The following is a 72089-nucleotide window of genomic DNA, read 5'->3' as shown; positions in this document are numbered from 1 at the left end:
CCACCGGAGGCCGCCGCGTGGCCACCCACTCCCCAGTGCGCGCTGCCACCCTCGTCGTGAACCGCTGGGCGCGGAGCGCGCTCTCTGCCGCCGCCGTGCCCGTACGGCCACCCCGTCGAGGACTGGCGCCATTACGCCAAGACCGACCAAGATTAGCGGGGGAACGACACCAGTACACCTCACTGATGCTGCCTGGCCACTTAAGCCCCCTGCCAAGCCATTGTCTCGCCGTAATTTCTCGCCGGAGCGATCCCGTTCACGGCCACTCCCTCGATCCGTCTATAAATAGAGGCCCCGAGCTCCAACTCGTACCCACACCACCTCTGCACTCCACCTAGACCACGCCTAGCCACTGGTAGAGCCACGGGAGAGCTTTCTTCCCCAACTCCGGCCGCCGCGACCCGCCACGGGATCCAGCTCGATTCGCTCCCGTGCGTGCACCTCCACCCTTCAACTCTTGCCAGTAGCTTCCCTATGCATCTGCTCTCCTGACCCGCGCTTCAATTCGGAGTTTGCAGCACCCACCGGAGTTCTCCACCATCGCCCGAGCCGCCGTCCGCCGGAGAAAGTGTCGCCGTCGACGTAGTGCTCTCCGTCGGTCGAGTCCACCACCCACCAACGCGGAAGGACACGCTGAAGCTCTTGGTACACTCCGATCTCCCTGCTTCGCCGTGATTCGACGCCGGCGACCACCGCAGTCCTCGGGCGCCGGCGAACTTTTTAAACCTGACATGTGGGACCCCCCATGTCAGCCTCTCTTCTTTCTCTCCCCCGAAGTGTTTTCTGTTGGCGCCTTCGGGCAAATACGTTTTCCCTTTGGGCTGGCGCGTTTCTTTCCGAAGCATTTTCTGTTTTCTCAGTTAAGTCCCTGGTTCTTTTCTGTTTCATCACAGATTAGTCCCTAGACAAAAGCCCTTATAACTTTTTAATAAAAAGTGATTTTTGAGTGATTCTTTTTCTGACAGTCTTATATTTTTGTCTAGTTTTTTGTAGTATTTATTCGGAAAAAATTTGGCACAACTTTTATACACGCGTTGATTTTCACGTTAGTATACGTTTTCGCTATACCGTAGGTTCCGGAAGATGTGACGGAGCCGCGAACTTCGCTGAACTAGACTCCGACTTCTCCGAACCAGGCAAGCATGTTCGAACCTTTGATATGACGGGTGTTTTGCATGTCTGCTTGAATAGTTTGTGTATGGCATATGAGTATCGGTGAGCATCTCGTTGCATGTAAGGCAACTATCCGGGTGCTCCAAAGTTACTGTGATCTCTGATGAGAGATGGCCTAGTCATGTGGTGACATGAAAGGCAGTAAGGTGGTATTGTTGTAGCATGCCAGCCTTACGATATCCGATAAACTCCGACGTTAACGTGGGCTGAGTCACGTTATCGTTCTTCCCCTTTCCGTGCCGCCACATGTTTTCTGCCAAGAATACGGTTTAGTAAGTTGGTAACCTCTTTCCGTGTACACACCAAATAGAGGGGCCGGGATGAGGGTTCCATGGCCCTGGATTAAAGCCAGTCATCCGGTCAGGAGGCATGGGTGTTTCCAATTGGGACCGAGAGGGGGGCACCCCTTAGAGCGCGCGTATATAAATTTGATCCCATGCTACGCGAGGTTGTAGCCTCCCCATCTCAAAGTTTATCTTGAACGTTGCCGAGGGTGATTCCTGGCTTCGGAATGTTGAATGGGTGTGTACTGGTTAGATGTGTTTCTTCCAAAACACCGTAAACGGAACTAGTCCCCGTGACTACTGAAATCCGTTGGCTGTGGTTAAAGTACAAACTCTGCAGAGTCAAATCCTTCCAAGTCACCGTATCTATGGTCAAGGACCATGGCCAGTATATCCTTATCTATGTCAATCCTCGTGGTAAATCCTCGGTGAACAAGCTTGAGTGGTAAACCCAGTTTAATTGTTATTCCTGTGGATGGACTAACCTTTTATTTACTTCGTACTTGATATGGTTTATATTCTTGAGTTACTGAATTATTGAGTTAAGATATAAGCCCTTTATGTGATGTCGCTTCAGACGTCCGACTGTGGCACTCTTGTTATCTACTTTTGATATAAGCCCTTTATGTGATGTCGCTTCAGACGTCCGACTGTGGCACTCTTGTTATTTACTTTTGATATAAGCCCTTTATGTGATGTCGCTCAGACGTCCGACTGTGGCATGCACTGTTGTTTATTCTTTCAATATAAGCCCTTTATGTGATGTCGCTCAGACGTTCGACTGTGGCACGCACTGTCTTTTATATTCTATTATAAGCCCTTTATGTGGTGTCGCCTTGACGCCCGACTGCGGCATTGTTATTCTTGTATTTTCCTCTCGAGGAGTCATTCAGACACTCGTTTGGCCCTCAGTATTTATTTTGGGATTTCGGGAGGACTACCGCCCGACTTCTCTTTTATTTCCCATGCATTATTGTCCCTTTGTCTGAGTGCACTTGTTAATCTGTTCACATGCATCATGTTTACATTTGTTATATCTTATGTCCGAGCTGTCTTGGGAGTACTTTCATAGTACTCACCTGGCTTGTTGATTTGGCCAGATGTTGACGAAGGCGATCTCATGGATGAAGAGTTTGATAGTGAGTCCGACGCCTAGAGGAGTCCCAGTCAGTCCCGTGCGATCCTGGATATTGGTCACTTGTATCATATACGCTTCCGCCACCCGCAATAAGTCTCCTCGAGCCTCACTCCGACGCTCGAGGAGCTGTTAGTTTTCAGGAGTCATATCACCCACTTTGCTGTGATATTACCACCACCACTTTTATCGTGAGTCAGTAGATTTGCCACCCTACCCGCCTTTATGTATTATTGGCGTGTTTGTAATAAATTGTTGAGCAGTCTCCGCTCAACTTTGTATTATATTCAGTACTCCTGGTATTTTTCTTCTGTGATCAAGATTTTGTCTACCAGTAAGAAGGAATTCTTCTCTACTGGTCCGAAAAAGGGATCGGTCTCTCAATAAATATTTTTATTGGAAAACCGGTCGTGACACGAGATAAATGGGAATACATTTTACACCATCGCCCAAGATAAAAAGAGCACCAACCAAAACAGTGGTGTCCGCTTTGATGCAGCAACCGAGAATGGGCAAAAGGTCACATATTATGGTTACATAGAGGAGATATGGGAACTTGACTATGGACCCTCCTTTAAGGTCCCTTTGTTCCGGTGCAAATGGTTCAAGCTAATAGGAGGTGGGGTAAAGGTGGACGAGCAATACGGAATGACAATGGTGGATTTCAACAATCTTGGTTACCTTGACGAACCATTCGTCCTTGCCAAAGATGTCGCTCAGGTTTTTTATTTGAAGGACATGAGTAGCAAACCGAGGAAACGGAAAGATAAGAAAACGATCAGTACATCATGCGATGATCCAAAGCGCCACATTGTTCTTTCAGGGAAAAGAAACATCGTGGGAGTGGAGGACAAGACAGACATGTCAGAAGATTATAATATGTTTGGTGAAATTCCGCCCTTCAAAGTGAACACTGACCCAAGCATTAAGTTAAATGATGAGGATGCTCCATGGATACGGCACAATCATAAGCAAGCAGGGACACAAGGGAAGAATTGATGTGTAATAATTTATTGTACCAAACTTTGTTGAATGGATCATGTGAATTAAAACGTACGGTGGCGAATCCGGATGATTTGTATTTGGTCGATGAACTGAATGATGTATCAAACCTTTTGTCAAACCTTCAAGGGATCGAGGATGTAGAACAAAACAATCGGTATCGCCATCATACAGCCCTGCCGTGGCTACTGAGTGCATATATGCATACCAAATGCACGGCAGGACGTATGATGGCGAATCCGGATGATTTGTATTTGGTCGATGAACTGAATGATGTATCAAACCTTCAAGGGATCGAGGATGTAGAACAAAACAATCGGTCTGAATTTTTAAAATGAATTAGTTTTATTTTTCTGGATTTTTTGATATATTATTTGTATTTTTAAGATTTTAAAATGAATTAGTTTTATTTTTCTGAATTTTTTGATATATTATTTGTATTTTTAAGATTTTAAAATGAATTAGTTTTATTTTTCTGAATTTTTTGATATATTATTTGTATTTTTAAGATTTTCAAATGAATTAGTTTTATTTTCTGAATTTTTTGATATATTATTTGTATTTTTAAGATTTTCAAATGAATTAGTTTTATTTTTCTGAATTTTTTGATATATTATTTGTATTTTTAAGATTTTAAAATGAATTAGTTTTATTTTTTTTGAATTTTTTGATATATTATTTCTATTTTTAAGATTTTAAAATGAATTAGTTTTATTTTTCTGAATTTTTTGATATATTATTTGTATTTTTAAGATTTTAAAATGAAAAGTATTTGAAAAAGGACCTTTACTCGCGGTTCGTGACACGAACCGCGACTAAAGGCTCTTTCCGCGCAGGAACGTAAACGGCGCGAAAGAACCTTTAGTCGCGGGTCGTGACACCAACCGCGACTAAAGGTACCCCTTTAGTCCCGGTTGGGGACACCAACCGCGACTAATGGGTACCTTTAGTCGCGGTTGGTGTCCCCAACCGGGACTAAAGGCTTGCCCTATATATTCTCCGCGGCCCTCGTCTTCTCCGCGCTAACCACCAAACGCATCCAGGACCTCGTCTTCTCCGTGGCGCCGCCCTCGTCTTCTCCGCGCCGCCATCGTCTCCGGTAGGTGCCCGCCGCCGCCTGCCGTCCTCCTCGTCGCCGCGTACTGGATGCGCGACTTGCCAGCCTCGCGCGCGTGCGGAAACGGCGCCGCCGTGCGTGCCCGTGCTGGTGGTCACCCGTCAGCGAGCGAGAGAGAGAGACCAGAGAGAGAGAGAGTGCAGAGAGGGAACTAAAAATGGAAACTTGCAAAATTCATAACTTGAATTCTGTTAACTCAAATTGAGCAAACTTGAGCTCTAAAATTTTGTCTTAACAAAATATACACAATGGTATTTTATTTGGGAATAATTGTATAAATTTGACCAAAAAACATCAATTTTCTGTTCTGGTCATAAAAGAAAAGGAAAAAGAAAATGGGATAACTAATTAAGTAATTATCCAAAAATTATGTTTAATACCTCAAAATGTTCAGTGAAACATTTGGCACATGTTTTCAACCTTATACATGCAGTTTGACATCTAAAGTATTTCTGTTTTTGTTGTTTTCCAAAAATGGCTGAAATGAAAGCAAAAATTAATAGCTCTTAATCATTCAACCGTCGCTGCTCCTCCTCTATGTCCCCTTAATCTTATTTTTTAATTCCTTTATACTTAATTAATTTTTACTACATGCAGGAGTGACATATGGCGGACGATAGAGCCGAGCCGCTTAGGGATCCGGAGGCTGAACGTTATTTAATGGGCATCATAAACAACGAGATTCCTTATGTGTCGGGCTCAGAAGATGAGCAAGAAGAGGATGTAGTCTCTTCTTTTCTGAACTTTGACGGTGGAACAGACATTGTCGATGATCAAGAAGGTGAAGGAACGGACATTGTCGACGGAGGTCAACCGTCAACAAACGACGATCTCGAATTGCAAGTAGCAACCACCTCCGGCGAGGTATATATATACATTGAGCCTCTCGTGATACAAACTTACTGAAATGTGAATACATATGTATTAACGCGCGCGACTCTCTTTCTTTTTTTAGCACGCGGCCGGATCGAGTACGACAAAGTGTGGCAAATCCAAGGCGATGAAAACAGGAGAAACATATACCATTGATTTTGTCAGTGAAACCGGCAAGCCCCTACAGCACACCTCAAAGTTTATCAACCAATGCGGAGTCGTTGTTAGAGACAACATCCCGATCACCGTCCAGGAATGGAAGGAGCCAAAGAAGGCACGTCTTGGTTTCAGTTTTGTCGACAAGAGAACGAAAAAGGATTGCTGGAGAAAGCTTATGGAACATTTCATTCTACCTCCGGAATACAACAAAGTCGATGAATTCGGTAATGAGGTTCCGGGTGGACGTGAGAGGAGGAGGCTAGTTAAAGAGTTCGCTCTTCAGAAGATGGCCGAAGCATTCCGGAACTTCAACAAAAATTTAACCCGTGACTATGTCAACAAGGGCAAGACTCCGGATTTCAATGGACAACATGAGAAACTGAAAGATGATTGGCCAGAATTTGTGAGGCAAAAGAAATCGGAGCATTTCAAGGAAATATCGAAAAAAATAAGGATAATGCGAGTAAGAAAAAGTACCATCATATTATGGGGCCAGGAGGATACCGCCTTTCGGTGCCTAAGTGGCAGAAGATGGAGGAGGACCTGAGGGTGCGAGGAATCCCTCTAGGTACAGAGGGATGGGACCCAAGGGCCAAAAGCTGGTGGACCGGGCATGGGGGATCGCTAGACCCAAAGACAGGGGTGTGTGTTCACCGGAAGAAAAAGTTTGCTCCCACCCAAGCCCTTATTGACGCAATGACCCAAGCTCAAGAGGGCTTGATCAAGTTCAACAGAGAGAAAGACGCACTGACAACAGCCCTCGGGAATGATGAACACGGAGGACATGTACGAGGCAAAGGCAGAATTCCGTGGAAAGTAGGGTTTTCCCAGGACAATGACCCGTACTGTTACAGAAGCCGTAAGAGAAAGACAGACCGGGATGCAGATCTTTTGGCGAAGTTTGCATCGGAACTCCATGAGTTGAAGCAGACCGTGCATGAACTAGTAAAAGAAAAATCGGCTGCAGGGCCGCATGAAGATCATGAAGCGGATCGCGGAAGCCAGCAGCGGAGAAGCAGCGTGGCTTCCACGGATGCCCCGCCTGGTGCTAATGCACCGACGATCGAGATTCGTGCACCGGAGCCTCACTACCCCGTGGATGATGTAAAGGAGATGAAAGAATGTGATCTGCATTATCCCGTGGGGAACGTTTCCATGAAGGTAGCTACCGACAGTGCTTTACCCTGTACACCTAGAGCACTCCACCACAACAACCCCATTGCATATGGCTATGCTTGTGTCACGGTGGAAGACATAGTCCAAGAGTTTGAGGACCTGGAGATTGACAAAGCTACACCCGAAGGGGAGAGAAGACTTGGAGATGTCAAGCGCCAGATCATTCTATGGAAAAAGAAGTACATAGTGTTTCCAGGCGAGGCGCCAAGGCTAACAAGTCCACCCCCCTCCGATGGTGGTGGTGGTGGTGGTGGTCGTGGTGGTTCACCTACACCTCCTTCACGCCATTCGACGCCGTCCCCCGATCCACAACCTCCGGCGGGTAAGCAGCCACCCCCCCAATCCTCCTCCGGCGGGTACGACGCCCCCCAATCCTCCTCCAGCGGGTACGACGCCCCCCAATCCACCTCCGGCGAAGAAGCAGAAGCAGGCAGACAGCAAGGAAACCCGCTCCTGGACTATTAACCCGGACCCTTATGTACCTAAGACCACAAGGGTACCGGAGCCATCACTGAAGCCTCTCCTCCCAAGGCCTTGGGAACTTAGTGAAGCTGAAACCAAATTGGCCGCGTCTGCTCATTATGAGAAATGGAAGGCGGATACGAAGGCGATAAAAGAGCCTGAGCCCAAGCAAGTATTCACTGAGAAGCAAAAGAAGTGGGCTAAGGATTTTTTGACGACACCGTCCCAAGCCGAGCTGAATATGCCTGACGACTATGGACATGAACTTCGTAGGCAAGCAAAAATATTGAAGGAGGAGAAAGAAGAAAGTAAAAAAAAGCGGGAAACAAGTTGACCAGCTCGGGATGTAGAATAAACAATCGATCCCCCCGCTCATAGTGAAAGCCGGTCCGGAAGAGGACCCCGAGATCATAGCAGCTGCGGCAGCACTTGGATTGACTGTAGCGAGTGCCATGAAACAAGAGTCCGAGATGGGTTTGACTCTTCGTGCCTCGTTAGGCCTTGAGGATGCGCCAGTATGTGAGATAGCATTACAATATGTGCGGAATGGGCCTCTCGTCGAGCCTGCGCGGGAAAAGAGTCTACCACCACAAATGCGAAATCTGCTACGTTGGTACAAGCATTTCATAACATGGGCCGGCAAAGAATATGTTTATGCGGATGTTACAAAGGAGCATCACACCAAACGGTACTCTGTACAAGTTCATATGAGTGAATTGTTCCAGCTGTTCAATCTACGCGAGCTCGACAAATCTATCCTGAGTTGCTACGTTCTGTAAGTGATTTATTTCTACCTCATCTCGTTCTTCATTGCCTGCACTATATATATATATATATATTGTCCTAACTATATTGTTGCGTACGCTATTATGCAGATTGAAGATTTGGGAATGCAAAATAAGAAACATCCATGATGTTGGGTTCATTGACCCACATATCGTTAATGGACATGTGTTACAAAATCACCCCGAAGACGTGGACAAAGACTTGTACAAGTTTCTTAGAAAGCATCAACTCAAAAGTCATATTCTATTTCCTTACCATTTTGGGTGAGTGTTTCTCTCTTGTGCCCATTCTCTTTTGTTTACTCCATGCATGGTATGTCTAATCGATGAGTTATGCATGACTGTGCATGTAACGTGTCCGCAGGTTCCACTGGATTCTGCTAAATATTGAACTTCACACCTCCAGAGTTCTAATCATGGACTCTATGGATTCGGATTCAAAGCGTTGGGCCGACATGAGAAAAATGCTGCAAAAGTAATTATTTTCAATCATTTGAGCTCTATATCGATCGGTCTCTTTCGTTCATTTCCTAATATCAAGTAACTAATAACTCCCTTGTTCATTTAATTTTCTTTGCTCTGTAGGGTTTGGAGACGGTTCTCAGAAGAAATTGTCGGTGAATTCAAACATGAGCTAGATTTTAGAAGGTTAGTTAATGTGGATAAGCAGCCACCGGGGACCAATCTATGTGGATACTATGTTTGTGAGAACATCCGGAGACACACCTCTGAGCGGAAGGCATCGGATAGCGTGCGAAGGGCGACGGATAACTTGCGGAGGAGGCTTAGTCCAGAAGCTCGCTTCCGACCAATTCAAGATGAATTAGCAGGATTTTTCATGAGGGAAGTCATCAATCCTAAAGGAGAACACTATACCGAGGACGAAGAAATTTATATGCATACCCGAGATTGAAACTTGTTCGAAGTTGTATATGGTCATCCATCCTAATTGTGTATGGAAACTTGTTCGAAGTTGTATATGGTCACCCGAGATTGAATATATATTATATATTCCTCTTGAATTCTTCTTGTTTGAAATTTCATATGCATGTATATAGTAGCGTAGAATATGTGTACTGAAACTTCATCAAAATTAAAATAAAACACAAAATAAAATATAAAAGAAATAAAACACTACAAATTAAAAAGAAACCAGGTTTAGGGGGGGCTAAAACCCTAAACCTGCGGAGGAGGCCTTTAGTCCCGGTTAGCCACGAGAACCGGGACTAAAGGTCCTCCGCCCCGACGGACTCCTGGCGCCCACGTGGACGGGCCTTTAGTCGCGGTTCGTAAGAGGCGCGACTAAAGGGGGGGGCCTTTAGTCACGCATATTTAGTCCCGGTTGCACAGCCGGGATTAATGGCCTTTGCGAACCGGGACTAAAGGCCTATTTTCTACCAGTGTACATCAATTATAAACCGCAAGGTCACCTAACGATATATTCGAATTCAACATAACGTGGATTCAAAAATTGAAATTCGAGATCATGGCATCTGTAATCATATAAAAAGGGACATTACTCTTTCTTTGGTGGGAATTGATTTGTTTTTTGTTGTTATTGAGGGAAGTGCGAATAGATTTGGTACGGTGCAGGGTAATCTTGTTCTCCCGATTTTTTTACATTTTTCTTGAAGTTTTTTCAATGGCATCTATAGCAATATAGTAAAAGGGGACATGACTCTCTTGTGTCTTGTATGAATTGTTTTTTTACACGTTAAGTTTGTTCTGCCGAACAAGGAATCCGCACCTTGTTATCCCGAAATTTTCAAGCTCGAGTATCTTTTGTCTCACCTGCTTTGAAACTCCCGCTTCTTCAACCCGTGCCGCGCCGTTTATCCCGAAATTTGGACGCGCGCGAGAACTCCCTCCTCATCCGAAATCGCTCCCACAGCCCAAACACACGAAATCCCCCTTCTACCCCTCAGCCGGAAATGAAGCTCCACGTCGTGGTGTCAAAACCGGTGGGGGTACGCTGGTTACTTACCCTACATTTCGGACAAGCGCGTCCCTAAGCTTGGCTCACCCCTCCCCCTTCATCCCCCCCCATTCGTACACCGAGGCCGCCAAAACCCGCGAAACCACACGCTCCTCTGTCGGCCTCCCGACCGCCGCCCAGCCGGAGACTCTTCCCCGACTACATCGTCCACCGCAACAGCTCGCCGTCCCTCATCCACCGCACCGGATGAGGATCCGTTGTCGATCTCGTCGTCCCGCCGGATCAGCCGCCCCGTCCTCCACCTCCAAGGAGCTGCCCCGACGTTCGCCTCGTCTATCGCGCCACCTCAATCCCCACAGCGCCGTCTTGACCTGCCCCACCGGAACCGCAGCACCCTCACCAATTCCTCCGATGAAGCCGAGGCCAACTCGGTGCGACCAAGGACGTTCTGCACTCACCGCTGCATTTTATCTTTTATTCGATCTCACGGGGCTGCCGGTGCTCGATACCGAGCAGACATGGCGTGTCTCCATCGACGGCACCGTCGACGGCCACATCATCCACGGCGTATCTCCCCCATGTCGTTGCTTCCTCGGCGGCAACTTCCACAACGGCACTAGCTGCAGCTGCCCCGGCTCTCGCTCGCGCTGCGGCTCTGTTCTTGTTGTCGGTCGCGCTGCTGCACTGCTCCTGCTTTCGTTCGTGCTGCTGCTCTACTCTTGCTCTCGCTTGCGCTGCTGCTGCTGCTGCACGACCTCCGGCAGCTACAGGACTTGCTGCTTTAGCACTCGCTCGCGGTGCTACTGCACGACTTGCTCTCTGCTAGTGCGTTCCCTGCTCGAGCGTATGCTGATTTAGATCACTGCTTCTCCGCTACTAGTGCTCGAACGCCCTAAACATCTATTGCAATGCTCTATTACTAGTTCAATCAGTTTCGATAGTAAAATTCAGTTTCGACTGTGAAGTTCATTTTCTTCAGTTAAGTTCAGAGTGAATAGTACTTACAGCATCTGTCGGAGCGGCCGTGGCGCGGCTGATGCGTTTTACATCTAGCACTTTTTGGTGATGTATTTTACATCATCTATTGCAGATGATATTAGGGTCCCACTTCAGATTAACGTTATCTGTCTTGTCATGCTTCAGCCTCATCGCCGTACACCTTAGCGGAGCTGCTTCAACGACGGAACCGTCCATCACAGCGGAGCAGTACCCTCGGCGCCATTTCCAGAGGCCTCAGATCTTCTTCCCCGCCTCCGACGGTCACACCAGCATCATCACCATCCCCCACGTCCAACCCAATGATGCTGAGGTCCACAAGGCTATGCCAAAGAGGTTGTACACTCGTCGCATCACTTTGTTTCTCCATTCCTCTGTTCTTCCAATTCATGTGAGCCAAACACCCAGGTTGACTGAAATCCTATGTTTCCAAATGCTCTGTTTTGCACGTGCATTCCTATCCTATTCCTGTGTTTTTCTTGTCCCTGCGTTTATAGAATCCTCCAATTCTAAGGAGCCCTTACAGATTTACTTCATTTTCAGATAGGCGTCAAAGAAAACTCTGTGTGTTATGTCCTGCTCCTGCCGTGCCGTCATCCACCCCACCTGAGGTGCACCATCGACAGAAGCGTTCACTGCAGCAGAGATCCCCCCTGCGGACTTCCTTTCGCCGCCTCAGATCATCTTCCCCGTTGCCGGCAGCCACGCCAACTGCATTACCATCATCGACTGAGCAGATGAACCTGAGGACTACACAGTTCCGGAAGAGAGGTCGCAGTCTTTCGTGTTTGCTTACGTTATACATCGGTTATTATTACCTGCTACTTTATCGTTCAATCTTGAGTTTTGAATTGCCCATGGGTCTCATATCGAGCCAGCAACGAATAGTATCTGTCAACTATCTGGTTCATCTGGGTCTTCTATGTGGTTCATGTTGGGTGGGCAATAAACAATAGATGATCCATTGTCTATATTTTTAAACTGAAGCTATAATCTACCTGCTATCATTAGTTTTGGATCCATCCACTCGTTTGCTACCATCAGTCTTGATTTTTGCATGCACCCCTTAGGCCTTACAAAATCTAACTATTTTTTTTATTATGCATGTCAGATATTGTACACAATCGTACTGAACATGTAGAGAAAAAGAGAAGACCGTTTTGTGCGAATATAATGTCATGCAGACGCCGCTCCATGGTGGGCGAAGTGCCCCCCCCTCCTGCATTTCCAGATTGTATTCCAGAGGAAGATAACTGTTCAGAAGGAGATTCAGAAGGAGCCGACCACGCCTGATTACCACCTGAGGTGTTTGCTCTAACCTGGCATGCTGATGTTGGTCATATCATGCATATGGCGCCTTGCATTGCTTACTTTATACATCTTATATGTCATCAGCTTAGTTTAGATTTGCTTTGTGTGAAAGCCACCTGTTTGGTTTCTATATCATACTCCCACCATTCCTAAATATTTGTCTTTTTAGAGATTTCAACAAGTGACTACATACGGAACAAAATGAGTGAATCTACACTCTAAAATATGTCTATATACATCCGTATGTGGTAGTCCATTTGAAATCTCTAAAAAGACAAATATTTAGGAACGGAGGGAGTATATGGGAATTATGCAATGCCATCTTCTTTAGCCAGGCATCATATACGTGAATCATGCAATGCCATCCTGTTTAGCCAGTCATCGTATATGTGAATTGTATTGTGCCATATTTTTTCCATAATGTATTCCATTTGTCAACAATGTTTATACATTCATCTACTCTTCCTGTGCATCAGCCATTTGAGTTGGTCATGGGAAAATCTGGAGTGAAAACAAGGTCTTCTGAGCAGTCAGTGCTACCTGTCGATGCAGATTTCTTGCTGGTTACAGATAGCTCCTCAGAGGAGGATTCACAAAGAGAGATGACCAGTCGTATTCCCCCCCCCCCCCAAGGTGCATGCTCTAACTTGGCTGGGTTATATTGCTCATATCATGCATATGGTGTCTTGCATTGCCATGCCATCTGCTTAGATTAGACATGCTTTGTGTGAATGCCTCCTATTTGCTTTCTATATCAGATATGTGAATTATGCAATCCATGTTTTTCAGCCAGTTATCATATATGTGAATTATGCACCGCCATGGAGCCAGGCATCATATATGTGAATTATCTCATGCCATCTTTTTTTTTCATTACGTATTCCATTTGTCGACAATCTGTGTATATTGAACTACTCTTCATGTGTATCAGCCATTTGAGCCGGTTATGGAAAAATCTGGAGTGAAAACAAGGTCTTCAGAGCAGGCAATGGTACCTGTTGATGCATATATCTCGATGGTTACAGGGAGCTCCTCAGAGGAGGATTCAGAGACAGATGACCAGTCCTATATCCCACCTGAGGTGTATGCTCTAAGTTGCACTGTTTATATTTCTCATATGATGCATATGGTGTCTTGCATTGCTTAGTTTAGACATCATATGCACAATATTGAATTCTATCTGCTTAGTTTAGAGATCATACATGCGAGTGCCAGCTGCTTAGTATATGAATCAATTATGTCAATTATATCATGCCATCCTGTATACTTAGACAACATGTATGTGAATTATTTCATCCCAACCTATTTTAGAAAGACATCATATAGTTTTGTCATGTCATCCTGTTGAGGTACTCATCATATGTTGAATTATGCCATTATATCCTGTTAAGTTATCCATCATATATCTGACACTGTGTCATGCTATCCTATTTAGTTAGGCATCATATATGTGAAACTGTGTCATGCTGTCCTGTTTGGTTGGACAACATATATGTGAATTACCACATCTGTCTATCATACAATGTCTGTACGTTCAATTTCTTTTCTTGTTTATCAGCCATTTGAATTGGAAGGGGTGATGGCAGTATCTAAGGGTGCAAAAACCCGTTCTTCACAAAAGACAGTGCTACCCGTCGATGCAGATAGAACCATGGTTGTACTGGCCCACAAACTAGCCCCACCACACATAATCGAGACTCTTTCAGATTGCACACTTACACCGTTGGGCAGAGAACCAGCTACAACCCATCTAACCGCAACCCCAGCAGATAGTAACCCACTTATAGTTGACAAAGCACCATGTCCACCACAGAGTACCCCCACACGAGTAGTTTGTAAAGCTACTGCAGTGCCCAAAGCACGAAGACCACCACAGCTAACCCAAACTCCACGTTTAAAGCAGAAGAGCAACTGTTCTCAGGTCAGATTCCGTAGCTATGGTCCATACTCCTTTGCTATTGCATCACTGTATTTACTCATACCAACTACTTTCGAATTTGAAGGATCCAATTGAAACTCCAATGGTGCAATAGGTATGTTTTAAACCTATTTCTTTAACTGGATTGCTGTTCTAACTTGTTGCTCTATGTTGATTTCAGTTTAAGTTGTATAAACAGTTATGTTCTCATGTGATGCACATTGCAAGTGCTGCCAATGTTGTGTAGTTTCTCACACTTATATTCTGTCTATGCTGTTGTGTCTTAAAAATATATGAGTTGAACTGTGTCTCTATCTTGATTAGGGAACATAAACTAGAATCATATGGACAATACAGTGACCATAGTACATAGATATATGTTTGTTTCATGCTGTTATCCTGTCCACCTTACTACTGAACCGGTTTACCAAAATGAGTTTCGTATACTACAAGCTAAACCTGTGATGTGTCTGCTTGTTTCTCTTGTAGTATGCAAACAGAATATTGGAGAAGAGCACCCCACTATGCAATGGTAGAGAAAGTAATGCAGATAAGGTTCAAGATAGTGAGACAACCCTGTTGGTCTCCAAGAAAGGTGATACAAACGATCTTGTAGACAGTGAGAAAACCCCACAGTCCTGTGTTGATGTAGTGTTCGAGTTACTGGCCCGTACCGCTGGCACAGGCTCTTCGAACTCGCTGCCTGAATCACTTCGGCTTCTTCAGTCTCAGCTACAAACTGAAAGGCATCAGTCAGCTGTGCTGTGGCAAGAAGCCGAAGGACTGAGGAAGTCCCTGCAAAATTCAGATGCGTACTTTCTTGTGCAACAGCAAGCGCTGGAGGATTTAAGCGCCAAACAAGAGAAAGTTAATAAGCTTGCTAAGCATCTTGCCAGCATTATGGGTACCCAGGATATTGTTTCTTGAACTCTTCTGAAGTGGTTTCAGTTCTGGACTTGTTTTGCTGCGGCGTTTATATGCTGCTTTGTTCCCTATATTTGCACTGGTGGCGAACTTTGATGCCCAGTGGATGTAATATGTCTAATAGTCGTGATAGCCTAGCATAAGTTTCTTGCTTATTTATTTCCTTGTTGTCTTGTTTATTTGTTTGCTTGTAGTCAGTGCAGTTCTTGTTCCGCGGTTTGCTAGTGGCTGCAATAACCTATTTTTTAAAACTAGGCCACAATAACCATGGGCTAATATTTACTGTAGTGACACTGGGCCTCCTACGGGCCGTAGAAACAGTGGACCTTCTATGGGCCGTAGAAACAGTAGGCCTTCTACGGGCCGTAGAAACAATGGGCCTTCTACGGGCCGTAGAAACAATGGGCCTTCTACGGGTCGTATCATCAATGGGCCTTATACGGGCCGTATGATCGATTGGCCAAACATGGGCCAATAACAGGCCGCATTATGGCCGTAAACGGGCTAGAGTTGGAATCGTCCGTTCATGGGCCGACCATAACGGGCCATCGTTAATAGGCCGTATTTGATGACGCTATGAAAACGGCCCAACGTATTAACGGACCACAAACGGGCCGACTGTAACCACGGGCTGAATTTGGCCCACAAGCAGAAAATGACAGTAACGGGCCGTAAGTAAACGAATGCTGGAAATGAGCCCAAGAATAAATGGGCTCTGAGAAGGCCGAAAGATAACATGGGCTGGAAACGGCCCAACGGAATAACGGGCCGTTAATGGGTATAAAGTGATACACTGTTCATTACGGGCCAGTTTCACCACGGGCCGTTAATGGGTGTAAAGTGATACACTGTTCATTACGGGCCAGTTTCACCATGGGCCGTTAATAGGCCAAGAGTTACATAGGGCCTCATATGGGCCGAAAGACGTCATGGGCCATACATGGGCCAGAAGTGAAAACGGGTTGGAATCATATTGGATGGCCCAGATGACGCTACTGGGCCTAATTCGGATAGGGCGTAACGGGCCTTGGGTTAGCGGGTTGTAAATGGGCTATATGCGAACAGGCCGTTAACAGGCTTTCCATGGGCCGGCCCACCACCTTTTGACCAAGTCAAACGGGCCGGCCTTTTCACAATAATGGGCCTCTGTTGGGCCGTGCCACGTGTCGACGTATCATAGGCGCCTTTTGTCCAATGAGTGGATGACATCTGTCCCAACGATGAGCTGACACGTGTTTCCTCCAGCCAATGATGATTTTACACGTGGAAAATCCCCATTGGTCGGGGCTGTTAATGAGTTATCGGATCCAAAACCTGACCCGATAGCTTAACGGCATTCCGTTACGGTGGATGGCACGTGTCGGTCACCCTTGACGAAAGCACTTCTGTGACGCGCGATTTATCGTCATGGAAGTGCACACTTCCGTGATGATAATTTTGGTAATGTCATGGAACACTTATACGGCAGCACAGGTATGACTATCCTGATTCTGTCATAAAATCATCATGGATGTACATGCATGACAAAAAACGCGACCTACTATGACAAACACGTATCATCACGGAAGTGTATTTTTTTGTAGTGCAATGTCCACACTTGATTTCTCTCAAAGTTGTGTAGCTCTTCATGCATGGCATTTATCCAATCCGGATCTTCCAATGCTTATTCAACCTTCATAGGTTCAATGCTAGAGATGAATGAATAATGTTCACAAAAATTAGCCAAACGAGTCTTAGAGCGAGTGATTCTCCCAGTTTGGATATCATTGAAGATTTGCTCGACGGGATGGTCCCTTGAAACTCTTGCTCGAACTCGTGAGAGATTTTGCTTGGGTCGGGGTGGAACATCTTCTTCTTCATCTTGTTCTTCTTCTTGGCCTTCTTCATTGTTGGCGTTGTCGTTCTCTTGTCGTGGTGGTGAAGGAGGTTGATGAGGTTCATCTTGGTGTACTTCCTCGTTTTCTTCATCTTGGCGTGTCCCACTGGTGGATGCTTCCATGTCAACTCTTGGTTCACCTTGTCGTGAGGTAGAAGCTTCCACTTGGACGGACGAGGTACTTTCCTTCACCTCCGTTGGACGAACCTTGCAATAGACAAGTCTTGGATTGCTTCCAAAGGATCTTTATCTCCTACATCAATTGGCAATTGCTCTACTTGCGAGCCGTTAGATTCATCAAACTTCACATCTACCGTCTCTTCAACCTTTCGAGTGAAATTGTTGTAGACACGGTAAGTGTGAGAGTTTGAGCCATAACCAAGTAGGAAACCTTCATGAGACTTAGGAGCAAATTTAGAATGACGATGCTTATCAAGAATGTAACACTTTAATCCGAATACCCGAAAGTATCCAACTTGGGGTTTGTTACCGGTGAGGAGCTCGTATGCCGTCTTGCCGAGTAGCTTGTGAAGATACAAGCGATTTTGCATGACAAGCCGTCTCAACCGCTTCCGCCCAAAAGTGTTTTGGAGTCTTGTACTCATCAAGCATCATTCTCGCCATCTCAATAAGAGTCCGGTTCTTCCTCTCAACAACTCCATTTTGTTGAGGTGTGTACGTAGCCGAGAACTCATGTGAAATCCCTTCTTCGTCAAGAAAGGTATCCACATTTGTGTTCTTAAACTCCGTTCCGTTGTCACTTAGGACCTTCTTGATCTTCACTTCAAATTGATTTTGGGCCTTCCTAGCGAAGCTCTTGAAGACCTTTTGGACCTGCGATTTGTCATCAAGAAAGAACACCCACGTAAATCTTGAAAAATCATCGACTATGACTAGACCAAATGAGTTACCACCGAGACTTTTGTAGGCATTGGGACCAAAGAGATCCATATGAAGTAGCTCGAGCGGTCTTCTCATGGTCATGATGTTCTTCATGGGGTGACTCCCTCCAACTTGTTTTCCTGCTTGACAAGCACTGCACAATCTATCCTTGTCAAATATAACATCTTTTACTCCAAGGATGTGATCACCTTTAATTAGCTTATCAAGATTTCGCATGCCCACATGACCTAATCTTCTATGCCACAACCAACCTTTAGAGGATTTAGCAATTAATAAGCAAGTTCTAGGTTGAGCCTTTTTAGTGAAATCAACAATGTAAAGATCACCTCTATGTATACCGATAAAGACCATATTATGATTATCTCTACGAAACACTTGGCAATCTACTTCAGTGAATAGGACATTGAAACCAAAGTCAGCAAGTCTAGATACGGAAAGTAAATGGTAGCCAAGAGATTCAACGAGCATAACATTTTGTATGGAGCTATCATGTGAGATGGCCACCTTACCAAGGCCAACAACCTTACCCTTTGAGTTATCACCAAAAGTGACATACTTTCGAGGGCCGTTGTTTTCAGCAAGCTCATGAAACATATCCTTATCTCCGGTCATGTGATCGGTACATCCACAATCAAGGACCCATTCCTTTCCTCCAGCCATGTAGCCACGAAGATTAGCCATAAGCCCAAAGTGTCTCATAGACTCATCGAGATCAAAGTCACTATCATTATCCTCATCATAGTATCCATGTTCAACATTGTCTTGTGATGGGTCAATTCCTAGAGAGAGTGATTCATTAGATAAACGATCATCACAATAATCATCTTTATGAATTCTAATGGCTTCGATGATGATATTGCTAATGATTCCAACATCTCCTGTGGCACGCATAAGATTAGTAAGCTCAAATAGACAATCACCAAACTTAGGATCATTGGAGTTCATCTTACTCAAGGCAATAGACTTATGAAGAATTTCATCTAAGTTTTGCAAGGAATAGTTTCGAAATCGTTCCTCAAGAAATCTCCATATGGTGTAGGCACAATCAAGAGTAGGCAGGCAACCAAGCAAATTTCTGGGCAAACCTCTAGTGATAAGATTAACAGTTCTAAGATTGCGGATCATGTCAATAGACTCATCAAGGGTAGGATGCATGGGATCAACATGAGGTGCACAAGGGCTAGTAATGTACTTGTTTAAATGATATTCATTGAAAATCACAAACATCTCAATTTTTCACTCATGTAAGTATTCTCCATCAAGAATAGGCACTCTATGTCTAAGACTCCCCAATGTAGACTCATCCATCTTCCTCCAATGATGTTTAAACCAAAGCAATGGAGACCAATGCTCTGATACCAATTGAAAGGATCGAGAAGAGGTGTCTAGAGGGGGGTGAATAGACTCTTAACAAAGAAAAGTAGCAGTTTTTAGTTTCTTCAAGTTAAGGTGGATTTTTAGCACAAGTTTAAACATTCACAATACATTTCAAGCAAGCATGGCAAGAGTATATGAGCAGCGGAATGTAAAGCATGCAAGTTGCAAGAATGTAAAGGGAGGAGTTTGGAGTATGCAAACGCAATTGGAGACACGAAGATTTTTTTCGTGGTTCCGATAGGTGGTGCTATCATACATCCACGTTGATGGAGCGGTTGCGCGAGTCCACGGAGGGCTCCACCCACGAAGGGTCCGCAAAGAAGCAACCTTGTCTATCCCACCATGGCCATCGCCCACGAAAGACTTGCCTCACTAGGGTAGATCTTCACGAAGTAGGCGATCCCCTTGCCCATACAAACTCCTTGGTTCAACTCCACAATCTTGACAGAGGCTCCCAAGTAACACCTAACCAATCTAGGAGACACCACTCTCCAAAAGGTAATAGATGGTGTGTTGATGATGAACTCCTTGCTCTTGTGCTTCAAATGATAGTCTCCCCAACACTCAACTCTCTCTCACAGATTTGGATTTGGTGGAAAGATGATTTGAGTGGAAAGCAACTCGGGGAAGGCTAGAGATCAAGATTTATGTGGTTGGAATAGAATATCTTGGTCTCAACACATGAGTAGGTGGTTCTCTCTCAGAAAATGTATGCTAGAAGTGTAGGCGCGTTCTGATGGCTTTCCTCCCGAATGAAGGAGGGGTGGAGGGGGTATATATAGCCTCCACACAAAATCTAACCGTTACACACAATTCATTAAACTCAGTGGGACCGAATCAGAAAACTCGGTCAGACCGATTTAGTTCATAATGTGACCGTTAGGCATTTCGGTGGGACCGATATGATCAACTCGGTGGGACTGATATGCTAGGGTTAGGGTAAAACCTCATCTCGGTTTGACCGATTACACAAACTCGGTGGGACCGATTTTGGTAATAGGCTAACGAGAGAGTTGGTCAGGCAAACTCAGTGAGACTGATTACAAATCTTGGTAAGACCGAAATAATTGCAACATGAACCAGAGAGATTGCACGCCCATCTCGGTGAGACCGGGATCCCATCGGTGAGACCGAATTGATTAGGGTTTCTGGCAGTGGCTACGTCAAATGAACTCGGTGGCGCCGGATAGATCAAATCGGTGGGGCCGAGTTTGACTTTTGGTTTGGGACAGATGTGGATATGAGGAAGTGGTTGAGGGCTTTGGAGCATATCAGTAAGCACTTTGAGCAAGCAAGCCATTAAGCAACACCTCATCCCCTTTTAATAGTATTGGCTTTCCTAAGGACTCCATGTGATCTTGGATCACTAAAATGAAAATGTAGAGTCTTGAGCTTTTGAGCTTGAGCCAATCTTTTGTCCTTAGCTTCTTGAAGGGGTTCCACATCCTCTTGTCCATGCCACTCTATCTGTTGAACTTGTCTGAAATATACTAGACAAAAACATTAGTCCAACAAGAGATATGTTGACATTAATTACCAAAACCACCCAGGGAGCACTTGTACTTTCAAGGACGCACGAGAAAGCGACAGGTATATCTACCAAACAAATTGACAGCGTAGAAGTTTCACCTCAAGCCATCTTCTTTCATTTTGATTACTACAACTCTTTTTCCCTACATGATGTGACACAATAATTCATCAAACAATGTTTCCTTTCATTGTTCTTGTTAAAAGGGAGAGAGAGATTGGTGAAGTAGTTTGTTGTTTTGCTTGAACCTCATGGGCATATATATAGGAGTACATGATCATCTTAGAGTACAAGGCAAGGTAGAATAATATCCTACGCTATCCTAGCTTTCCTAATAATCACGATACTCAACATCCCCCGCAGTCACAACGGTAGCGACGCAGACGGTGAGACTGGAGAATAATTTGAAGGTAAGCAAACGGACGCCCCCCACAGTCGTAACGGTCGATGCATCGCGAAGTCGTGGCTGGAGTGGAAACCGACGAGGTTGCTCAAGCAAGACGGTAGCCCTTTGTGCCGTTTGTCGAGGTAGCCGAGAGCGTAGGTGGTGCAGCCGTCGAGGTAGCCGTGCGAAGAACGCCATGGTCAGTGTCGAGTCGGGGGGTTGCCGGTGTCAAGGTAGTCGCCGTGGAGCCGCGGAAGAAGAGTAGTGGTGGCGGCGGCGGCTAGAGAAGGAGCGCGGCGGCGGTGATCGAAGTAGGCGATAATGAACCCGACAGCGTGACGAAGACCGCGCGGACGGTGATATTCCCGCGCCAACGCAGGCGGCACGATGCATATCACGTGAAAGTCAACACACGTGGACGGCGGTGGACCACGGGCCGCAGCGTTGCGGCCCGAAGGGGCGACGCAATGGCGGCGGACAGGTCGGGGCGATGGCGGGGAAGACCTTAGGGTGGTTGCAGGGATCGCGTGCCATGCTTGCTACGGCCTGACGGGGCGACGCGATGGCAGCGCGAGGGTCGGTGCAGCCTCGGGGACGGCCTGGAGCGGACGGCCTCGGTGCGGCGGTTGACCGCGGGCCGCGACACTACGGCCCGAAGGGGCGACGCAGGGGCAGCGCGCGAGGTGGTGCAACCACGGGAACGACCTCAGGGCGGCGGCGGGGATCACGTGCCGCGGCACTACGGCACGAAGGGGCGACGCAGCGGCGGCGCGGATCGGTGTAGCCACGGGGCAGCGGCGCTGCGGCCCGACGGGGCGATGCAATGGCAGCTTGTGGCTCAATTAGCGGAGGGGTGCGCTGAACTTGGGGACAGGGCGGTGACGGCCGGCGTAGATCGACGCGCAGACAACAACCGTGAGGGGCCGCCTGTTGCGTGAGGCCGCCGGGTCGGGGCGACGAGCGGGCCGACGCGCGGACGATGACTATGAGGGGCCGCCTGTCGCGCGAGGCCGCTGGGTTGGGGGGGCAGGCGGGCAAACGCGCGGACGACGGCCGTTAGGGGCTGCTGGTCGCGCGAGGCTGCCGGGTCGGTGAGGAGGCCGGCCGGTCGCGCCAGTGTCGGAGTAGAGGCGCACGGGGTTCGACAGCGGCGGCGGGTGACGCAAACCGATCAAGTATAGATTGGAAAACCAAAAAGAAAGACGCCGATCAAAATGACCGGCGAGAGAGCGAAAAAACCAGGAGCAAGGGCTCGGGAAAAAGACTCTCTAGGGCAGCCGGTCAACACGACCGGTGGACGAACCCTAGGTACGGGCGGTGTGGCCCCCCATGGCGGTCATGGAGGCCGATCGCCCCGGGGGCGGCATGCGGGTGCGGAAGCGACGACGGCTAGTGTTTAGAACCCGGAAACTGATACCATGTTAGAAGGGAGAGAGAGATTGGTGAAATAGTTCGTTGTTTTGCTTGAGCCTCATGGACATATATATAGGAATACATGATCATTTTAGAGTACAAGGCAAGGTAGAATAATATCCTACACTATCCTATCTTTCCTAATAATCACGATACTCAGAAGTTCTGTCAAGAGATAAACTTATGGAAGCAATTAAAGCATGAGGGATACAAGAAAACAACTCTTGTGTGGTCCAACTTCTGAAAGTAGCTAGGTCTCCAATGAACATAATGCATATACCAACTAACTTGTCCATTGATTACATAATGTGGTTGCCAAAAATTACGTGCTTAATAGGCTCACTCATAAAGGAAGAAGGACAAACAACAATAATTCTAAGCACAGTGGCAGATGGTGTAATGCTGGACAGTATAGCACCATCATGTGTTCAAGTTCTAGACTTCAACATCAGTGCTTGAATTTTCTGAATTTAGTTCATACCTTTCAGTGATGTGTGTTTAGTGGGAGGAGACGTGCCGTCGACTAAAAAGGCATTTGTGACAACTTCGTCAATCTCAAAATGATGTGTCGGCTCAGTCTCTCGAAGGTGTTCATAGGCGTATTGGTGTTTGTGCGTGCATTCATAGGGGCGAGCGTGTGTGCGTGAGCATCTGCGTCTGCACCGTGTTTAAAGAAGTATGGGATTTGCTAGCGGTAAGTTGACTGAATATTTGATTTGGGTCAGTCGACCTGTTTTCAACCGTCAGATTTGAAATGAATGGTCAGATTGATTTCTTCAACCTCCAGCCCGATCTACTGTTCGTCTTCTTCCTGTAACCACCGCACGTACCGCCGGCCTAGCCTGTTGGAAATATGCCCTAGAGGCAATAATAAATGGTTATTATTATATTTCTTTGTTCATGGTAATTGTCTATTATTCATGCTATAATTGTATTGTCCGGAAATCGTAATACATGTGTGAATACATAGACCACAACCTGTCCCTAGTAAGCCTCTAGTTGACTAGCTCGTTGATCAACAGATAGTCATGGTTTCCTGACTATGGACATTGGATGTCATTGATAACGGGATCACATCATTAGGAGAATGATGTGATGGACAAGACCCAACTTAAGCATAGCATAAAAGATCGTGTAGTTTCGTTTGCTAGAGCTTTTCCAATGTCAAGTATCTTTTCCTTAGACCATGAGATCGTGCAACTCCCGGATACCGTAGGGGTGCTTTGGGTGTGCCAAACGTCACAACGTAACTGGGTGACTATAAAGGTGCATTACGGGTATCTCCGAAAGTGTCTGTTGGGTTGGCACGGATCGAGACTGGGATTTGTCACTCCGTGTGACGGAGAGGTATCTCTGGGCCCACTCGGTAATGCATCATCATAATGAGCTCAATGTGACTAAGGCGTTAGTCACGGGATCATGCATTGCGGTACGAGTAAAGAGACTTGCCGGTAACGAGATTGAACAAGGTATTGGGATACCGACGATCGAATCTCGGGCAAGTAACATACCGATTGACAAAGGGAATTGCATATGGATTGATTGAATCCTCGACACCGTGGTTCATCCGATGATATCATCGTGGAACATGTGGGAGCCAACATGGGTATCCAGATCCCGCTGTTGGTTATTGACCGGAGAGGCGTCTCGGTCATGTCTGCATGTCTCCCGAACCCGTAGGGTCTACACACTTAAGGTCCGGTGACGCTAGGGTTGTAGAGATATATGTATGCGGAAACCCGAAGGTTGTTCGGAGTCCCGGATGAGATCTCGGACGTCACGAGAGGTTCCGGAATGGTCCGGAGGTAAAGATTTATATATGGGAAGTCTTATTTTGGTCGCCGGAAAAGTTTCGCGCTTTATCGGTATTGTACCGGGAGTGCCGAAAGGGGTCCGGGGGTCCACCAAGGGGGTCCACCAGCCCCAAGAGGCCCATGCGCAAGAGATAAGAAAGAAGGGAGAGTCCTAAAGGGGGAAGGCACCTCCGAGGTGCCTTGGGGGGGAAGGACTCCCCCCTGGCCGCACCCTTCCTTGAAGGAAGGGGCAAGGCTGCGCCCCCCCCTCTCCCTTGGCCCTATATATAGTGGGGGGAAGGGAGGGCAGCAACATCTAAGCCTTGGGCGCCTCCCTCCTCCCCTGCAACACCTCTCTCTCTCTCGCAGAAGCTTGCGAAGCCCTGCCGGAGAGCCGCTACATCCACCACCATGCCGTCGTGCTGTTGGATCTCCATCAACCTCTCCTTCCCCCTTGCTGGATCAAGAAGGAGGAGACGTCGCTGCACCGTACGTGTGTTGAACGCGGAGGTGCCGTACGTTCGGCACTCGGTCATCGGTGATTTGGATCACGGCGAGTACGACTCCGTCATCCACGTTCATTGGAACGCTTCCGCTCGCGATCTACAAGGGTATGTAGATCCACTCCTTTCCCCTCGTTGCTAGTAGACTCCATAGATGCATCTTGGTGAGCGTAGGAAAATTTTAAATTATGCTACGATTCCCAACAGTGGCATCATGAGCCAGGTCTATGCGTAGTTACTATGCACGAGTAGAACACAAAGCAGTTGTGGGCGTTGAGTTTGCAAATTCTTCTTGCCGCTACTAGTCTTTTCTTGTTTCGGCGGCATTGTAGGATGAAGCGGCCCGGACCGACCTTACACGTACTCTTACGTGAGACAGGTTCCACCGACTGACATGCACAAGTTGCATAAGGTGGCTAGCGGGTGTCTGTCTCTCCTACTTTAGTCGGAACGGATTCGATGAAAAGGGTCCTTATGAAGGGTAAATAGAAATTGGCAAATCACGTTGTGGTCATACGTAGGTAAGAAACGTTCTTGCTAGAAACCTACAAACCACGTAAAAACTTGCAACAACAATTAGAGGACGTCTAACTTGTTTTTGCAGCAAGTGCTATGTGATGTGATATGGCCAGAAGATGTGATGAATGATATATGTGATGTATGAGATTGATCATGTTCTTGTAATAGGAATCACGACTTGCATGTCGATGATTATGACAACCGGCAGGAGCCATAGGAGTTGTCTTTATTATTTTGTATGACCTGCGTGTCATTGAATAACGCCATGTAAATTACTTTACTTTATTGCTAAACGTGTTAGCCATAGAAGTAGAAGTAATCGTTGGCGTGACGACTTCATGAAGACACAATGATGGAGATCATGATGATGGAGATCATGGTGTCATGCCGGTGACAAAGATGATCATGGTGCCCCAAAGATGGAGATCAAAGGAGCATGATGATATTGGCCATATCATGTCACTATTTGATTGCATGTGATGTTTATCATGTTTTTGCATCTTATTTGCTTAGAACGACGGTAGCAAGTAGGATGATCCCTTATAATAATTTCAAGAAAGTGTTCACCCTAACTGTGCACCGTTGCGAAGGTTCGTCGTTTCGAAGCACCACGTGATGATCGGGTGTGATAGATTCTTACGTTCGCATACAACGGGTGTTGACGAGCCTAGCATGTACAGACATGGCCTCGGAACACACGCAATACACTTAGGTTGACTTGACGAGCCTAGCATGTACAGACATGGCCTCGGAACACGGAGGACCGAAAGGTCGAGCATGAGTCGTATAGAAGATACGATCAACATGGAGATGTTCACCGATCTTGACTAGTCCGTCTCACGTGATGATCGGACACGGCCTAGTTAAACTCGGATCATGTTTCACTTAGATGACCAGAGGGATGTCTATCTGAGTGGGAGTTCATAATCAGAGGAACTTCATTATCATGAACATAGTCAAATAGGTATTTGCAAATTATGTCATAGCTTGCGCTTTAGTTCTACTGATTAAGATATGTTCCTAGAGAAAATTTAGTTGAAAGTTGGTAGTAGCAATTATGCGGACTGGGTCCGTAAACTGAGGATTGTCCTCATTGCTGCACAGAAGGCTTATGTCCTTAATGCACCGCTCGGTGTGCTGAACCTCAGCGTCGTCTGTAGATGTTACGAAACATCTGACATACACGTTTTGATGACTACGTGATAGTTCAGTGCGGTTTAGAATTGTGGCACCAAAGACGTTCTTGAAACGTCACAGAACATGTGAGATGTTCCGAAGACTGAAATTGGGATTTCAGACTAGTGCCCACGTCAAGAGGTATGAGACCTTTGACAAGTTTCTTAAGCCTGCAAACTAAGGGAGAAAAGCTCAATCGTTGAGCATGTGCTTAGATTGTCTGAGTGCCACAATCGCTTGAATCGAGTGGGAGTTAATCTCCCAGATGAGATAGTGATAGTTCCCCATAGTCATTGCCACCAAGCTAGTAGAGCTTCGTGATGAACTATAACATATCAAGGATAGTTATGATGATCCTTGAGCTATTCGCGATGTTTGACACCGCGAGAGTAGAAATCAAGAAGGAGCATCAATTGTTGATGGTTAGTAAAACCACTAGTTTAAGAAGGGCAAGGGCAAAAGGGATACTTCATGAAACAGCAAGTCGTTTGCTGCTCTAGTGTAGAATCGCAAGGTTGAACCCAAACCCGAGACTAAGTGCTTCTATGAGAGGAACGATCACTGAAGCAGTAATACCCTAGATATTTGGTAGATGAGAAGGCAGGCAAGGTCGACAGAAGTATATTGGATATACGTTATATGAAAGTGTACTTTACTAGTACTCCTAGCAGCACCAGGGTATTAGATACTGGTTCGGTTGCTAAGTGTTAGTAACTCGAAATAAAAGCTGCGGAATATATGGAGACTAGCTAAAGGTGAGATGACGATATGTATTGGAAGTGTTTCCAAGGTTGATATGATCAGGCATCGCATGCTCCCTCTACTATCGAGATTTGGTGTTTGCGTTGAACATGATTGGATTATTTTTACCGCAAAACGGTTATTCATTTAAGAAGAATAATGGTTACTCTGTTTATTTGAATAATACCTTCAATGGTCTTGCACCTAAAATGAATCTCGATCGTAGTGATACACATGTTCATGCCAAAAAGATATAAGATAGTAATGATAGTACCACATACTTGTGGCACTGCCACTTGAGTCATATTGGTATAGAACGCATGAAGAAGCTCCATGTAGATGGATCTTTGGACTCACTCGTTTTTGAAATGAATGAGACATGCGAACCATGTCTATTGGTATATATGCATGAAGAAACTCCATGCAGATGGATCGTTTGGACTCACTTGATTTTGAATCACTTGAGACATGCAAATCATGGGCAAGATGACTGAAAGGCCTCGTTTTCAGTAAGATGGAACAAGAGAGCAACTTATTGGAAGTAATACATTTTGATGTATGCAGTCCAATGAGTGCCGAGGCATGCAGTGGACATCGTTATGTTCTTACTTCACAGATGATTTGAGTAGATGCTGAGTGTATTTACTTGATGAAACACTAGTCTGAATTATTGAAAGGTTCAAGTAATTTCAGAGTGAAGTTGAAGATCGTCGTAACAAGAGGATAAAATGTCTATGATATGATCATAGAGATGAGTATCTGAGATACGAGTTTGGCACACAATTGAGACATTGTGGAAAGTGTTTCACAATTAATACCGCCTGGAACACCATAGTGTGATGGTGTGTCCGAACATAATAACTGCACCCTATTGGATATGGTGCATACCATAATGTTTCTTATCAAATTACCACTATCATTTATGGGTTAGGCATTAGAGACAACCGCATTCACTTTAAAAGTGGCACCACGCAATTCCGTTGAGACGACACCGTTTATAGAAACCTAAGTTGTCGTTTCTTAAAAGTTTGGGGCTGCGATGCTTATGTGAAAAAGTTTCAGGCTGATAAGCTCGAACCCAAAGCGGATAAATGCATCTTCATAGAATACCCAAAAACAGTTGGGTATACCTCCTATCTGGAAGCAAAAGTAATTGCTTCTAGAAACGAGTCCTTTCTCGAGGAAAAGTTTCTCTCGAAAGAATTGAGTGGGAGGATGGTGGAGACTTGATAAGGTTATTGAACCGTCGCTTCAACTAATGTGTAGCAGGGCACAGGAAGTTGTTCCTGTGGCACCTACACCAATTGAAGTGGAAGCTTATGATAGTGATCATGAAACTTCGGATCAAGTCACTACCAAACCTCGTAGGACGACGAGGATGCGCACTACTTCAGAGTAATGCGTGATCCTGTCTTGGAAGTCATGTTGCTAGACAACAATGAACCTACGAGCTATGGAGAAGCGATGGTGGGCCCATATTCCGATGAATGGCTCGAGGCCATGAAATCCGAGATAGAATCCATGTATCAGAACAAAGCATGGACTTTGGTGAACTTGCCCGATGATCGGCAAGCCATTGAGATAAATGGATCTTTAAGAAGAAGACGGACATGGACGGTAATGTTACCGTCTATGAAGCTCGACTTGTGGCAAAGAGTATTTTCACAAGTTCAAGGAGTTGACTACGATGAGTTTTTCTCATCCGTAGCGATGCCTAGGTCTGTCGGAATCATGTTAGCATTAGCTACATTTATGAAATCTGGCAGATGGATGTCAAAACAGGTTTCCTTACCAGTTTTCGTAAGGAAAGGTTGTATGTGATACAATCAGAAAGGTTTTGTCGATCCTAAGGATGCTAAAAGGTATGCTAGCTCCAGCGATCCTTCCATGGATTAGAGCAAGCATCTCGGAGTCAGAATATACGCTTTGATGGAGTGATCAAAGTTTTTGGGTTTATACAAAGTTTGTTAGAAACTTGTATTTACAATAAAGTGAGTGGGAGCGCTACAACATTTCTGATAAGTATATGTGAATGACATATTGTTGATCCGAAATGATGTAAAATTTCTGGAAAGCATAAACGGTTGTTTGAAAGGAGTTTTTCAAAGGAAGACCTGGATAAAGCTACTTACATATTGGGCATCAAGATCCATAGAGATAGATCAAGACGCCTGATGATACTTTCAAAAGACAGCACACCTTAACATGATTTTGAAAGAGTTCAAAATAGATCAGCAAACAAGGAGTTCTTGGCTGTGTTACAAGGTGTGAGTATTGAGTGAGACTCAAGACCTGACCACAGCAGAAGATAGAGAAAGGACGAAGGTCGTCCCCTATGCTTTAGACGTAGGCTCTATAGTATGCTATGCTGTGTACCGCACATGTAGTGTGCGTTTCCATGAGTTGGTCAAGGGGGTACAATGGTGATCCGGAAAGGATCTCATGACAGCGGTCGAACTTATCCTTAGTACCTAGTGGATTAAGGAATTTTTCTCGATTATGGAGGTGGAAAGGAGTTCGTCGTAAAGGGTTACGTCGATGCGAACTTTGACACTAATCCGGATAACTCTGAGTAGTAAACCGGATTCGTATAGTAGAGCAATTATTTGAAATGGCTCCAAATAGCGCATGGTAGCATCCACAAGATGACATAGATATTCGTAAAGCACACGGTTCTGAAAGGTTCAGACCCGTTGACTAATAACCTCTCTCACAAGCATAACATGATCAAACCAGAACACATTGAGTGTTAATCACATAGTGATGTGAACTAGATTGTTGACTCTAGTAAACTCTTTAGATGTTGGTCACATGGTGATGTGACCAGTGAATGTTAATCACATGGTGATGTGAACTAGATTATTGACTCTAGTGCAAGTGGGAGACTGTTGGAAATATGCCCTAGAGGCAATAATAAATGGTTATTATTATATTTCTTTGTTCATGGTAATTGTCTATTATTCATGCTATAATTGTATTGTCCGGAAATCGTAATACATGTGTGAATACATAGACCACAACCTGTCCCTAGTAAGCCTCTAGTTGACTAGCTCGTTGATCAACAGATAGTCATGGTTTCCTGACTATGGACATTGGATGTCATTGATAACGGGATCACATCATTAGGAGAATGATGTGATGGACAAGACCCAACTTAAGCATAGCATAAAAGATCGTGTAGTTTCGTTTGCTAGAGCTTTTCCAATGTCAAGTATCTTTTCCTTAGACCATGAGATCGTGCAACTCCCGGATACCGTAGGAGTGCTTTGGGTGTGCCAAACGTCACAACGTAACTGGGTGACTATAAAGGTGCATTACGGGTATCTCCGAAAGTGTCTGTTGGGTTGGCACGGATCGAGACTGGGATTTGTCACTCCGTGTGACGGAGAGGTATCTCTGGGCCCACTCGGTAATGCATCATCATAATGAGCTCAATGTGACTAAGGCGTTAGTCACGGGATCATGCATTGCGGTACGAGTAAAGAGACTTGCCGGTAACGAGATTGAACAAGGTATTGGGATACCGACGATCGAATCTCGGGCAAGTAACATACCGATTGACAAAGGGAATTGCATACGGATTGATTGAATCCTCGACACCGTGGTTCATCCGATGATATCATCGTGGAACATGTGGGAGCCAACATGGGTATCTAGATCCCGCTGTTGGTTATTGACCGGAGAGGCGTCTCGGTCATGTCTGCATGTCTCCCGAACCCGTAGGGTCTACACACTTAAGGTCCGGTGACGCTAGGGTTGTAGAGATATATGTATGCGAAAACCCGAAGGTTGTTCGGAGTCCCGGATGAGATCCCGGACGTCACGAGAGGTTCCGGAATGGTCCGGAGGTAAAGATTTATATATGGGAAGTCTTATTTTGGTCGCCGGAAAAGTTTCGCGCTTTATCGGTATTGTACCGGGAGTGCCGAAAGGGGTCCGGGGGTCCACCAAGGGGGTCCACCAGCCCCAAGAGGCCCATGCGCAAGAGATAAGAAAGAAGGGAGAGTCCTAAAGGGGGAAGGCACCTCCGAGGTGCCTTGGGGGGGAAGGACTCCCCCCTGGCCGCACCCTTCCTTGAAGGAAGGGGCAAGGCTGCGCCCCCCCTCTCCCTTGGCCCTATATATAGTGGGGGGAAGGGAGGGCAGCAACATCTAAGCCTTGGGCGCCTCCCTCCTCCCCTGCAACACCTCTCTCTCTCTCACAGAAGCTTGCGAAGCCCTGCCGGAGAGCCGCTACATCCACCACCACGCCGTCGTGCTGTTGGATCTCCATCAACCTCTCCTTCCCCCTTGCTGGATCAAGAAGGAGGAGACGTCGCTGCACCGTACGTGTGTTGAACGCGGAGGTGCCGTACGTTCGGCACTCGGTCATCCGTGATTTGGATCACGGCGAGTACGACTCCGTCATCCACGTTCATTGGAACGCTTCCGCTCGCGATCTACAAGGGTATGTAGATCCACTCCTTTCCCCTCGTTGCTAGTAGACTCCATAGATGCATCTTGGTGAGCGTAGGAAAATTTTAAATTATGCTACGATTCCCAACATAGCCGCCGTCCTCCGCCACCCGCGGCCGGTGGCGCCCCCGCGCTAGGCCGGCCGCCCTGTCCTCCCCTCAACCGCCGCCCCGGCCATCCCTCTAGCCCACCCCCCCCCCCCCCCCCCGCCTGTGACGAGCTTTTCTCCGGCGAAGCCACACCGCCGCCCCACCCCCCCTCCCGCCGCCGTCTACCACCTCCCCCACCCGAAACCCTAAGATGGATACTGGGGTAGCTGAGGGAGTCCTGGATTAAGGGGTCCTCGGGCGTCCGACCTGTTGGACATGGGCCGGACTGATGGGCCGTGAAGATACAAGACAGAAGACTCTCTCCCTTTTTCGGATGGGACTCTCTTTGGCGTGGATGGCAAGCTTGGCGTTCGGATATGAAGATTCGTTTCTCTGTAACTGACTTTGTACAACCCTAGTCCCCTCCGTGTCTATATAAACCGGAGGGTTTAGTCCGTAGAGGCAATCATAATCATACAGGCTAGACTTCTAGGGTTTCAGCCATTATGATCTCGTGGTAGATCAACTCTTGTAATACTCATATTCATCAAGATCAATCAAGCAGGAAGTAGGGTAGTACCTCCATAGAGAGGGCCCGAACCTGGGTAAACATCGTGTCCCCTGTCTCATGTTACCATCGACCCTAGACGCACAGTTCGAGACCCCCTACCCGAGATCCGCCAGTTTTGACACCGACATTGTTGCTTTCATTGAGAGTTCCGCTGTGTCGTCACTAGAAGGTTTGATGGCTCCATCAATCATCTACAAAATGCTGCCCTGGGGGAGGTTTTCCTCCCCGGCCAGATCTTTGTGTTCGGCGGCTTCGCACAGCGGGCCAACTCGCTTGGCCATCTAGAGCAGATCGACAGCTACGCCCCAGGTCACCAGATTAGTTTTGGAAATCTGGACTATGTCGCTGATATCCGAGGAGACTTGATCTTCCAAGGATTCGCGCCCCCAACCTCCGCTCTGGCCTTAGATCCGGAGCGTGTCGCCAGGTCCGAAGACGGGCTCCCTGAGCTTGTCCGACTGTCTGCGGCCACTAGGCCCATTGTGGGAGTGCCGGGGGAAGAAGTGTCGCGGGCAACCATCGTGAAGCCAGACCCTTCTCCAAACACTGGCTCCGAATCCTCGGATTCAGCATCGTGTGAGTTCGGCCAAGGAGTCTCCCTCTCGCCGTGCTCCACGGACTCTCTTCTCTCGGGCCAAACCTCGCCTTTAAGCGAGGCTCTGGACTTAATGCGATCCCTTGTCATTACCGAGGAGCAACATCCGAACTATGCCCAGCCCGGACTAGGGGCTGAGAGCAGGGAATTTTACGTCCCACCCACCACCCACCTTATAGCCACTGTCGAGGACTTAACCGACATGCTCGATTACGGCTCCAAAGACATCGACGCTATGGACGACGATGCCGGAGAAGAGGAGGCCCAAAACCTGCCATTTACCGGACACTGTACGGCCACTTCTTCGTATGACATGTACATGGTGGATACACCCAAAGAGAATAGCGGCAACGACAAGGATGACCCAGTCGAGGATAAACCTCCTGAGATACAGCCAAAGCGCCAACGTCAGCGGCGCCGCTCTAAGTCACGCCATGGAAAAGACAGCAATATCGGCACAGGAGAAAACAATACTCTGGACGATGCCGAAGACAATGAAGACCCCGTTGAGCCAACTTCCGAACAGGATGAATGGGAAGATGGGCAAGTTAGCCCTGATGAACAGGCCATAAACGAAGACTCGGAGGACAGTAATTATCTTCCACTCTCCGAGGATAAGTTGAGCCTCGGTGACGAAGACTTCATCGTACCTTAGGAACCTCTCGAGCAGGAGCGCTTTAAGCGCCGGCTAATAGCCACTGCAAGGAGCCTGAAAAAGAAGCAGCAGCAGCTTCAAGCTGATCAAGATCTGCTCAACGATAGATGGACTAATGTCCTCGCAGCCGAGGAATACGGCCTCGAGCGCCCAACCAAAAGTTACCCGAAGCGCACATTGCTACCTACATTTGATGACGAGGCACTCGAGCCTGTACCATCAGCGCGTAATGCAGCTGACCGACCACCACGTGGCCGGGACAAAGCGGCAGCTCAAGCCGAACACCAACCCGTACTACCTCGCCGTAAAGGCAGAGATAAAACAGCTCGGGGATATACATATGACCTGCGGCAGGACCTGGACAGTAGAGCAGGACAGACCAGATCGATCTATGGATCGCGGGGGCATGCCTCGACACGTGACGACGGCTATCTAGCCGGACGTGACAAGCATAATCACGCCCGGGCCAAAAACCGCAGACGGACTCCATCCGAGCTACGTCGCGGCGTGGCCCGATATAGCGGCGACGCACACCCCCTCTGCTTCACTGATGAAGTAATGGAGCACGAATTTCCAGAAGGGTTTAAACCCGTGAACATCGAATCATATGATGGGACAACAGACCCTGCGGTATGGATCGATGATTTCCTTCTCCATATTCATATGGCCCGCGGGGATGATCTTCACGCCATCAAATACCTCCCACTAAAACTCAACGGACCAGCTCGGCACTGGTTGAACAGCCTGCCCGAAAACTCCATTGGCAGCTAGGAGGACCTGGAAGACGCCTTCCGCGACAACTTCCACGGTACATACGTCCGACCTCCAGATGCCGATGACTTAAGTCACATAGTCCAACAGCCCGGAGAGTAAGCCAGGAAGCTCTAGACTAGGTTCTTAATTAAAAAGAACCAAATTGTCGATTGTCCGGACGCCGAAGCCCTCGCGGCCTTTAAACATAGCGTCCAAGATGAGTGGCCCGCCCGTCACCTCAGTCAAGAAAAACCAAAATCCATGGCAGTCCTTGCTGCTCTGATGACCCACTTTTGCGCGGGAGAAGACAGCTGGCTAGCTCGTAGAAGCAACATCACTACTGATCCGGCCACTTCCGAAGTTCGATACAATGGCAAGCCACGACGCAATAAACAAAAGCATCGAAATAACAATGAAGGAACGCAAGACATGATGGTCAACGCTGGATTTAGCGGCTCAAAACCCAGTCAACGGAAAAATCCATTCAAGGCAAACAAAGACGGACCATCCAATTTAGACAAGATACTGAACCGGCCTTGCTAGATTCATGGCACCCCCGATAAACCGGCCAATCATACCAACAGAAGTTGTTGGGTCTTTAAACAAGCCGGCAAGCTCAATGCTGAACACAAGGGGAAGGGGCCGCCCAGTGACAGCGATGACAAAGAGACTCGCCAACCGAACACCGGGGATCAGAAGCAATTTCCCCCCGAAGTAAAAATAGTAAACATGGTATACGTGACACACATCCCTACAGGGGAGCACAAGCGCGCACTATGGGACGCCTACGCCATAGAGCCGATCGCCCCAAAATTTAGCCAATGGGCGGCCTGCCCGATCACTTTTGATCGCATGGACCACCCATCCAGTATCCGTCACGAAGGGTCGGCAGCCCTGGTCGTCGACCGAATTATCAGTGGGTTCCATCTCACGAAAGTCCTTATGGACGGCGGCAGTAGCCTTAATGTACTCTACCAAGACACTGTCCGCAAAATGGGCATTGATCCTTCAAGAATCAAGCCCACCACAACTACCTTCAAGGGAGCAGTACTCGGCATTACACTGGAAGTCGTTTTCGGCTCGCCGAACAACTTTCGAAGCGAAGGCTTGACCTTCAATATCGTCCCGTTCCGCAATAACTACCATGCACTGATCGGGCGTACCACTTTCGCTCGTTTTAGTGCGGTCCCACACTACGCCTATCTAAAGCTTAAGATGTCCGGTCCACGTGGCGTCATCACAGTAAACGGTAATACGGAACGCTCCTTCCATATAGAGGAGCATACTATGGCTACTGCAGCCGAAGCACAGAGCGGCCTCATCAAGCCGCGTATCTCATCGGCCATCAAGCCGCCGGTCTCTGTTAAACAGGACCGATCAAGCCCAAAGCTGGATTAGCAGTTTGGCCTCCGTAGTTCGCCTCATATAGCCGCGAAGTTTGTACCGCACATACATAATTATGCACTTAAAATACCCTGGTCATCGGCGGAGGCACAATCCGGAAGGACCTACAATACGGTCCGCACTCACATAGCCTTTTCCCTTTCTTTTTTTCTAACTATTTTTTATCTTTTACCACAAGTGACTCAAAGCCTGGTCGTCTCACGGACTCTTTCTGAGTCCGGCTTCGTATAGATAACCAAAGGCTATTCCTACCAAGGAGTCCTTTCACCGAGGCAAGGCAGCGCAGACGTGTGACAGGAGGTCCAAATGATTTTTTGTAGACCACACTCTTTATTTCAAACCAGTAAAGTGCCTTTTTTCCTCAGCCTTCGACCCCCGGCATGTTAAATAGCCCGTGTAGTGGCGTTATAATCTGCAAGATCGCGTTTGACGTGTCAATCAGTGAACATAGTCCGTATTCAGTATTTGCTTTTTCTAAAGAACTAAATTTTGCTTCTTCCGTTGTTTCACGCACGCACCTCGGCACAAATTGCTAGGGGCTCGATATGGCAACATATGAGTTGCTGACAAGTCCAAACAGCTTTATAGCACACTTCGGCGTCACGAGTTCTGCCTTATATGCATCAGCTCTGAATCATGTCTTTGGTCAATAGGTTGGTTGACTGGCTCCTGTGCTTACTATCTTACGTTCCGCCCTATCGGCTAAGGTAGTAAAGGGAGAACTACTGCGATTGCGTTTCCAATTCATCTGGTCAAGCGCCTCAGTAGAGAAAGCCGAAAACTGACTGTCATGATACGGCGAGAGCTGGTCAACCACTTGATGACTTACCAGAATCTTTCGCGATTCCTTCCGTATTACACGAAGGACCATTCTTCTGGTCAGCTATGTAATGCACCGTTCGGATAACCGTGTACATACCAGGGGCTATATCGTAGACCCGCCTTCAAACTCCTATGGCTAAGTGAAAGTGTTAAAGCCCTATAGTCCGATTGCCTAGTTCGCTGCATTGACACCTCCTTCACGGACCAAGACGTTGGGTCAAGAGTGATCACGTGCTTTTCCGAACACCCCCGTATTATATGCGAGGGGGCCGAAGCCGACGACTGGTAAACTTTCAGATTATACAAAAACGGACACACAGGAGGCATCAAAAATTACAGGCAAAAAAAGCATAGCCTATAATATATCATAATATTGTTTTTACAATTTCGGTACATTCACTCGAATATCATATCCTTCGAGCACTGACCCTCTATCAAGCGGGCGCCCTCTAGGACATCCTCAAAATATTGTTCCAGTGTGTGATGATCCTTGCCCCCGGGCGGGCTCTTTGCTGCAATATCGGTGGCCTTCATCTTCGCCCAATACGTCTTGACGCGAGCAAGGGCCATTCGTGCACCTTCAATGCACGTTGACCGCTTAACGGCGTCGATACGCGGCACTGCATCAACAAGTCGATGCACCAAACCAAAATAGCTATACGGAATTGGCTTAGTCGGCCACAGCCGGACCACGACGTCCTTCATGGCAGATCCGGATATCTTGTGGAGCTCGGCCCACTAGGCCATCTGTTCGTTCAGCAACAGCGGACGCTTTGGCATGCTGAATTGCGACCAGAAAAGCTTCTCTGTTGCATGTCCTTCCTGCGCTTGGTAAAACTGCGCAGCATCGGATACACTCTTCGGCAAATCCAAGAATGCGTCTGGAGAACTCCACATTTGATTAAGCAAGGCATACTTCGGATCACCGAATTTAGTCTGTAATAAGAAGGGCTTACCAGCCACTATCTCCCCAGCTTGCCGGATCTCCTCCCGAGCCGCCCTAGACTCGGACCGTGCTTCTCTCGCCTCTCGTAAGGCCTTGTGAAGATCGGACGTCTTTGCTTTGTTATCCTTATCGAGGAATTCACATCGGACAGTGGCATCCTTTAGCTCGGCGCCATGGTAGATATTCTTTCCTCACACTAGCGTCGAGCAGTCTGTTCGGCCTTTAACTCAGCAGCTGCCCTCTCGGCAGCCGCACTACTCATCCTGGCTTGCTCCTTGGCCCGGGCGAGCTCAGACTGAAGGGTCTCAACCAAGGCAGCACTATCTGCAGTTATACATATCTTAGTATATAATTCTCAGCTTCGCGCTCATGTTACTCTACATACATATACTGACTACCCCAAAACATACCTTGTGCCTCGTCGAGCCGCCTATTAATTAGTGTGATGTCGTCATCCGCCACATCAAGTTTCTGCTTCAGACTTGCAACCTCTGTAGCATGGGCAGTCGCCATGGACGTAACAACCTATGTTCTAGTTAAATAGATTATTCCTAGGAATATCTTTTTGATCCTCTGATCGCCTTCTTTTGAACGCCAACCAGAGTCTCAGGGGCAACTATCTATACACAGGTGCATTTTGCATGTACAGTGCAATTAAAGATATTACATTGCATACCTCGAAGCCTCTTAGCAGGCTCGTGAAGGCTTCATTCAACCTGCTTCTCGCGGACAGAATTCTCCCCACTACCGTACCCATTAAGGTACGTTGTTCCTCTGAGATGGATGCATGTTGCAACATGTCCATCAATGTATCCGGCGCCTCCGGATTCCGGGAAGAGGCTGCAGGAGTACGGACTCCCTTCGAAGAGATATGTCTACTCGACCCTAGAGTCGTCTCCGACTGTAAACCGAATAGTTCGGGGCCTTTATTGTTGGTCCCCGAAGGGGCCGCACGCCCCGCACCCTGGATTACCGAAGTATCACCTTCGGGCGTGGTCTTCATCATCCCTCGCATCACTTGCTAATCGGAAGAGATCCTTCGGGACGACACCTCGAAGTCGTCCGCCCTATTGGGCGAGAAGGTCCGTGGGGGCGTCTCGCTTTCCATCTGCTCCGGAAGAAGACCCCCCGAGGAGGAAGACTATTGAGGAAGGCTGCGTGCCGGACTGCAAACATATATTTTAAATGTTACCCTTGTAACCGGAAAGGAACGTGATATGTTTAGGACTCCCTTGTTCACTTACGATTCGGCTAGGGGCTTGTCCTTATGGAGGAACTGCACGACAACGTCGCCTTCCAAGCCCGAACCACATGACAGGGACATCTTCCCTCGCTTTGGAGCCTTAACCTCCAAATCTTCGGAGGCGGTCCTTTTCTTCCCATAAGGGGAAGGAAGGCCAGCTTCTGCTTCTCTTTTGTCTTCGGAAGAGGGAGTTCCAATCTCCCCGGACATAGTGTCAGGTGTACCTTTAGAATGGAGGCCACCTTTGGCCTTCTTGCTCTCCTCCTTCTCCTCCTTCGCCGGCACTTGATATGGCGCTGGAGCCAGCGTCCTTGTTAACACAGGATCAGCTGAGTCTTTGGGAAGAGGGGCCGAACACCTAATTCGTTCCGCCTTCTTTATCCAGCCCTGTTCAAAGATTGTCTCCTCAGTATATTACTACGGGATATTTAACTAAGTTGTGTTCGGGAGTCGAGTGCTTACCGAGGTATCCGGATGGTTGCAGCCGAGGCCGATGTCTTCAGTGGTATCCGGCCACTGTTTTCGTGTCCCGAAGAATAACTTCCACATTCCTCTGTGCGTCGTGCCAAAGAAGTACTGAAGGGTCCGTGGTCCTTCCGGATTGAACTCCCACATGCGGAGGGGCCGTCGCTGGCACGGTAGGACCCGGCGGACTAGCATTACCTGGATTACATTGATAAGGCCGGTGTCCTTTTCGAGGAGACTTCGGATGCGGCTTTGTAGCGTATGCACTTCATCAATTGGTCCCCAGTCCAGCCCCTTGTTAATCCATGATGTGAGCCGTAGTGGAGGGCCAGATCGGAACGCAGGTGTAGCTGCCCACTTGGTACCACGGGGTTCAGTGATGTAAAACCACTCCCGCTGCCATAGGTTGGAAGTTTCCGTGAAAGAACCTTTTGGCCAAGCAGTATTGGTGAGCTTGCTCACCATAGCACCGCCACACTCCGCTTGCTTTCCCTCGATTACCTTCGGCTTCACATTAAAAGTCTTGAGCCATAAGCCGAAGTGTGGGGGAATGCGGAGAAAGGCCTCGCACGTGACAATGAATACCGAGATGTGAAGGAAGGAGTCCGGAGCTAGATCATGAAAATCTAGCCCGTAATAGAACATGTGTCCGCGAACGAAGGGATGGAGAGCGAACCCTAGCCCCCAGAGGAAGTGGGAGATGAATACGACCCTCTCACCGGATCTGGGAGTAGGAATAACCTTCCCTTTAGCAGGGAGCCTGTGGAGGATTTCCGCGGTCAGGTATCTTGCCGCCTGGAGCTTCGCGATATCCTCCTCTGTGACAGAGGAGGCCACCCACTGGCCTTGAGGGCTGGGTCCGGACATGGCTAGGAGACTCGGAGCAATTAAGTTGAAACCTGGGTCCTGGAACTCAAGGTTGGAAAGGTTGAGGAAGAGGTAGGCGTAGAGGAGAAAGACGGGTCTGTGCCCCTTTATAAGGGCGATGAATATCAAACGTCTCCTCGTAGGCCTTAAAGCCTGCCTATTTCCAAGGGATCATGCCAACGGAACGGTTGGATTACCCATGCCCGTATTGATGAGAATCCCGCAATAAGGGGACATGATATCTGCTTTGACAAGACGTGCCAATAAAACCGCATCTCGAAATATGAAGCTGGAGGCTAAAAAACGGTCCGAAATAATGACCGGGCAGGGACGTGATGTCACGCTACAAAAGTTGTCAGCAGATTGGACTCGTGAAATATTATACTCTCTGCGGTTGTGTGTGTGGTACTTGTTTTGCACAGCCGGACACGTTTTCGGTGTTTGAAGGATACTTTCAAGTGATTGGGGGAGGAACCCGCCTTGCAATGCCGAAGACAATCTGTGCGCCGGACACCTCGTCATTGAAGCCTGGTTCAGGGGCTACTGAGGGAGTCCTGGATTAAGGGGTCCTCGGGCGTCCGACCTGTTGGACATGGGCCGGACTGATGGGCCGTGAAGATACAAGACATAAGACTCTCTCCCGTGTCCGGATGGGACTCTCTTTGGCGTGGATGGCAAGCCTGGCGTTCAGATATGAAGATTCGTTTCTCTGTAACCGACTTTGTACAACCCTAGTCCCCTCCGGTGTCTATATAAACCGGAGGGCTTAGTCCGTAGAGGCAATCATAATCATACAGGTTAGACTTCTAGGGTTTCAGCCATTACGATCTCATGGTAGATCAACTCTTGTAATACTCATATTCATCAAGATCAATCAAGCAGGAAGTAGGGTATTACCTCCATAGAGAGGGCCCAAACCTGGGTAAACATCGTGTCTCGTGTCCCCTGTCCCCTGTTATCATCGACTCTAGACGCACAGTTCGGGAGCTCCTACGTGAGATCCGCCAGTTTTGACACCAACAATAGCCTGCCCAGCGACCTTCTTCTTCCCCTCCGACGGGTTTCTTCCTTCAACCAAAATTGACTGACCCAATATTCAAGATAGATACTGGACACTGGAGTAGCTACTGTGAAAAAGTATAGCACAAAGTTTAGCACGGCACCAGTGACACTCACCCACTGGATCGGCCACTGCGTTTAATTTCTGGACCGGACGAGCAGTATGAACATTATGTTCAATCGCCCAACACCCAGCAGGATAAATAAAAAAATTCGTCAGATCATACTTGTGCTAGATCTGGCACGCTTGTTACCGATGTCTAACGAGACCTTTGGTGTCCGTCCTAAGCATATAATTGAGCAACGCCCACGAGATAGCCAGTGAGGTGAGGTGAGGTGACGATGTCATCGGCGGTGGAGGCGGAGGCGGAGGTGGTCATCGTGGGCGCCGGGATCGCGCGCAGGGCTGGCGACCGCGCTGGCTATGCGTCGGACCGGCGTGCGCGGCGGCGTTCTGGTCCTGGAGCGGCACGATGAGCTGCGCGCCACAGGCGCCGCGCTCACCATCTTCCCTAGCGGCTGGTTCGCGCTGCGCGCGCTGGGCGTGCGCACAAGCTCATGTCCGGCTACGACGCCTATGAAACGTGCGTCGTTAGTTAGTAGTACAGTAGTATATGTCAACAAGAGAAAACAAAATTACGTACTTCGAGTCGATTCTCTTGCTGCATGCAGATTTCAGGTGACCAATCTTGAAAATGGAGCAACTCAGGTGTTTCGCTTCGCTGGGCGCGAAAACAGGTCTGTTGGTGAAGCAAATTTTCTGTTGGATTATTCATTAATCCGATCCCAATTAAATCTGATCAATTTGGCTAAACCGATGGATGCAAAAATGAAGCGGTGAAATCAAGGCGAGGCCGGCGGATCGAAAGGCGCTGCTGGAAGCGCTCGCGGAGGAGCTCCCGCCGGGCACCATCCGCTTCTCGTCCAAGCTCGTCTCCATCGACAGTGAGACTACAGCCGAGGAGGAGGGTTCGCCGGAGACCTCCGTTCTACGGTTAGACGACGGCACAGTGATCCGAGCCAAGGTAATCGACCAAGCCACAATTAATTGTAGTAGTGCGCATCTGCACGTACTCCTAGCCTAAGTCGTCTTGTCTTGTAAACGTCGTCCAATCCACCATCAGGTGGTGATCGGGTGCGACGGGGTGCACTCGGTGGTGGCGCGGTGGCTAGGCCTGTCGGAGCCGGTGACATGCGGCCGGTCCGCCGTCCGCGGCCTCGCCGTCTACCCGGACGGCCACGGCATGAAGAGGGAGCTCCGGCAGTTCCTCTCGGCGGGCCTGAGGGCCAGCATGGTGCCCATCAGCGAGACGGAGGTCTACTGGTTCCTCGTCAACAACACCGTCGCCGCGGCAGAGGAAGAAGCCGGCGCGGACCCGGCCAAGAGCCCAAGATCCTGCGGGAGGTGACCAACAACCTGGGGAGGCACATGCCGGCGGAGTACCTGGACGTGGTGCGCCACTCCGACCACAACAGCGTCTCGTGGGCTCCGCTGCTCTACCGGTCGCCTTGGTCCATCTTGACGGGCCCGGCCGGTCGCGGGTCGGCCACGGTGGCCCGCGACGCGTTCCACCCCATGACGGCGGACCTGGCGCAGGGCGGATGCTCGGCGCTGGAGGACGCGGTGGTGCTCGCGCGCGCCCTGTCGCGGGCGGCCACGCCGGCGGAGGGGGTGGCGGCCTACGTGTCGGAGCGCCGTGGCCGGGCCGCCTGGCTGGTCGCCGGAGCCTACCTGTCGGGCTGGGTTCAGCAGGGCGGGACCGACGCGCAGGGCCTGCGCGGCTACTTTGTCAAGCTGTTCCGTGACTTGATCTTTTACAGGTTCATCTTCCCCAAGCTCGCCGATACCTTGTGGTATGATTGCGGCGATCTGGTGCCACCGCAGTCCAAGGAGAAGGGCAAGAACCACTTAGAGTGACATCGTGTTTAATCATCTGCTAAGCCACTGCAGCCTTCGAATTGATTGTTACTGCGGTCTGTTTGATTCTCATTATTGTTTTCATAAATAAATTCTCCATCCTTCATAAGATATAGTAAATATTTCTACTACTCCCTCTATTCCTAAATACTTCTTCCGTCCCAAAATTCTTGTCTTAGATTTGTCTAGGGATGTATCTTGTCTTAAATTTGTCTAGGGATGTATCTAGTTACGTTTTAGTGTTAGATACATCCGTATCTAGACAAATCTAAGACAATAATTTTGGGACGGAGGGAGTATAAGTCTTTTAAGATTCCAATGCGGACTAGCAAAATAAGTGAATCTACATTTTAAAATATGTCTATATAAATCCGTATGTAATTCTTATTGAAATCTCTAAAAAGACTTATATTTAGAAAAGGGGAGTATGAGTGGTAGGTAGTAGGTTGTTCATAAATCAAATTATTTTATTTTTATCAAACTTGTATATAAAATATGCACGTATCGTTTGATGCGGAGGCCAAGGTAATCCTTCTTTTCATAAATGAAAAAAAAATGTGCGCATCATTATGTGTCGGCTGCTCAGCTCCAATTTCACGAATATACGTGAAACTAGGCTCGTCTAGTTAGCTTTTTGGTAGGGGAGACATATTGCTACATGGAGGAAGCAGCAGAACCGTAGGTGGGCCAGAAAACAACATGGATGGGTGGGGTCAGATCTTATCCGCCTATAATTTTTTGCTATTTACTCATGTGCGTATGAATTTTTTGGTGAAAAATGTGCATATGATCTACACTATCCCTGCAAAAACTGTAGGGCAGCAATGCTAGAAACAGGATTCGACGCACTTGGGTGCTCCACCCCCTATATAAATATTATATTTGAAGAACAAAAATGGAAAATTAAAAAAATCTGGAATTTTGGAATATCAAACCTAGATGTTCAATCTACTTCCATGTGAGTTTTCGTGAAAAAATACCAAGAAATGTACTGTCGGTGAAAAAGGCAAAAAACTTTCTATGTGTAAAAACTCCCAAAACATTATTGGGAGGATCCTATAATCAGTTATTGGGAGTAACCGTAACCATATGTGGAGTACTATCCCTCTGCATTTGCACATTCCATTCCACGGTGTGGTGGTGGTTATATCTGGCCATGGGCCTGGCCGGGCCTAAAAAAGCCCACAACAGAAAACTTAGGCCCAGGCCCTCCCAAGCCCTATCATCGGGCCTAATTTTCAAGCCCAAGCCCGGCCCATCTAGTAAAAAGCCCTGAAAAGCCCTTAGGGCTTAGGGCCGTGGGCCGGGCCTCTTCCTTAAAATGCCAATATGCCAAGCCCAAGCCCGTTTACCTCTTGAGCATGCGTTGGTTTTCCCTTGAAGAGGAAAGGGTGATGCAGCAAAGTAGCGTAAGTATTTTCCTCAGTTTTTGAGAACCAAGGTATCAATCCAGTAGGAGGCCACACGCAAGTCCCTCGTACCTACACAAACAAATAAGAACCTTGCAACCAACGCGATAAATGGGTTGTCAATCCCTTCACGGCCACTTGCAAAAGTGAGATCTGAAAGAGATGATAAGATAATATTTTTGGTATTTTTATTATAAAGATTAAAAGTAAAGATTGCAAAATAAACGGCGATAGAAATAGCTAGTTGATGGGAGATTAATATGATGGAGAATAGACCCGGGGGCCATAGGTTTCACTAGTGGCTTCTCTCCAGATAGCATAAGTATTACGGTAGGTGAACAAATTACTGTCGAGCAATTAATAGAAAAGCGCATAATTATGAAAATATCTATGCATGATCATGTATATAGGCATCACGTCCGTGACAAGTAGACCGACTCCTGCCTGCATCTACTACTATTACTTCACACATCAACCGTTATTCAGCATGCATCTAGAGTACTAAGTTCATAAGAATAGAGTAACGCATTAGGCAAGATGACATGATGTAGAGGGATAAACTCAAGCAATATGATATAAAACCCATCTTTTTATCCTTGATGGCAACAATACAATACGTGTCGTTTCCCCTTCTTTCACTGGGATCGAGCAACGCAAGATTGACCCCAAAGCTAAGCACTTCTCCCATTGCAAGAAAGATCAATCTAGTAGGCCAAACCAAACTGATAATTCGAAGAGACTTGCAAAGATAACACATCCTACATAAAAGAATTCAGAGGAGATTCAAATATTGTTCATAGATAATCTTGATCATAAACCCACAATTCATCGGATCTCGACAAACACACCACAAAAAGAGTTACATCGAATAGATCTCTAAGAAGATCGAGGAGAACTTTGTATTGAGATCCAAAGAGAGAAAAGAAGCCATCTAGCTAATAACTATGGACCCGAAGATCTGAGGTAAACTACTCACACATCATCGGAGAGGCTATGGTGTTGATGTAGAAGCCCTCCGTGATCGATTCCCCCTCCGGCGGAGCGCCGGTAAAGGCCCCAAGATGGGATCTCACGGGTACAGAAGGTTGCGGCGGTGGAAATAGGGTTTCGTGGTGCTCCCGGATATTTTTGGGGTACATGGGTATATATAGGAGGAAGAAGTAGGTCGGTGGAGCTACGAGGGGCCCACGAGGGTGGGGGGCGCGCCCAGGGGGCAGGCGCGCCTCCCTGCCTCGTGGCCTCCTCGTTGATTTCTTGACGTCCACTCAAAGTCCTCTGGATCACGTTTGTTCCAAAAATAACTCTCCCGAAGGTTCCATTCCATTTGGACTCCGTTTGATATTCCTTTTCTGCGAAACACTGAAATAGGCAAAAAAAACAGCAATTTGCACTGGGCCTTGGGTTAGTAGGTTAGTCCCAAAAATAATATAAAAGTGCTTAGTAAAGCCCATTAAACATCCAAAACAGATAATATAATAGCATGGAACAATCAAAAATTATAGATACGTTGGAGACGTATTACTCGTCCAGGCCCTATTGGTGGGCTCAAAACTCAGGCCCAAGCCCGGCCCACGGGCAAGCCCATCAGGCCTAGGCCCTGGATTTTAGGGCCAGGCCTGGGTGGGCCGACAGGGCCGGGCCTGAGATGACCAGGACTAGTGGTGGTGTTTTGTGTGGGGGGGAGGGGGTGGCGACTCGAGGTTTGATGTGTGAAAGATGGAAACGGGTGAATTCCATGAGGCCTTGAAACCAATCAGATCAAGTTGCTATCTCCTTGCAAACTATTCACAAAAAGTACAATAAAAGTTGACTTGGTGGACTCAAACTAAGCGGAGAGGAACCATAAAAAAACTAAGCGGAGAGGAAAAAACACATGTTATTATGAATATTTTCAAGAGGGGCGGATAATATATTTTCCATTTTGATCCATGAATTGTTAATAAATCCGCTTCATTGTGTCGACTTTATTTAATCCACGACTCTATATGATTGTTTTTCATTGAAGCAAAAGGCATATCCTGAAAAAGAAAAGTATATAAGAAGTTAATAATAAATTTTGAATAAGAAGCAACTAATCATGTATGTAAAAATCAGAACCAAATCAATGATGTGAAGAAAATGTGGACGAACATTGTCGAATTTTTTCCATTTCCTCAACAGTGCACATGAGAAAGATACCGAAGGTTTCAAATACAAAATTGAACAAATCGATGTATCCTCGGAATGATAAATTTGAACAAATTGAACATTTTCTGCACTAAGAGCAACTCCAATAGGGCGACCAAAACGGACGCGCGCTTTGTCCGCTTTTTGTCCGTTTGGGTTGGCCAGGCGAACGTGTGCGTCGGCATTCTGAAATGGGTCGGTTTGATCGCCCAACAGGAGGCTGACCAAAATATGTCGGCGTGAAAAAAACAGCTCACACAAAATAAACATAATTAAACATAAGTGGCCGGTCAAACGCCGGCCAAAGTCCCCTTAAAGCTAATTAACATTAACTAAAACATAAAAAAGTCTGCGCCCGCCTGCTGCTGCCCCGCACGCTGTCCTAGACATCGTTGGTCTTGCCCTTGCCCTTGGCGTCGACGCCGCCGTCGCCATCGCCGGTGAGGTCGATGAAGACGGGAGCAGAGCCAGCCCACCCGAACGCCGCATGATACGCTGCCAGGGGCAGCCTCCTCCGGTGTCTGCTGGGGCAGTGGCATTGCGGCTAGCCGCGCGCGCTCCTCCTCCTCCTCCTCCACGAGCCGGAGCACCTCCGCGTCGTGTTGGAGCATGGCCTCGTAGTGCATCTACTCCTCGCCGTCGGCCTGCTCCTGGCGGAGCCAGTGCGCCTTCCAGCGCTCGAGATGAGCCGCCTCCTGCGCCAGCGTCGCAGTGAAGTGGACGGGAGGCGCGCTCACCCACTTGCGGTACTGTCCCGTCCACGAGTAGGCCTCCTCCGGCCAAGTGGGTGGAGGCGGGGAGCGCTTCCGCGTCGGCTCCGGCTCCGGCTTGGGCTGGACGAGCGGCGACGGTGGCAGTGGCGGCACGAACAACGGGGTGTGGACGGAGTCCCCCGCCGCCGACAGGGCAAGGGCTTGCTCCAACCCATCCCAGTGCGCGTCCTCCTCGAGGCGGCTAGCCTCCAGCGCGTGCTGCAGGGCCTCCTCGATGGCGGCTTGGTACTCCGCCTCCGCCTCCATGTCCTCCGGCTCTATCTGCGGGGGCGGCCGTGGGACGGCGTCGACACCCGAACGCCGTTGCTCCTCGTGTTCGAGGGCGAACCAAGCCTCCCAGTTGGGAGAGTTGCTACCTCTTGAGCACTGCGTTGGTTTTCCCTTGAAGAGGAAAGGGTGATGCAGTAAAGTAGCGTAAGTATTTCCCTCAGTTTTTGAGAACCAAGTTATCAATCCAGTAGGAGACCACGCGCGAGTCCCACGCACCTACACAAACAAATAAGAACCTCGCAGCCAACGTGATAAAGGGGTTGTCAATCCCTTCACGGTCACTTACGAGAGTGAGATCTGATAGATATGATAAGATAATATTTTTGGTATTTTTATGATAAAGAGTAAATAAAGATGCAAAGTAAAATAAACGGCGCCAGAAATAGCTTGTTGTCGGGAGATTAATATGATAGGAAATAGACCGGGGGGCCATAGATTTCACTAGTGGCTTCTCTCAAGAGCATAAGTACTACGGTGGGTAAACGAATTACTGTCGAGCAATTGATAGAATTGAGCATAGTTATGAGAATGTCTAGGTATGATCATGTATATAGGCATCACGTCCGTGACAAGTAGACCGAAACGATTCTGCATCTACTACTATTACTCCACACATCGACCGCTATCCAGCATGCATCTAGAGTATTAAGTTCATAAGAACAGAGTAATGCTTTAAGTAAGATGACATGATGTAGAGGGATAAACTCATGCAATATGATATAAACCCCATCTTTTTATCCTCGATAGCAACAATACAATACGTGTCGTTTCCCTTTCTGTCACTGGCATCGCGCACCGCAAGATTGAACCCAAAGCTAAGCACTTCTCTCATTGCAAGAAAGATCAATCTAGTAGGCCATACCAAACTGATAATTCGAAGAGACTTGCAAAGATAACTAATCATACATAAAAGAATTCAGAGGAGATTCAAATATTGTTCATAGATAATCTTGATCATAAACCCACAATTCAGCGGATCTCGACAAACACACCGCAAAAGAAGATTACATCGAATAGATCTCCAAGAAGATCAAGGAGAACTTTGTATTGAGATCCAAAGAGAGAGAAGAAGCCATCTAGCTAATAACTATGGACCCGAAGGTCTAAGGTAAACTATTCACACATCATCGGAGAGGCTATGGTGTTGATGTAGAAGCCCTCCGTGATCAATGCCCCCTCCGGCGGAGCGCCGGAAAAGGCCCCAAGATTGGATCTCATGGGTACAGAAGGTTGCGGCGGTGGAAATAGGGTTTTTGCTCCGTATCTGATGTTTCCAGGGTATATGGGTTTATACAGGAGGAAGAAGTACGTCGGTGGAGCAACGAGGGGCCCATGAGGGTGGAGGGCGCGCCCCCCTGCCTCGTGCCTTCCTTGTTGATTGCTTTACGTAGACTCCAAGTCCTCTAGATCACGTTTGTTCCGAAAATCACGTCCTGAAGGTTTCATTCCGTTTGGACTCCGTTTGATATTCTTTTCCTTCGAAACACTGAAATAGGCAAAAAAACAGCAATTTGGGCTGGGCCTCCGGTTAATAGGTTAGTCCCAAAAATAATATAAAAGTGTATAATAAAGCCCATTAAACATCCAAAACAGAATATAATATAGCATGGAACAATCAAAAATTATAGATACGTTGCAGACGTGTCAAGCATTCCCAAGCTTAATTCCTGCTCGTCCTCGAGTAGGTAAATGATAAAAACAGAATTTTTGATGTGGAATGCTACTTAGCATAATTTTCAATGTAATTCTCTTATTTGTAGTATGAATATTCAGATCCGAAAGATTCACGACAAAATTTTAATATTGGCATAAAAATAATAATACTTCAAGCATACTAACTAAGCAATTATGTCTCTCAAAATAACATGGCGAAAGAAAGTTATCCCTACAAAATCATATAGTCTGGCTATGCTCTATCTTCACCACACAAAATATTTAAAATGCACAACCCCGATGACAAGCCAAGCAATTGTTTCATACTTTTGGTGTTCTCAAACTTTTTCAATCTTCACGCAATACATGAGCGTGAGCCATGGACATAGCACTATATGTGGAATTGAATGGTGGTTGTGGAGAAGACAAAAAAAGGAGAAGATAGCCTCACATGAACTAGGCGTATCAACGGGCTATGGAGATGTCCATTAACAGATATCAATGCGAGGTTGTAGGAATTGCCATGCAACGGATGCACTAGAGCTATAAGTATACGAAAGCTCAACAAAAGAAACTAAGTGGGTGTGCATCCAACTCGCTTGCTCATGAAGACCTAGGGCATTTTGAGGAAGCCCATCATTGGAATATACAAGCCAAGTTCTATAATAAAAAATTCCCACTAGTATATGAAAGTGATATCATATGAGACTCTCTATCATGAAGATCATGGTGCTACTTTGAAGCACAAGTGTGGAAAAAGGATAGTAGCATTGTCCCTTCTCTCTTTTTCTCTCATTTTTTTGGGCCTTCTCTTTTTTATGGCCTTTCTCTTCTTTTTTTCGTCCGGAGTCTCATCCCGACTTGTGGGGGAATCATAGTCTGCATCATCCTTTCCTCACTTGGGACAATGCTCTAATAATGATGATCATCACACTTTTATTTACTTACAACTCAAGAATTTACAACTCAATACTTAGAACAAAATATGACTCTATGTGAATGCCTCCGGCGGTGTACCGGGATATGCAATGAATCAAGAGTGACATGTATGAAAGAATCATGACCGGTGGCTTTGCCACAAATACAATGTCAACTACATGATCATGCGAAGCAATTATGACAATGATGAAGCGTGTCATAGTAAACGGAACGGTGGTAAGTTGCATGGCAATATATCTCGGAATGGCTATGAAAATACCATGATAGGTAGGTATGGTGGCTGTTTTGAGGAAGGTATATGGTGGGTGTATGATACCTGCGAAAAGTGCGCGGTATTAGAGAGGCTAGCAATGATGGAAGGATGAGAGTGCGTATAATCCATGGACTCAACATTAGTCATAAAGAACCCATATACTTGTTGTAAAAAGCTATAAGTTATCAAAGCAAAGTATTACGCGCATGCTCCTAGGGGGATAGATTGGTAGGAAAAGACCAGCGCTCGTCCCCGACCGCCACTCATAAGGAAGACAGTCAATAAATAAATCATGCTCCGACTTCATCACATAACGGTTCACCATACGTGCATGCTACGGGAATCACAAACTTTAACACAAGTATTTCTCAAATTCATAACCACTCAACTATCATGACTCTAATATCACCATCTTCATATCTCAAAACAATTATCAAGCATCAAACTTCTCATAGTATTCAACACACTCATAAGAAGAAAAAATACTAATCTTGGATGCCTATGATATTAGGACTAATTTTTATGATTAAAGCAAATTACCACGCTGTTCTGTAAGACTATCAAAATAATATAAGTGAAGCATGAGAGAACAAAAGTTTCTATAAAACAAATCCACCACCGTGCTCTAAAAGATATAAGTGAAGCACTAGAGCAAAAACTATATAGCTCAAAAGATATAAGTGAAGCACATAGAGTATTCTAATAAATTCCGAATCATGTGTGTCTCTCTCAAAAGGTGTGTACAGAAAGGATGATTGTGGTAAACTAAAAAGCAAAGACTCAAATCATACAAGTCGCTCCAAGCAAAACACATATCATGTGGTGAATAAAAATATAGCTTCAAGTAAAGTTAGCGATGGACGAAGACGAAAGAGGGGATGCCTTCCGGGGCATCCCCAAGCTTTGGCTTTTTGGTGTCCTTAGATTATCTTGGGGTGCCATGGGCATCCCCAAGCTTAGGCTCTTGCCACTCCTTGTTCCATAATCCATCAAATCTTTACCCAAAACTTGAAAACTTCACAACACAAAACTCAACAGAAAATCTCGTGAGCTCCGTTAGCGAAAGAAAACAAAACACCACTTCAAGGTACTGTATTGAAATCATTATTTATTTATATTGGTGTTAAACCTACTATATTCCAACTTCTCTATGGTTTATAAATTATTTTACTAGCCATAGATTCATCAAAATAAGCAAACAACACACGAAAAACAGAATCTGTCAAAAACAGAACAGTCTGTAGTAATCTGTAACTAACGCAAACTTCTGGAACTCAAAAAATTCTACCAAAATAGGACGACCTAGACAATTTGTTTATTGATCTACTGCAATTGGAATCAATATTTTATCATGTTATGGTGATTTTAAAAAATTGTTTTCATGAACAGAAAGTTTCTGGAATTTTCAGCAAGATCAAATAACTATCATCCAAGAAGATCCTATAGGTTTAACTTGGCACAAACACTAATTAAAACATAAAAAAAATCTAATCAGAGGCTAGATCAAATATTTATTCCTAAACAGAAGCAAAAAGCAAAAAACTGAAATAAAATTGGGTTGCCTCCCAACAAGCGCTATCGTTTAACGTCCTTAGCTAGGCATAAAAACAAGGATAGATCTAGGTATTGCCCTCTTTGGTAGGCAATCCATAAGTAGCTCTCATAATAGATTCATATGGTAATTTTATTTTCTGTTTAGGAAAGTGTTCCATACCTTTCCTTAATGGAAATTGGAATCTAATATTCCCTTCCTTCATATCAATAATTGCACCAATCGTTTTAAGGAAAGGTCTACAAAGAATAATAGGACATGAAGGATTGCAATCTATGTCAAGAACAATGAAATCTACGGGCACATAGTTCCTATTTGCAACAATAAGAACATCATTAATTCTTCCCATAGGTTTCTTAATAGTGAATCCGCAAGGTGCAAGTTTACAGAGTAATCATCAAATTCACGGAATCCTAGCAAATCACACAAGGTTTTTGGAATCGTGGAAACACTAGCACCAAAATCACAAAAAGCATAGCATTCATGATCATTAATTCTAATTTTAATAGTAGGTTCCCACTCATCATAAAGTTTTCTAGGGATAGAAACTTCCAACTCATGTTTTTCTTCATAAGATTGCATTAAAGCATCAACGATATGTTTAGTAAATGCTTTATTTTCACTATAAGCATGAGGAGAATTTAGCACGGATTGCAACAAGGAAATACAATCTATCAAAGAGCAATAATCATAATTAAATTCCTTGAAATCCAAAATAGTGGGTTCATTAATATCTATAGTTTTGACCTCTTCAATCCCACTTTTACCAATTTTTGCATCAAGATCTAAAACTCCGATTTTTTGGGACGCCTTCTAGGTAAAGGTGACTCATATCTAGTCCCATCATTATCAAGATTCATATTGAAAAACAAAGATTTAATAGGAGACACATCAATAACTTTTAGATCTTCATCTTTATTTTTATAAAAACTAGAAGAACACGCTTTCACAAAGCAATCTTTCTTTGCACTCATCAATAGAAATTCTCATGGCTTTGAGAGACTCATTGATATCATGCTTAGGTGGAATAGATCTAAGTTTCAAAGAATCAACATCAAGAGAAATTCTATCAACGTTCCTAGCCAATTCATCAACCTTAAGCAATTTTTCTTCAAGCAAAGCATTGAAATCCTTTTGCGAATTCATAAACTCCTTAACACTAATATCAAATTCAGAGGGCATCTTATTAAAATTTCCATAAAAATTGTTGTAGGAATTACCATAATTATTAGAGGAATTAGTAGGGAACGGCCTAGGATTAAAGTTTCCTCTATACGCGTTGTTACCAAAATTATTCCTACCAACAAAATTCACATCCATAGATTCATTATTATTCTCAATCAAGGTAGACAAAGGCACATCATTAGGATCAGAGGAAACACTCTTATTAGCAAACAATTTCATAAGTTCATCCATCTTTCCACTCAAAACATTAATTTCTTCTATCGCATGCACTTTTTCACTAGTAGATCGTTCGGTGTGCCATTGAGAATAATTAACCATAATATTGTCTAGGAGTTTAGTAGCTCCTCCTAAAGTGATTTCCATAAAAGTGCCGCTCGCGGCCGAATCTAAAAGATTTCTAGAAGCAAAATTCAATCCGGCATAAATTTTTTGTATAATCATCCAAAGATTCAAACCATGTGTAGGGCAATTACATATCATTAATTTCATCCTCTCCCAAGCTTGTGCAACATGTTCGTGATCAAGTTGCTTAAAATTCATGATATCGTTTCTAAGAGAGCTGATTTTAGCGGGAGGAAAATACTTAGAGATAAAAGCATCTTTGCACTTATTCCATGAATCAATACTATTTTTAGGCAAAGACGAAAACCAAGCTTTAGCACGATCTCTAAGCGAAAAAGGAAATAGCTTCAATTTAACAATATCATTGTCCACATCTTTCTTCTTTTGCATATCACACAAATCAACAAAGCTATTTAGATGGGTAGCTGCATCTTCACTAGGAAGGCCGGCGAATTTATCTTTCATGACAAGATTCAGTAAAGCAGCATTAATTTCACAAGATTCAGCTTCGATAAGAGGAGCAATAGGAGTACTAAGAAAATCATTGTTGTTGGTATTGGCAAAGTCACACAATTTAGTATTATCTTGAGCCATCGTGACAAGTAAGCAATCCAACACACAAGCAAACAAGAAACAAGCGAAAAAGAGGCGAACGGAAAAAAGAGGGCGAATAAAACGGCAATGGTGAAGTGGGGGAGAGGAAAACGAGAGGCAAAAGGCAAATAATGTAATGCGAGGGGTAAGAGTTTGTGATGGGTACTTGGTATGTCTTGACTTGTGCGTAGACTCCCGGGCAACGGCGCCAGAAATCCTTCTTGCTACCTCTTGAGCACTGCGTTGGTTTTCCCTTGAAGAGGAAAGAGTGATGCAGTAAAGTAGCGTAAGTATTTCCCTCAGTTTTTGAGAACCAAGTTATCAATCCAGTAGGAGACCACGCGCGAGTCCCACGCACCTACACAAACAAATAAGAACATCGCAGCCAACGCGATAAAGGGGTTGTCAATCCCTTCACTGTCACTTACGAGAGTGAGATCTGATAGATATGATAAGATAATATTTTTGGTATTTTTATGATAAAGAGTAAATAAAGATGCAAAGTAAAATAAATGGCGCCAGAAATAGCTTGTTGTCGGGAGATTAATATGATAGGAAATAGACCCGGGGGCCATAGATTTCACTAGTGGCTTCTCTCAAGAGCATAAGTATTACGGTGGGTAAACGAATTACTGTCGAGCAATTGATAGAATTGAGGATAGTTATGAGAATATCTAGGTATTATCATGTATATAGGCATCACATCCGTGACAAGTAGACCGAAACGATTCTGCGTCTACTACTATTACTCCACACATCGACCGCTATCCAGCATGCATCTAGAGTATTAAGTTCATAAGAACAGAGTAATGCTTTAAGTAAGATGACATGATGTAGAGGGATAAACTCATGCAATATGATATAAACCCCATCTTTTTATCCTCGATGGCAACAATACAATACGTGTCGTTTCCCTTTCTGTCACTGGGATCGAGCACCGCAAGATTGAACCCAAAGCTAAGCACTTCTCCCATTGCAAGAAAGATCAATCTAGTAGGCCAAACCAAACTGATAATTCGAAGAGACTTGCAAAGATAACCAATCATACATAAAAGAATTCAGAGGAGATTCAAATATTGTTCATAGATAATCTTGATCATAAACCCACAATTCATCGGATCTCGACAAACACACTGCAAAAAGAAATTCGAATAGATCTCCAAGAAGATCAAGGAGAACTTTGTATTGAGATCCACAGAGAGAGAAGAAGCCTAGCTAATAACTATGGACCCGAAGGTCTGAGGTAAACTACTCACACATCATCGGAGAGGCTATGGTGTTGATGTAGAAGCCCTCCGTAATCAATGCCCCTCCGGCGGAGCGCCGGAAAAGGCCCCAAGATGGGATCTCACGGGTACAGAAGGTTGCGGCGGTGGAAATAGGGTTTTTGCTCCGTATCTGATGTTTCCAGGGTATATGGGTATATATAGGAGGAAGAAGTACGTCGGTGGAGCAACGAGGGGCCCACGAGGGTGGAGGGCGCGCCCAGGGGGTAGGCGCGCCCCCTGCCTCGTGCCTTACTCGTTGATTGCTTTACGTAGACTCCAAGTCCTCTGGATCACGTTTGTTCCGAAAATCACGTTCCCGAAGGTTTCATTCCGTTTGGACTCCGTTTGATATTCTTTTATTTCGAAACACTGAAATAGGCAAAAAAACAACAATTTGGGCTAGGCCTCCGGTTAATAGGTTAGTCCCAAAAATAATATAAAAGTGTATAATAAAGCCCATTAAACATCCAAAACAGAATATAATATAGCATGAAACAATCAAAAATTATATATACGTTGGAGACGTATCAAGAGTCGGCGGCGTACTCAGGCAGCCGACGCTGCTCCGGCGTGAGCTGCGCGCGGCGCCTGCGCACCTCCTCGTCGTGCGCCCGCTGGCTCCGCAGAACCGCCGACACCAGGATCCGCTGCGGATCTTGGTGCCAGTGGTGCGGTAGCGTGACATCGGGGTACGACAACGGCTTCCTGTACTCCCAGTGCCACCGCGCTTGGTGCACCGGGATGTGCAGGCGCCGGCGACCGGGGCGGAAACGCACCGGCGCCGGAGGAGGAGGGGGAGGGGGAGTACGGGAGGACGAGGCGCCGGGGGTGCCCTTGCCCTTGCCCTTGCCACTGTTGTTGTCGAAGAGGCCCATGGCGCGCTAGGGTTTGCTGTCGCCGGCGAGGAAGCAAAGGGAGTGGTGGGGGGCCAGATGTGGACGGGAGAAGTGGATGAGGCCAGCCCCGCCGCACACGTGCTTAAAAAAGGACGCTTTCACTGGCTGACTAGTGAGTCCGCTGTCGGTGGTCGTCATAAATAAGAAGACGGGTGGCGGTTGGGTGGCCTACAGGTGGGGACGCGGCGGACGCCGAGGAGATGTGTGGCACGTCCGCTTCGCGTCCGCGCGACGCATTCCATGCACAATTTTGGGCCGGAAATGGGTTGGCGTGGATGCCAGGCGGACGCGATTTGCGTTTGGGTCACCACGTTGGGACTCCACTTTTGTTCGCGCCGACCCATGCAGGTGGACGAAATGGGTCGCCCCATTGAAGTTGCTCTAATGAACCTCAAGAAATTTTTTCTTGAGAGAAATTGAACCTCAATCAATAAATAAAACAATGTTGAGGAGTCCATGTATCTCCATCGGACCCCAACGGATTGGGCCACGGACCAGCGGAATCGCAGAAGGGTCTGGTCTTTCCCTGGCTTCACCGGTACACCAACGAAAACCCTCGCCGCCATCCCCTCCCCTCTCCTCCCCACGCCGCCGCTGCCGCTGCCGCCCCCGCCCCCTCCCCCTCCCCCTCCCGGCCAGTGACCGTCCTAACCGACCACGCTGTACACCATGCCGACCTCCTCGCATGTCGGCGGCGACGGCCTCCCCCCCGGATCCGCATCCTCCATCATATCCGGGGTCGTGAGCGGCTACCACTTGCTGAAGATCGTCGGCTACTCGGGCACCAAGGAGGTCCCCAATGGTAAGCGGGTCGACTCTTGGCCGTTCCAGGTGGGAGGCCGCACATGGCATGTGAGTTACTATCCCAACGGGTCTGGGTCCGAGTACATTGATTACATAGGCCTTTGTCTGTGCTTGAATGATACCGTCGGCAAGGCCGAGACCGTGAAGGCAAAATTCAAGTTCAGCTTACTCGATCAACATGGGAAGGCAGTGCCGTCTTATACCTGGACCTGCGAGACCAGAGACTTTTCCGTGAAGAAATGTCAGGGATTTGCTAGATTTATGAAAAAGGGTTGAATTGGAGGAATCAGAGCATCTCAAGGATGATTCCTTCACTGTCAAGGTCGATGTCACTATCATGAGCGAGTGCCACGCGCAGCAGACACCGTCCGTCCTGGTGCCACCGTCTGACATGCACCGGCACTTCGGGGATCTCCTATCGAGCAAGGCTGGTGTGGATGTCGAATTCGTTGTCGGTGGGGAGACATTCTCGGCACACCAGTTGGTGCTCGCGGCACGGTCTCCGGTCTTTAGAGCAGAGCTCTTTGGGCTGATGAAGGAGGGAACCACTACTGGGGCCATACGCATAGATGACATTAAGGCATAAGTGTTCAACGCTCTGCTTACTTTTATCTACACGGATGCACTGCCTGCTATGGATCAACATGAGGAATCTGCCATGGCTCAGCATAGGCTTGTTGCAGCAGACAGGTATGCTTTGGAGAGGCTGAAGCTGATTTGTGAAGAGGAGTTGTGCAATTGTATCGATACGAGCTCCGTGGCGACTATCTTGGCCTTGGCGGAGCAGCACCACTGCCATGAGCTTAAGGCGGCATGTTTGGTGTTCCTCAGCTCGCCGAACAATCTGGATGCAGCCATTGAGTCTGAAGGTTTTGAGTTTTTAACCAAGAGCTGCCCTGGTGTTATTAAGGATCTCCTCAAGTCCCAGGTTGCTCCTAGTATACTTGGGAAAAGAAAATCTGGAGCATGAACATGAGGTTACATTCCTGCATATCGTCATTTGCAATCATCCGTCCAGAAACTGAATAAAGACCCTGCAGTTTTCTGTGTAGTCCTGTTCTCACAACAATGCGATTTATGTTGGTCCTATTTTGTTTGGTCATTGCATCGTTTATGGAGAATTATGAATGGTTTGACTAGCTATGTGGAAAGCAAGAACCATATGTGCTAATTAGTGAACAGTTAGTTCAGAACTTGTAAGCCTTTCAACTAGTTGCCCTTTAAATTTCGCCCAGTTCTGTCTGATTCCTCTGTAACAATCGTTGTGAGCATTGCGCTGGTTCCTGAGTTCATGCATCCCTTGTTCAGTACAGAGCACCGTTTATTTACCAGTTTCAGATAGACCATGTCTTGTTGAAATGCTGGGTTGGGATCCAGTGAAAAATCATTGGCCTTGCTGTGCTTGCAATTTTTTGCACGGCTACAATTTGTAGTGATGATTTCTGACATTGTAGTGGCTGCTAAGGTAGTGATCTTATGAAGGTTGTGGAGTTTGGCCTTAAGTATTTTCATACAGGATTAAGATCCCATTTTCCCTTTGTTGCAGATTTGCAACCAGCAGCTGTCTTGCTCTGTCTTATATCTGTAGTTCTTTGTTTTCGAATTAAGGATCAAATAATCCCTCATTTTCATTAAATTGATAAAACAACAGTACTTCAGAAGGTAAAAAAGGTTCAGCTGTTTACATGCTAAGATGCCAGTTGCCAGCACTTGCGCAGAAATTCATTTTAGGTAACCTTGTGATTGTAATGAATACATTCTTAATGGGTAGCCATGCCTAGTAAAGAATTTCCACAGGCTTGTCTGATTTGGATGAACGCGTCATGTTAGTTGGCCCATTACATTTCAACATTCTGGTAGAATAAAACTTAATTTCCCTTTGCTTGCTGCAGCCAGAGCTATTCTTAGTTCTGGGACTGTCTGCCTGTCACTTTACTCACTGATTGCTGGAATTTTTGGTATGAACATACCTTACACTGTAATGACACGTTTTAAAATGGGTGAATGACAACACTTAGCAATGACATGCTTTGTATACTATCGCCCATCATGAACTAGAGGATTGGGTAAGAGTAGCGGCAGATGGAATGGTGTGGAAGAGATACAATTTTTTATTTTAAAATCTCCGCGTGGAAAGGAGGTCGCCGGTACTCCCTTCATTCCACAATATAGTGCGCTTGCGCTTCCCGAGATCCAATTTTGACCGTAAATTTAACCAACAAGACCGACTGCGGCTGTAGCAAAAATTATATCACTGAATTCATATCGAAAATACAAATTCAGTGGTATAATTTTTGCTCCCGCTACAGTCGGTCTCGGTAGTTAAATTTACGGTCAAACTTGAATTTCAAGAAGCGTGGGCGCACTACATTGTGGAATGGAGGGATTATGATTTATTTTTATTTCGGCTACAGTGTGTCCTACTTGTAAGAGTGGAAAGGAGGGTGAGTGAACTCACCACCAACTAAAAAAAATTTAAGTAGGAAAGATTTGGCATATCCCACTGTAGCTTGTGAAAAAAAAGACCACATATATGGTTGTTGGTTTTTTCTACTCTAGGCGCATGATTATTCCTGTTGCACACAGTGTGGCAAAAGTTGGTTGATGCTTCTGGATGAGTTGCACGAAAACAACAAAAAAAATTCACAGGTATTAGAACTCCCCCCCCCCCCCCCCCCCCCCCCCCCCCCCCCCCCCCCCCCACAAATCCTGTGTTTCTTGTCTATTTCTTGTTATCACAGGAGGGGAGGTGAAGGGGAAGTGAAAGGAGAAGAATTTTTTTCTCACAAATCCTGTGTTTCTTGAAGATGGCAAAGCCATAGGTAAACAACGTCTGGAGGGGAGGTGAAGGGGAAGTGAAAGAGGAAGAAATTCAATGAACTCCCACCTTTTCCCTCCTTCTGGTGTTTCCTGGTACGTCTTCCTACTCTTTTTGTCTTTTTTTTTTTCTCTTTTGAATGGGCATGAATCTCAGCTCGTTTCAGCAGCCATGGCAGGCCTGGCGATGGGAGTTTCTTTCGTGGGGAAGAAGAAGATGTCGTGGGGCAGTTGGGGTGGAGGGAGGGAGGGTCCTGGGCCAGTTGTAGGAAGGAAGGATTCGGGGGAGGTGCACGTGATCCCCAAGGCCAGCTGCCCGCGCCGGGGGACCATGTGGTTGGTGGAGGTCGCGTGACTTGTAGCGTGGGTGGCGTGGGATGGGTACTTTCCTTTTCTGGCCGAGGGGGACCAGGTGCTTTCCTATTTTGGCCGGCCGCTCGGGAACGCTAGCAGGACAATGCGTGCTCGCTAGACGCATCCCAATAAGTAATGTTGGATCTCCATCCTACGATTGGGCCATGGACAGGCCAGCAGAAGAGTCCAGCTGATTTCTCAGTCTAGTCCTTCCCTGGGCTTCACTGATACATCACCCAAAACCCTAGCCGCCGCCGCCGCCCCCCCCCCCCCCCTCCCCGAGCCGCCCAAACCGACCACTAGACACCGTGCCGACCTCCTCGCATGTCGTCGGCGACGGCCTCCCCTCCGGATCCGCATCCTCCATCATATCCGGGGTCGTGAGCGGCTACCACTTGCTGAAGATCATCAAAGATGGAATGTACGTTACTATCCCAACAGGTTAAGATCTGAGTACAGTGATTACATAGGCCTTTGTCTCTTCTTGAATGATACAGTCGCCGGCGAGGCAGAGATCGTGAAGGCAAAATTCATGTTCAGCTTACTTGACCAACATGGGAAGCCGGTGCCATCATATACCGGTACTTCCGACACCAGGGAATTTTCTATGCATAAAGGTCACGGGTTTGGCGGATTTATGAAAAGGGTTCAATTGGAGGAATCCGAGCATCTCCAAGACGATTCCTTCACGGTCAAGGTCGATGTCACTATCATGAGCGAGTTCCATACGCAGGAGACGCCATCTATCCTGGTGCCACCTTCTGATTTGCACCGGCACTTAGGGGTTCTTCTGTCGAGCAAGGCAGGCGTCGATGTCAAATTCCAAGTCGGCGGGGAGACATTCTCGGCGCACCGATTGGTGCTTGCGGCACGGTCTCCTATCTTTAGAGCAGAGTTCTTTGGCCAGATGAGGGAGGGAACCACCACTGAGGCCATACGCATAGATGACATGGAGGCACCAGTGTTCAATGCTCTGCTTACTTTCATGTACACGGATGCATTGCCGGATATGAAGCAAGAAGAAGAATATGCCATGGCTCAGCATCTGCTTGTTGCGGCAGACAAGTACAACCTGGAGAGGCTGAAGCTTATTTGTGAAGATAAGCTGTGCAATCGTATCGATACGAGCTCCGTGGCGACTATCTTGGCATTGGCCGAGCAGCGTCAATGCCATGAACTTAAGGCAGCATGCTTGGTGTTCCTCAGCTCGCCGACGAATCTGGGCGCGGCCATGGAGTCTGAAGGTTCGAGTTTTTAACCAAGAGCTGCCCTGGTGTTATTAAGGATCTCCTCAAGTCCCAGGTTGCTGCTAGTCTACTTGGGAAAAGAAAATCTAGGGCATGAACATAAGGTTATTTGCAATCATCCGTCCAGAAGCTGACTACAGACCCTGCATGCTATCTAATTCTAGCATTAGTGCTTTTTATGTGTAGTCTTGATCTCACAAGGATGTGATGTATGGTGGTTCGACAAGCTGTGTGCGAAGCAAAAGTGTATGTGCTAATTAGTGAACAGTTAGTTCAGAACTTGTAAGCCTTTCAATTAGTTGTCCTTTACATTGTGCCACAATCGCTGTGAGCATTGCGATGCTTCCTGAGTTCATGCACCCCTTGTTCAGTATAGGGTACTTCTTATTTAGCAGGTTCAGATAGACCATGACTTGTTGAAATGCTGGGTTGGGATACAGTGAAAAAGCATTGGTCTTGTCTGGTTTTCAATTATTTTTATGGCTGCAGTTTGTACTTTGCAGTGGACATGGTACTATGGTAGTGGCTGCTAAGGTAGTGATCTTATGAATGTTTTGAAGTTTGTTCTCGAGTATTATTATACAAGCTTATGATGTCATTTTATTGTTGTTGCAGATTTTTAACCAGAAACTGTTTTGTTCTGTCTTACATCTGAAGTTGTTGTTTTCAGATTGTGGCTGCTAAGGTAGTTGATTTTATTATTGTTGTTGCTGGAATCTTTGGTAAATACCTTATGCTGTAACGACGACCGTTGACACGTCTATAAATGGGTGAATGACAGCACTTAGCAATAACACACTTTGTATAGTAATCGCCCGTTATGAACTATTGTACTGTAGCAATTTGTGTTCCTCATGTAGCATGTGGTTCTTGTACCAGGGCTATTTGTGCCTTCATGTTGGTCTCGTCTCTAGTGTGCTGCCTATACTCTGCACAAGGATCTCATCACCGGGTCTGAGTTTTAACTAGCTGGAATAACCGCATTACTCGCTTACTCAACTGTAAATTTTGAGCTAGAGCATCAACTTTGCGGATGATTCATCTCTTGTGACAGTTTTGTTTTTCAGGGAATTGTGCCAAATTCAATAGCATGTTTTTTTCCTCTTGAGGGAACCATGGAGGACAAAAGCCAGCATGAACCATTATACATTTTTGAAAACACAAAAACAGAGTTTCTTAAAAGGAAAGAGAAAGCTACACCAACTGCACAGGCCAACTTGAACAGGACTGGCAAACATAGTTCCCGAGTGGTGTTGGCGCAGCAATTGGACTGGACCAAAGCATCAAAGTCATCATGACAACGACAAAATTGTTGCGGAAAACCTAAACTATATGCGGAGATAACAACGGTAAAGCGAAGTTTACAAAAAGGGAGGCCGTCCCAAAGAGTCCTGCTGCAGCTGGTCACATCTGAATGAAGAGCAGATCGGACCTCCAGCCAAAACTGAAAAATGGACGGAAAATGATGAAGAGGATGCTCAGTAGTTTCAGAAAAGCACATAAGGGACATGCGTCAGAAGAGGTTAGTCGTATCGTGAAACCGCGGCGATTAGTATGGGGATGATGAAAAAGAACAGTAAATAGAAGAAAATAAAGCACATAAGGGACATGCGTCAGAAGAGGTTAGTCGTATCATGAAAATGCGGCGATTAGTATGGAACTGGGGATGATCAAAAGGAACAATAAATAGAAGAAAATAAGTAGCAGGTCGAAAGCTATACTTGGTAAATTTGTTGTTGCCAGTTTTTAGTGTTTCAGTCTGGACATCGACACTGACATGGTACACAAATTTGCCCAGATCACATGCTTTTGCAGCAGGGAGAGACCTTTTTTTTTTTCGAATTTTTTAGATTGTTTGGCTATTTTACAAAATACGTATAAGCTGTGTAATATAGCACATGGTTTTTCATTGAAGATATATGGGAAATGATTCTAATCATCCGACTGATAACAACGCCTGGTTCCGCCATCTTCATAACCGTCGGATCTGATATTAATGAGATGGCTAAGGAGGAACGTATTACATAGACTAAGTTTTGCAACTTGGTAGTTGTTGCAATCTCCTCCACCGCAACAATTGATGTGTTGCGGGATCTAGACCCCCCGCCTCTCGTGCTCCTCTCGAGCCCCCGTCAAGCCAAAGCCCCCACGCGCTTCTCAGATCACCGCCACTAGCAAACACTCCAACAATGCTACTGACAAGCACGACCGCCGGCGCCGGCAAGCACGCCGACGAGGTCGCCCACAAGCACATTGACGAGGCTGCCAACAAGCACGAGCAGTCGCCCAGTGTTCCTTTCAAGCTCCCCCCTCCCCCCAAGCTGACGCCTCCCCAAGCTGCTACGACCGCCGCCATCGGGGCTCGCCGTCCGCAAGCACACCGACACGATTGCCCAGGAGGAGCACCAACGTCCATGGTTGTCGCCTCATCGAGCTTCAGCCGCAACAACAGTTCGTACAACATTATCTCTGTTGCATAAATTTTCTGCAACTTGAACTTTGTTGCAAAAAAATCTCCAAATATTTCTGCAACATCATCTCTATTGCGAAAAATTTCAACAACACAATATCTGTTGCAAATGTTTCTATAATACGACTTATGTTTATGTTGGAGAAATAGAGGATGACACTCGTCCACTGGATTGAGCCTGATCCGACAGCTTGCGAGGCGGCATATTTTTCCAAATAATCTGCCGACCGACGCGTAGCACGATATATACGTGGCCTATGTTTACAAGATAATAAAGGGCACTGGATCTGCATCGTATACACGACCCGTGTCCGCAGCGGGAGTCCACCCAAAACCCTGGTCGTAAAACAAACCCTCACCCTGGCACCATAGCCACCGCCACCGTACAACATGCCCACCTCCTCAGTGTCGGATTTAGAATATGATCAACGTGGGGGCAACATTACAAAGTGTAGTAGTTTTTTTTGTCAAAACACATTGCAAATAGTTAATAAAATACTGAATATACATATGAATGCACTAGTAAAAAAAGTTCTGCAAATTGTATGTGGGGGCCATGGCTCCCACCACCCCACCCCTAGATCCGCCTCTGCCGGCGATGGCTTTCTCTCTGGATGCACTTCCACAATCAGCGCCGGCGCTGTGAGTGGCTACCACTTGTTGAAGATCGTCGGCTACTCGCGCACCAAGGAGGTCCCCAATGGCTAGTGTATCTACTCTTGCCCGTTCCGGGTGGGAGGCCGCACATGGCGTGTGAGTTACTTCAAAGATAGGTGAGCAAGGAAGGAAAAGAGAGAGAAAAAAATCCGAATAGCTGGCTGCCGTTCCCCGGGAGGGCACTAGAACGAACGTTGCAACCCAACTGCCCGCAGCCCTAATGCATGCCATCAGAAAAAAAAAAAGATTTGGCATTGTATATAACATGAAATTGCTAAGAAAAAGCCAACAGAAACAAATACTGGGGTCCAAAAGATGCAGACAAAAGAAAGATCATACTACATGGCCAATTTGCATATTAATTAGAACGAGACGGACAAGGATTTTGCCATGCTTTATGTTTTTATTCTCAAATAGCATTAGTCTTGTCAGTTTTTCAAAAAAATATAATTATGGCTGCAGTTTGTAGTGATGATTTCTGACATAGTAGTTGCTGCTAAGGTAGCAGTGATCTTATGAATGTTCTGAAGTTTGGTCCCATTTTGTTGTTGTTGCAGATTTGTAAGCAGAAGCTGTTTTGTTCTGTCTTATATCTGAAGCTCCTTGTTTTCGAATTAAGGATCATATAGTCATTTTAAAAAAACACCATATAGTCGCCAACCTCATAAAATTGATAAAACAAGAGTACATCCAAAAGTAAAAGGGTTCAGCTGTTTACATGCCAAGATGTCAGTACTTGTGGAGAAGTTCATTTTCGATAACCTTGTGATTGGAATGAACACATCGCTTTGTAGTTTGAATGTTAATTGGCTCATTACATGTTCAAATTCTTGTATAATACTTCCTCCATTCCATATTAGTTGATGCTCAAACGGATGTATCATGCACTGAAATACGGCTAGATACATCCATTTGAGCGTCAACTAATATGGAACGGAGGGAGTAGAACTTAATTTGCCTTTGCTACCTGCAGCTAGATCTTTCTTAGTTCTGGAACTGTCTGTCACTATACTGGAATCTTTCATATGAACATACCTTACACTGGAACGATGACCATGGATATGTCTTCAAATGAGTGCATGACAGCACTTAGCAATAACGCGCTTTGCGTAGTAATCGGCGATTATGAACTATTGTACGTAGCAGTTTGTGTTTCTCATGTGTCATGTGGTTCCTGTATCAACTACGTATCAGGGATAATGGGCTATGTGTCTTCATGTTTGTCCCTAGTGTTGCTTATGCCCTGCAAAGGATCTCACTGGGTTCTGAATAGTTGGAAGTAACCGCATTACTCGCTTCCCTTAACTGTAAATTTTGAGCTAGAGCATCAACTTTGTGGGTCGTTGATCTACTCTGGGCCAAATTCAACAGTATATATATTTTTCTCTCGAGGAAACTACGGCGCACAAAAGCGAGAGCAACTAGTTAACGAGCGCTCGTTCAGGAGCCTCGCAACGATCAGCGCTACTTGGCGCGCTCTCAGCCATTCGCCACGTGTCGCGCTCTCCGGATTTTGTTTTTTTATTTTTTCGCACGCGTTTTCGGTTTTTTAGACGGTTTTTTCCGGCTTTTTTCGACGTTTTGGTTTTCCCCCGGTCTTTCTTAGCTTTTCGATAAAAAAAATTTCGAAATTTTTTTTGCACAAAAAAACGAGTTTTCTTTTTCTTTTTCGCGAAAGTCATGGTTTTTCTTCCGCGAGAGTCACGGCCGTGCCTTTCGGAAACGAAAAAAAACGCATTTTCTGTTTTTTTTTCTTCCATCAGAGTCATGGTTTTTCTTCCGCGAGAGTCACGGCCGTGCCTTTCGGAAACGAAAAAAACGCATTTTCTGTTTTTTTTTCTTTCATGAGAGTCACGGTTTTGCTTCCGCGAGAGGCACGATTGTGCTTTCACGAGAGTCACGGCCGTGCCTCTCGAAAAGGAAAAAACAAAACGCGTTTTCTATTTTTTTTTCTTTCGCGAGAGTCACGCTTTTGCTTCCGCGAAGACACGGTTGTGCTTTCGCGAGAGTCACGGCCGTGCCTCTCGGGAAGGGAAAAAATACGCCTTTTCTGTTTTTTTACTTTCGCGAGAGTGACGGTTTTGCTTTCGCGAGAGGCACGGTTGTGCTTTCACGAGTCACGGCCGTGCCTCTCGGAAACGGAAAAAAACGTGTTTTCTGTTATTTTCCTTCCACGAGAGTCACGGTTTTGCTTCCACGAGAGGCACGGTTGTGATTTCGCGAGAGGCACGGGCGTGCCTCTTTCGGAAAAGGAAAAAACCGTGCTCCCGGTCGGTTTTTTCGTCCGTTTTTTTTCGTGAAAAAAAAGTTCGTCAAAACCTATCAACATGGATCTAGTTTTGAAGATCTCGACACGAGGAATCCAATGGTGAAAATGGTTCGAGATTTGAACGCATGGTTTGAGAGACAAAACGTTTTGAATAAACGGATCTACGAAGAAAGAGAAAACTCCCAGGTTGCGACAAGTGGCGTGCTGCATGTGCGCCACTTGTCGTGACCTGGGAAGGTGGAGTGTTCTTTGCAACGAGTACTCTTAATTAGTGGTTTCGCACAAAAGCCAGCATGAACCGTTTTATATTTTTCGGGCAACACAGAAAACCGAGTTTTTTTTACAAGGTGATGAAAGAGAACAAGGACACCGAGCTTTTTACAAGGAGAAAGGAGGAGTTACGGGCACTGCACAACTGCCAAATTAAACAGGAGCGGCAAGATTGGCAAACATAGTTTGCGCAGCAATTGGACCAAAGCATCAGTCATCATCGCAACAATGGAATACCACGGAGGTAAGCTCAATCATCGTCACGGCAAACCTTTGAATTGTGACGCTTCCTCAGATTTCATAATGCAGAGATAAGAACTGTAGAGTGAACTACTCCCTCTGTACGAAATATACAAATTCCACCAACTACAAGTATTTCGGTACAGAGGGAGTATATACAAAAAGGAAGGCCGGGAGGCCATTCCAAAGATCTCAAACCATGCTGCAAGTGGTCACATTTGAGTGAAGAGCGTGTCGCGGATCTGCAGCCAAAACTAAATATGCTCAGTAGTTTTAGAATGGCGCAGAACGGGGATGCGTCCGTAGAGGCAGTCCTCTAGTGAAACTGCGTATGTAAACCGGGGGTGATGAACAAGAAGAGTAATAAATAGAAGAAGAAAAAATTCCCACAATCATATGCTCTTGCGGCAGGGAAATACCTTGGCCTTTGGCTACTCTAAATTTCCAAAAAATAAAGGGCCTTTGGCTACTCCACAAAATAAAACTCTGCAGTATAGCACGTCTTTCCTTGTTGAAGATGGCACGACCGCCGGATCTGCATCGTACGTACGTACGCGGCTTGTATCAGCAGCGGACTCCACAGTTGCCTTTTCCGTGTAGCCCTCGAGACAGCACCCACAGCCGGACAGCCCTCGCCGTCCCCGTTATAAAACAAGACAAACCCTCGCCGTGACACCGTCTCCACCGCGACCGGCCGAACCGACCAAGCCATACGCCATGTCGACCTCCTCGCAGGCCGGCGGCAATGGTCTCCCCTCCTGTTCCGGTTCCGCTTCCTCCATCGTCGCCGGCGCCGTGAGCGGCTACCACGTGCTCAAGATCGTCGGCTACTCGCGCACCAAGGAGCTCCCCAATGGCGAGTGGATCGACTCCTGCCCGTTCCAGGTGGGAGGCCGCACATGGCATCTTCGTTACTATCCCAACGGGGCCGAGTCCAGTAGCACCGATTACATATCCCTCTATGTCGCACTCGATGATATCGTCGGCGAGGCTGAGGCCGTGAAGGCGCAAGCCAACTTCAGCCTGCTCGACCAAGGTGGGAATCCGGTGCTGCCCTATTGCTGGGGAACCGGTACCAAAAACTTCTCCGAGGAAAACACTTGGGGATTCAACAAGTACATCAAAAGGGATGAGTTGGAGAAATCAGAACTTCTCAAGGACGATTCCTTCACTGTCAAGGTCGATGTCACTGTCATGGGCGAGTTCCACGCACGGAAAGCACCATCCGTCGTGGTGCCACCGTCCGACATACACCGGCACCTCGGGGACCTCCTGTCGAGCAAGGCGGGCGTCGATGTCGAATTCCGGGTCGGCGGGGAGACATTCTCGGCGCACCGATTGGTGCTCGCGGCACAGTCTCCGGTCTTCAGAGCAGAGTTCTTTGGGCCCATGATGGAGGGCACCATCACTGAGCCCATATGTATAGATGACATTGAGGCAGAAGTGTTCAAGGCTCTGCTTACTTTCATGTACACGGATACATTGCCTGATATGGATCAACAGGAGGAATCTGCCATGGCTCAGCACTTGCTTGTTGCAGCAGATAGGTATGATCTGGAGAGGCTGAAGCTGATTTGTGAAGATAAGCTATGCAAACATATCGATACGAGCTCCGTGGCGACTATCTTGGCATTGGCGGAGCAGCACCACTGCCACGAGCTTAAGGCAGCATGCTTGGTGTTCCTCAGCTCGCCAGTGAATCTGGATGGGGCCATGGAGTCTGAAGGTTTCCAGTTTTTGACAAAGAGCTGCCCTGGTGTTATTAAGGATCTTCTCATGTCCCACGTTGCTCCTAGTTTACTTGGGAAAAGAAAATCAAAGGCATGAAATGTCATTTGGAATCATCTGTCCAGAAAGTTACTAAAGACCCTGCATGCTATCTAAGCATTAGTACTTCTTTTGTGTAGTCTTATCTCACAAGGATGTGATGTACGGTGGTTCTTTTTGTTTGGTCATTGTATCCTTCGTGGAGAATTAGTAATGGTTCGACAAGCTATGTGCCAAGCAAGAACTGTATGTGCTAATTAGTGAACTGTTAGTTCAGAACTTGTAAGCATTTCAACTAGTTGCGCTTCACATTGTGCCACAATCGCTACTAGCATTGCGCTGCTTTCTGAGTTCATGCATCCCTCGTTCAGTACAGGGCACTGCTTATTTACCAGCTTCAGATAGACAATGCCTTGTTTAAATGCTGGGTTGTGATCCTGTGAAAAAGCATTGGCCTTGTCCGGTTTTCAACTTTTTCTATGGCTGCAGTTTGAAGTTTTGAAGTTTGGTCTCAAGAATTTTATTACAAGGTTATGATATCATATATTGTTGTTGTTGTTGCAGATTTGTAACCAGAAGTTGTTTTGTTCTGTTTTATGTCTGAAGTTCTTTGTTTTCGAATTAAGGATCATATAGTCGCCAATCTCATAAAATTGATAAAACAAGAGTACATCCAAAAGTAAAAGGGTTCAGTTATTTACATTTTTTTAAAAGGAGGATGACTCCGGCATTTGCATATGGGTGATGCATGCAACCATTATATTAATTATTCATAAAGACATTATAAAGTATTAGATCAATAAGGCTGAAGCCACCACCTTGGCAACATCTGTTGCTACTCCTATGCAGTTAATAAAGGGGTGCTAATTGTCCGAGCCGAATACCAAACAGACATCGCACCAAAGCCTAACATCTAAGGCCGGAGGCCCCAACCCCGGGTCTGGAGCACACACTGGTCCGGCGGACTCTTAGAGGCCGCCGCTGCCGTCTTTCACCGATCCATCTTTAGAGCAAGTACTGATGCATCGCCCTTGCCAGGCCAGCCGTTGACGCCACCACGGCGCTAGCACGCCACCTCCCTACGCACGTCCATCATCATATATACATCAATCGCCGAGACTCCACGTCGTCGATACGTCACATGGAACGCCGCTCCACTGCTGGAGTCGTCCATTGGTCCCTCAAGCCAATGCACACCTCCAAGAATGACGCCCCCAAGGAGGGGACGACACAAGGGCATCGTCGTCATCCAATCGACTGATTGTGGGTTTCCCCGACAGTAGCGAGAGGAGTTGGGAGCTTCACCTCGATGATGCCTTCAAGAAGGAAACAACGTCATTGCGTCGCCATCACCGACTTCGGCCAGCTACCGAAGACAAGATCTTCACCTGGATCTACTGCACGAGACTCCATCTGACAATTGTGCATCCGCAAGACCACCTTCAAAGCCCCGGATCTGGCCGCCCAAATCCGACGATTATCCACGCTGCACTGCCACTGCGGTGTACCCTGACGCTCCGGCCACTGCCGAAGGGCGCCACCACTGGAGCACGGAGAGGGCTGCCACCACACCATGCCATGCTGGAAGAGCCGTTAGGATGAATCCCAAGCATGCTCTTTACCGTCTATGTGCCGCACAGGACCCGGGAACAAAGCCACAGGACCGTCGGAGCAGCTCCGCCTTGGACATGGGTAGCTTTGCGTTGTTCCACTGAGGAGGACCTAGGCCTCACCGACTACCACCACCAGGGGCCGTCCACCCTGGCATCCACCATCGCGCAGCGAGGCGACCACCCCGGCCAGGCCATGACCGGAGGCCGCCGTCGCATGCACCCGGCCCGATCTGCCCAGCCAAGTCCTCCACGGCGTCCTCTCCACGCCGCCGCCGCCACCGACCTGCCACCAGACGACCATACCGCTGCCCTGGTGTTGGGGAACGTAGCATGCAATTTCAAAAAATTTCCTACGATCAAGCAAGATTTATCTAGGAGATGCATTGCAACGAGAAGGGGAGAGTGTGTCCACGTACCCTCGTAGACCGAAAGCGGAAGCGTTATGTTAACGCGGTTGATGTAGTCGAACGTCTTCACGATCCAACCGATCCAAGTACCGAACGTACGGCAGCTCCGTGTTCAGCACACGTTCAGCTCGGTGACGTCCCTCGAACTCTTGATCTAGTAGATGGTCGAGGGAGAGTTCCGTCAGCACGATGGCGTGGCGACGGTGTTGGTGATGTGATCCGTGCAGGGCTTCGCCTAAGAACTACGACGCTATGACCGAAGGCGTAAACTGTGGAGGGGGGCACCGCACATGGCTAAGAGAAATCTTGGCGTGCCTTTGGGGTGCCCCCGGCCCCCGTATATAAACGAGATGGGGAGGAGGCCGGCGGCCAGGAGGAGGCGCGCCAAGGGGGAGTCCTACTAGGACTCCACTCCTAGTAGGATTCGCCCCCCTTCCTTCCAACGGAGAGGAGGAAAGGGGAAAGGGTGAGAGGAGAAGGAAAGGGGGGGGGGGGCGCCCCCACCCCTTGTCCAATTCGGATTGGGCAAGGGGGAGGCACGCGCCACCTCACGTGGCCTGCCTCCTCT

General features: G+C 46.8%; 1 protein-coding gene and 3 pseudogenes across 1 annotated transcript; all 4 read left to right on the top strand.

Annotated features, from left to right (window-relative positions):
• Positions 1–41730: 41730 nt before the first annotated feature.
• On the top strand, positions 41731–43306 carry LOC109743819 (monooxygenase 2-like; annotated as a pseudogene).
• Positions 43307–57243: 13937 nt separating this feature from the next.
• On the top strand, positions 57244–58747 carry LOC109743817 (BTB/POZ and MATH domain-containing protein 2-like; annotated as a pseudogene).
• Positions 58748–60399: 1652 nt separating this feature from the next.
• LOC109743820 (BTB/POZ and MATH domain-containing protein 1-like) lies at positions 60400–62526 on the top strand (annotated as a pseudogene).
• Positions 62168–69561, top strand: LOC109743821 (BTB/POZ and MATH domain-containing protein 1-like). Its single transcript, XM_045228728.1, has 4 exons — positions 62168–62205; positions 62318–62339; positions 62499–62513; positions 68335–69561. The coding sequence occupies exons 1-4, from the start codon at positions 62168–62170 to the stop codon at positions 69559–69561; spliced, it is 1302 nt and encodes a 433-aa protein (XP_045084663.1).
• Positions 69562–72089: the final 2528 nt, after the last annotated feature.

This window comes from Aegilops tauschii, chromosome 5 (genome assembly GCF_002575655.3).
Source record: "Aegilops tauschii subsp. strangulata cultivar AL8/78 chromosome 5, Aet v6.0, whole genome shotgun sequence".
NCBI lineage: Eukaryota > Viridiplantae > Streptophyta > Magnoliopsida > Poales > Poaceae > Aegilops > Aegilops tauschii.
Note: the sequence above shows the minus strand (reverse complement) of the source record. Positions and strands in the feature narration are given on the sequence as shown.

What these genes read in the sequence shown, in the direction of transcription:
- LOC109743821 (XM_045228728.1), top strand. Translation starts at nt 62,168, where the DNA reads ATGCTTCCTGAGTTCATGCACCCCTTGTTCAGTATAGG. An exon ending in CACCCCTTGTTCAGTATAGG is followed by an intron (nt 62,206 to 62,317) that starts GTACTTCTTATT and finishes TTATGGCTGCAG; the next exon opens with TTTGTACTTTGCAGTGGACA.